Consider the following 70,796-nt stretch of genomic DNA (forward strand, 5'->3'; position numbering starts at 1 on the left):
TAGAGGCCTATTTAGGGCAGGTTCAATCTCTTTTAGGTTGGATTTGTACCCTCATCCCCGAACCCTATTTGGTTCAAGACCTTTTGGAGTTGACGATCTCCTGAATCGTTAAGGGGTGTAATCTTCACCTTGTGAACGGTTTACAAGATCCTAAAACTTTGTTGCGACTCTTTAGCTTTAGCTTCCTTCCCTTTGGACGCCACCATGCTTAAGTGTATGATCACAGTGGGGTTTAAGCTTGGGGTCAATGGCTTGAAATATTCCCTACAGTTTTTGGCGACTCCACTGGGGAGGATTTCTATTTTAATTCCTGAAATTTATTTCGGCAATGATTTAGAATGAGTGGATGAGACTCGAAAAGTTCTAAGTATTTCATGTGCGTAATTTTGATTAGCATTATTATCATATGCATAAAAAAGGTCCTCATTGGATAGACCATCCGAAATGAGTAAAAAACTTAGGATTTTTACACGTAGGAAATTTGAGAAATATCTTTCACAACTAGAATTGAAATAACGCTGCGAAATCTGGAAAATTCTAAGAACGTAGATACCTGTTGAGGCATGTAGGAACTAGCGCCTAGAAAACAAGGCTTGTTGCCTGTAAAGTGCTTCTGTCGCTTGGCGACAGGGGCACTTTTGCGGCGACAGTCCCTGTAGTCTGGCGCCATGTTCTTCCAATACCGAGCCAGAACTTTGCCTTCTTGTTTTGACCACTTCTAACACTGTTGGCTCGATTCTACTTCCTGATTGAGTTTTTCTCACTTTTCTTAAACCCATATGTGTTCTACATATGGACATAACCCTCTGGGGGTTCACGCTCCATCTACCCAATCGAACGCTCCTGGCAACGACGGGTACATCCGAGTTTGTGAATCTACCAAACCGTGGAAGCAAGTTTTTAACTTGCGGGGTCTCATCCACTCGCGCCAACCCTTCCAAAGGTAAGGCTTCCGCGCGGTGCATCCGGACTCATAACCATGGACCCTCTTTGACTAACCCATATCCCGAACTTTAGAGAACTAGAGCCATGGTTAGGTTGCAAACTCATTGCATCATGTCGTGACTTCTTGACTATTTGTGCATTCTTTGCTTGTGCATACCTTATATGTGCTAACCGTTTGTTTGACTTGTGTTTAAGTCTAAATAAACCAATTAATGACTAAAAAGGATTTTCTCTAATAATGAATTAATTAATTAATTCGACTAATTAAAGGTTAATGAAATAATTAATCTGACTTAGTACGACTTTAGGCATGTCCCCTTAGAGCAAAATTACTGGAAACAGTCCCAGATTAATATTCCAGAAATGGCGCAGGAGTTTGGGCTGTGGCGCCGCAATTTACTACTTTTCGCCTATTTGTCGTTTGGCGACAAGCTTTAAATTGTGGCGACAGTCCAGATTTTTACTCGAGTCATCACGACGAGTCTATTTAACAGTCTGATAATCAGTTTAATCAATTTGTTAAGTCCTTAATTAAGTCTAGGCACCTAGTCACATGGTCATACACAAGAGTCAAAGCATGTCACTTGCACTCACTTATATAACACACACTTAACATGTATGTCACACCTTGATCATGTCTAGAGAGTCTTGAATGCGTGTTTTCCATCATTTTTTTAGGGGGGAAAGTCGGATATTAATCCTCCATTAAACCACTTGTTTGAACCCATTCCCAAAAATATATACCCTATTTTTGTTTTTTATAACCATAAAGTCAAAATCAATTTGAGTCAAGTCATTAAAACAAATATGGTTTAATCTACAGCGCGTGGTTAAGAAAGGAAGGACGCTTAATCAAAGACAACACTTTTGTTCAAGTCTCACTTTTTGATAAGCCAATCAATCGAAAAAGGAAAGCTAAGAAGATAATGGCAAGTCAGGAAGAAGTCAGCGAACTCAGGGGACAGGTAGCTAACATGGCTGAAATGTTGAAGAGTCTGACTCTTTAAATCAATGACCCTGCACGACAACAATAGATGGAGCTCATCCAGGAAAGCTTGAGCAGATTATCTAATGACTATAGATTGCAAGGCATTAGCTCACAAGGGGTCTCGGTGGACAAGGATCTTCTTCCGCAGAAGTTCAATGCCAACGACATCCCGAAATTCAAAGCAATAGATAACCCTTATTTTCACTTAAGAGCTTTTGAAACTGTAATGAATATTAAGGGGATAGACAAAAAAGCTTTTCATTCGGTATTTTCTCTATCTTTAGAAACCGTTTATCAGCAATGGTATTTCTCTCTCGATAAAGAGAAACCCTCCAGTTGGGAGTCAATTGTAAACGCTTTCATCGATAGATATAAATGCAATATTCAAGTTGAAACTGATCATAGGGAACTTGAAATACTCAAGAAGAAAGAGAATGAAGGCTTTATTCTTTCTTTAATAAATGGAGGGAAACTTCTGCAAAGATGTTTGAGGTGCCTAGTGAGAAAGAATCTGTGAGGATGTTTATCAAGAACCTCCAAGAAAAATATTCTAAGCATCTCAAATACCAAAATAACTTGCACACCTTTAAGGCCGTCTATGACATTGGTATCAATATTGAAGATGACCTAGCTAAACAGAAAGCTGCTAACAGTACCTCTAGTAGTGGCTGGAAAGGCAAGAAGAACGACAATCCTTCTTCTTCCAAAACCACCCACTCAAATAATGTTAACACCTTTAATTTGAGTGAAGTCCTCGCCATGAATAATCAAGGACAAAAGAAACCACTTAGGAGGAACTTTACTCCTATTGGTATGAGTTATGACACCGCATTCGATCGCTTACATGCAAAAGGTTTTATAACTCCCATAGGACCGTTTGGGGACTCACCTGTCGAGAAGAGGACGGCTAGCTGGAACCCCAATGCACATTGAAAATATCATCAGGGTAGGGGCCATCTCACAGAAAATTGTTGGAAGCTAAAGGAAGAAATCTAAGACTTAATTGATAACAACAAACTTCCATTGCCCCCCGCAAGCAAGAAGCCAAGTATCAATAGTGCACCACTGTCAGATTCCTTGGCTATTTCAAATGAGGAAAATCAGGTTGACCCCTCAAACCTCATCAAACCTGTCAAAGCTATTGGAGAAGAGGAGGAAATCTTCGAAGATGCCGAGGATCATTTTCCTTGTGGATAAGAACCTGCGACAAAACAAGAAGTGTGTATCCTTATTCAGGTTGTGTTGGAAGCAAGAGAATTATTACGCGAGGCCATGGAAGTGGTAAAAGAACGAAATGAACTACTCAAAAGTAGACCTCTTCCTAAAGAGAAGAAATCATTCTCCCTCCAAGTAACTGATACACCCAAAAGGAGCAATAGGCCATACACTCCAATTGGAACTTCTTATGCAAACATGTTCAAAATGCTCTCCGAGAATGGTAAAGTTCAACCTCTCGAACCGAGACCATTTGAATCACTTAAAAGGACAGATAGGTACTACTGTCCATATCATCAATTGGGAGGACATACTATAGAAAATTGTTTCAAGTTCAAATACTTGGTCCAAAGATTGATTGATAACAAGAAGCTAGTTCAAATCCCCCAAGAACAAGATGCTACTATTAATGGGGTTTGGGATAATGATGATGAGGATGTCTACCTTAAGGACGTCGAAGAAACTCCACTCTCGACAATATACCCAGTAGGTGACATTTGGAATGAAGAGGATTCACCAATAGATGTCCTCACAAGATCCGGGAGAATGCAACCTCCCATTACTACACAACCTATTCCCACTACTCAACAAGTTCCCATACCAATCATAGAAGACAACGATGTTGTCAAACAATTAAAAAAGACTAAAGTCGAAATGAATGTATGGAAACTTCTAGCTACATCTCGAGAACATAGAATCGCAGTCATGGATGCCTTAGCTAAAGTAGGGATAGAATCAGACACTACTCCTGAGGGGTTGGCTAATTTCCTCACGAGTGATCTCCCAAGTCCTACTAATTTGATCACTTTTTCCGACAAAGATCTACCGCCAAAAGGTGACAAACACAACAAAGCTCTCAATCTCACAGTAATTTGCAAGAGAATGAACGTCCCTATGACTCTTGTAGATAATGGATCGGCAATTAACGTTTGCCCACTCAGGACCGCAAGGATGTTGGGGATAAGGGATGAAGATTTATCTCCATCAACACAAGGGATAAGAGCTTACGATAACTCACGTCGCCAAGCATTGGCACAATTACCATGAACATAACGATGGGAGTAATTGAGCATGCCACCACATTCCAAGTGGTAAATATTAAGGCTTCGTTCAACTTACTGTTGGGACGCCCTTGGCTTCATGACCTCAAGGCCATCCCTTCATCTCTTCACTAAAAAGTGAAAGCCATAGTTGGAGGAGTACCAATTACAATCGATGCTTCACCTATGAGGATCAAAACAGTAGAAAACCCATTAATCAATGTGGAGCACGATGAGAATGACGAAGATCTGTGGGGCTTTAATGAAGATGTCTCCTTAATTGAGGAAGATGAAAGGACCCCTCTTCGCTATGACCTCCACTCCAACATGATATCCAATGCTATCCTAAGAAAATAAGGACACTTCCCTAGAATGACCCTAGGAAAGAAGAAAGGGATAGCAAAACAGATGGGACTACCTGGCCTCCCTAAATTAGATACTTTCGGACTTAGTTTCAAACCGACTCTCGAAGATCTAAAGCGAGCCCAGGAAAAATCAAAAGCACGTAGAAATGCTCGCGCACAAAAGAAAGCAATCACAATGGATCAATACCCTCTTACCTTAAATGGACAGTTCATAAGAGAGGGAGAAGATTATCCATCCGACGAATTTCCAGAACCCTTCGTTGTAAACGGCATAAGACAACCTGGGTTCAAAATATTTCTGGATTGTTGCTTTCTAGATGAGATTCCAACTCCCTTACATAAAGAAAAAGCACTCCCATGCTTTGACTTTAACGTCATGGGACTTCTCTTTGGACAAGAAAAGAATGAGCCAAGATACATAGAGGATAACTCTTCACTCATTCAAACAGTCCTACAAAGCGAGAACTTTGATCCCTCCAAGCTCATCACTCCAGCAGAGGATTTAGTGCGAGGATGGCGCAAGACTATAGAAGTAACTACTGCAAACGGAAAGAAGATCTCAATAACTACAGGACAAGGGCCAATGTTTGAAGAATCATCTGAGTCAGAGTCCAAGTCTGAGTCTTCCCTCATCGAGTCCTCAAAGTCTCTAGTTGTAGCACCTCCCTCTAATTCTTCTATTTTATCACCTACTCCTAGGATAGTTATTAATCAAGTCCCAATGGACATTTCTTTATTCGATGTAATGATTTCTGAGTTTAATAATATGTCTTCTTCCCCTTATTCCTCGTGTTTCTCTTTAACTCCAGATGACAAGTATTGCTTAACTAACGATGAAAACGACAAAGAAATCATTAAAGCAATGGAAACACTTGAAAATAAAACACCAATAATTGAAAACACTGAAACGGTTGATATCTCAAAAGATCCAACCATCAAAAGAGAAGTTAAAATCGGACTCACATTAAACAAAGATGAAAGAACCGATTTAATTAATCTACTTAAAGAATTCATCGATGTATTCGCATGGTCATATGAAGATATGCCAGGAATTAATAGAGAAATAGCTCAACACACTATACCACTAATCCCAGGAATGAAACCTGTAAAACAAAAGTTGCGTCGAATGAATATCAACGTAGCTCTTAAAATAAAAGAAGAAGTACAAAAGCAAATAACTGCAGGTTTTATCAGGGTATCTAAATACCCCGAATGGGTTGCAAATGTAGTCCCAGTTCCAAAAAAGGATGGTAGGGTTCGAATGTGTGTCGACTATCGAGATCTAAATAAGGCAAGTCCAAAGGACGACTTCCCTTTACCACACATCGATGTTTTGGTAGATAATACAACGAATCACGCACTTCTCTCATTTATGGATGGATACGCAGGGTACAACCAAATCCTCATGGTCGAGGAAGACATGGGATGACGAGTGTCAAAAAGCCTTTGAGAAAATCAAAGCCTATCTTGCCAATCCTCCCGTGTTAGCCCCAGCGCTCCTAGGAATTCCTCTAAGGCTGTACTTAACAGTCACCAAAGAAACAATGGGGGCTATGCTCGCACAAGAGTTAGAAGGAAAAGAAAACGCCATCTACTACCTAAGCAAAAAGATGCTCGAATATGAAGCACGCTATACACCACTTGAGAAATTGTGCCTCGCATTGGTGTGGGCCACAACCAAGTTAAGACATTACATGCTTGTTCACACAGTCTTTGTAGTGTCACGAATGGATCCTCTCAGGTACTTATTCGAGAAATCCACGCTTAACGGACGCATCTCAAGGTGGATAGTCAACCTAGCCCATTTTGATGTAAGATTCATGCCTCAAAAGGCTATTAAAGGATATGTAGTCTCGGACTTCTTAGCGGACTTTCCAATAGAAGATTCGACACCAATACACGACAATGAATTTCCAGATGAAGACTTAATGGTCACGGAAGATGATACTTGGACCTTATACTTCGATGGAGCCTCAAACCAAAAGGGATGTGGCGTAGGAGTCCTATTAGTATCACCTAAAGAGGAGCATGTTCCAATCTCAATAAAGTTAGATTTCGACGTTACCAACAACGCTGCAGAGTACGAAGCATGCGTGGTAGGCCTCGAAACAGCTTTAGCATTGGGTGTAAAGAAACTCCGAATATTCGGAGATTCTTCCTTGATCATCAACCAAATATCCAAAAGATGGAAAGTAAGGAGCGAAAGCTTAGCCCCTTACCAAACCTATCTGGAAACTCTCACCGATCAATTAGAAAAGGTGGAATACACATATCTACCTAGAGAAGAAAATCAATTTGTCGATGCCTTGGCAAGACTAGCTTCAATGGTTAGGATTCCTAAGGAAATTGAGCAAATGCCTCTAACGATAGAGAAAAGACACAAACCAGCATATATTCAAGCTATAGAGGATGATGAAACAATCCAAGAAGAAGAAGAAGAAGAACCATGGTATGCCGACATACTCAATTATGTCACCAAAGGAGAATACCCTCCTCATGCTGACAAAAGAGAAAAACGAGCTTTGAGACTTTTGGCTTCCCAATACGTACTCATAAATGATGAGCTACACAAAAGGGTACCTAAAGGTCGAGCCCTATTATGCGTAGGCAAGAAGGACGCTAAAGGAACTATGAGAATAGTCCACGAAGGAGTATGTGGAACACATGTTAATGGCAAAATGCTAGTCCAAAAGATAATGCGAGAAGGATATTATTGGACTACCATGAATAGGGATTGTCATCAATATGTAAAAAGATGCCCTAAGTTCCAAATTTATGCAAACTTGCAACATATTCCTCCATCCCTTCTCTACACTTACACCCCACCATGGCCATTCTCAACATGGGGAATCGATATAATCGGAAAGATCACACCTCCTGGAACAGGAGGTCACGAATACATCTTGGTAGCAATCGATTACTTCACAAAGTGGGTAGAAGCACAATCATATGCTAAACTCACTGCAAAACATGTAGCACTCTTCATCGAAAGGAACATAATTTGTCGATATGGAGTCCCACATGAGATGATAACCGACAATGGAACTCACTTTCAAGCTGAATGTGAAGAATTGTTACAAAAGTATGGTATTCAACATCACCATTCTTCCCCTTACAGGCCTCAAGCAAATGGAGCAGTGGAAGCAGCTAACAAAAATTTAAAAACTATCATCGAGAAAATGACAGAAAATTACAAGGATTGGTCTGACAAACTCCATTTTGCACTTTGGGGTTATCGCACGTCAATTCGAACGTTAATAGGAAACACGCCATTCGCCTTAGTCTATGGAATGGATGTCGTACACCCTGTAGAACTAGAAATACCTTCTCTACGCATTGCGTTAGAAAGTAAACTCGATGAAGTTGAATGGACTAGAGCACGGTATGAAGAGTTAATTCTACTTGATGAAAAACGACTAGAAGCTCTACATCATACTCAATGCTACCAAACTCGTATGGCTAGACACTTCAACAAGAAGGTCAAGACAAGAAACATCAAAGTTGGATGGTACTAAAAGCACTAAAGAAGAATGTGTTGGATCCAATAGGCAAATTCAGGCCCAATTGGTTCGGACCATACATTGTCAAAACAATCTTGTCAGGAGGCGCAGCTCAGTTAACCGACATGGATGGCAATGAATTCTCAAACATGACCAATCTTGACCAACTTAAGAAGTACTACCCATAATTACTTGAGTAGGACACTCAAGAGAGCTACGTTTGGCCTGATTCCTTAAGAAAGGATACGTAGGCAACTTTTTAAAAAAGGGTGCGGCCACTTTAATTATCAAGCATTTCGCGTCCCAGCATAAAAAAAATAAAATAAATAAAATTGTCGCCAGACGACAAGCGTGTCGCCAGGTGACAAGGTAAAAGTCCGGCGACAGACTCGTATGAGCGACGCCAATTTTCTGCGTATATCTGGACAACTTCGGTGCATTCTGGAAATTTTTTTCGACTTCCGTACTTAAAGAAATTTTTCGGAAAAAAATATTTTAAGTTGTTTTCATTACTTCATATGAACAAATGTAAAGTTAATTTAATTAAAGAGCTGAAATTGCATTAATAAGTAAAAAAATTACATCATTGATGGAATTTAAATAAAGCTTAAAAAATTAAAATTAACTTAACATGTCTAATAAATCGAAGGAAAAGCAATACTCTAATATTTCTTTTCTTTCTTCATCCTTTTCCAATTTTTGTCAGAGGCTTCTTCTTCATCCATCACTTTTGCTAAGAGACATCCATTCGAGGCTCTACATTTGATTTTAGTATGGATAATCTCTCCCACAGCTAAAACTCCATGCTTCTTCTCTACCCAAACCTTCTTTTCTGTAGAGTCCACCTTTCTTTTCCCTTTGTCTTTCTTAGCACTCTTCTTTTTAGGCGTCACAGGAGTCTTAAACTCAACTCTTTCACCTAGGCGTTCCTTAGCAGGCATTTTCTTGTCACCAAGGCGAGTCTTCACATTGGTCTTCTCTATTTTGGTTCTGTCCTTTTGAGATCTACCAGTCAACCATTGTTTCACATCATTGGACAAAAAAGGTGGAGCCTTGTGGGAAATCACTTTCCATAAAGGCCTAGCACACAAATACCCGTCAAATCGCTCAACTTTCTTGTGAAACCGGGAATTCATAAGGGCGACGAAGATCTCCCGTAGGAATGGTTTGAGCAATCCCATATTGTCTCTTTACTCTGCAGGGATAATAAAAGGTCATTTTTGACAAACTAGGAAGACGACAAAAGGGTTATGTATTACAACCAATCATCTTTTCAAGCTTCCACCAAGGAATGACCCATTTAATGGAGAAGTCACAACAGGCAAACACTTTGCCCCACTCATGGCGACCCATCTTCAAGGAGAAACGCTTCTTTCGCCGAACAAAGCAATTGGGGGTATATTTGTCAATATTATCAGGAGGACTAATCAATTCTAGTCTCTCCATGAGCCACATCTGTAAAATATCAATGCACATAATCAGTATTGCTATACAAAAATATATTTTTAATTTATGTAATTAAGAATATTATTTTTCTACCTGTAATAAAATTGGAGAGCCTCGAGGAGGTGCTTCTGGATTCTTTTTCAACTCATCAAGATTAAGCATAGTCTCTCCAACGATTAATGGCATTGGATTTCTCCCAGATTTGATTTGTTCTAACACAGATATTATTGCTTGACCATAATTATTTTTACCATTAGTAAGAAAATATTGGCTAAGCATGCAAAAGAGGAAAGCTCTTCTCCTATAGACATGAAAAGATTCGGAGCGTGGTCTATCAAAATAAAAACGTGCAAATTCTTTTAAATCAACATTATTACCATGCACTATGTTTTTTAGATCTTTACCCCTAAGGTCAAGAAAACGCTCATAATCTTTGTAATAATACTCACTCACCGAAGGCATTACCACAAGATTCAATGGAGGAAATCCTAAAATAGCACCAAATTCTTCTGGTAAAGGGAAAATTTCATCATAGCCTAATCTAAAACAATGAGTATTAGGATCCCAATATTCTAAGGCGGTATGAATGAAGTCTATATCAAGATCTACCCCCTTTATACCATAAATACCCCCCATATGAAAAATTCGAGTTCTTTTCTCTCCTTAGCAGTTAAAGAACGACACCACTCACGAGTGAAATCACAAAAACTCTTTTTAATTAGAGCCATGATTAATTTTTTTTTGAGTTAATCTGTTCGAATTATACTGAAATCGGCAGATTTGGGGGCTATTTATAAACAATTTTTTGGCAGATTTCGAATTCTGTAAGGATTTGGAAAACCAAGCCTATCGCCAAACGACAAGTTTGTCGCCTGACGACAAAGTCTGTCGCTTGGCAACAAAGCTTGTCGCTTGGCGACAAAAGGATACGCGTGGCGACAACGTGTCTGAGTTGTTTGATTCGACTTTGATTTTGCACATTACACCTTGTTATTCAAATTCATTCTATATTACCTTTCTTCCTGTTGATTAAATTGAGCTTAGGCTTATTTTTAGTCGACATCATTTTATTTTTATTTTTTTTGGGGGAGAAAGTCGGATACCCTTCATTGATAATAAAAATGACGGAGGCGTTTGCGCAAAAATTAAGTCACAGATGCACACACTCACACTCACATGTACATAAAATGAAAAATAAAATAAAACAGGCTTAAGTTTGTACATACAATATGAGTCATATAATACGAAAGACAAAGTCCTATGAAGTCAAAAATAAGTACAGGTACAAACTATGGCGTCGGAGGCCGTAAATGATGAGGTACGCCCATCATATCAAAGAACGCTGTAGTCTGGGGAGTATGCTCCTCACCATCTCTTGATCCGTCAGTCGGCGGAAATCTTAGCTCAGGGCCAGTCCACCCAGGCTCACCCATCGACAACGGCTGAGGCTGCAAGGGCTGCTGCGACGACGAGCCGACCTCGTACGTCCCACCACCCATCGAAGGAGCCGATGTCGCACCTCCTTGGCCCGTCGGCCCAGCAAATACATCCTCAGGTGAAGAAGCCGAGCCCTCGGTCGGAGCAGCCTCAGATCGACCACCTCGGCCGCTATCAAAAGTGCGGCGACGCCTTGAGCCAGATCTACTCGGCTCTCTCCTAGCCTCGGGTGTCGACCGAGTGCGGGGTGAAGGAATAGGCTGTCCCTACAAAAGTAAATCAAGTCAGACACTAAAGAAATAATATAATGAAAAAGAAAGATAAGAGAGATACCTCCTCAACGTCGCTCCCCCGACAGGAAGCTCGGTCTCGTAACCTCACGAGCTGGCTACGAAAGGCGTCTATACACCTCGCCATAGCAGTCACCACCTCGCGAGAAAACTGTCAAGGGAATAATGTCAGTGATAATACATAACAAATACAAAAGCAAGAAAATAAGTTAAGCTCACTCGAGTCTGGTGACGAGGAATGGAGCGCTCCACAAAAAGCTGATCCTCAGGAGTTGGAGGAATCATCTCCTCGATCGGTCCGAACGTGCCCTGGTAATAGATCGACATCCTCGGAGGGACGAACTCCCTAGGCCCAGCTTGATAAAATAAAATTCAAAAGATTAGAATTCACTTGGGGGCTACCTAAAGAGAAATAAAAGCTAAAGCATACCGCTGCCTCCTCAGACAAAACAGGGGCCGCCAATAGCAAAGGCAGCAAGTCATCCTCGTAACTCTGCCTTGAATGGACTTGAGACTGCCAGGGAGTGCCAGGAGACGATCGACTCGCACAGTCACGCATCAACGCCTCATGAAACATATGTCGAGGCGGGCAAGCGAGGATGACGAAAACATCCGAGGAGTGCTGGATAGCCACCCTCTCGCCAAGATACACTGTAGCGTCATACGTCCCCTGAAAGTAACGACACTCGGCGGTATATCGCGCAGCCAGCGCAGGTATAGCTAAATCAGCCCACGGTCGGTATACCACATCAGGCTCCTACAAAACAGCTATGTAAGATCAATGCACTCAAAAAATTAATACCAAAAAAAACAAATGTTCACGAGAACCTACCGAGAGGATCAAATCTCGAATACGTGCAGTCTCGACCTGGCCAGCACGACCTCCCCAACCAGCGCTAACGGGAAGCTCGCGAGGTGAAGGTCTCACCAGTGCAAGCGAGGGGAAGTACTCGTAGAACCAAGTCTACATAGATAAGGAAAAGTCAGCAAATGCTTGCACAAGTCTAGAGCTAATTTCAAAAGGATGGAAATATACCTCTATGACCCTCCAGAAACTGGAAAGTGCGACCTCTCCAGACAAGGCCCTATGACGGCAGGAACGTCGCAGGCCTAGAAGAAAGTCAGCATAGGCCAAGCTGGCCCAGTCATACGTCCCGACCAAAGAAAGGTCGCGAACAGCTCTTAGGTAGTAGAGAAGGACTCGACTACCCTTGTAAGGAGAAAAAGTCCCTGACAGCAAAATAAGAACAACGATGCGCACCCGTTGCTTGCGAGTGGTCGCATCATCCTCAAAAGCCGCTACTAGGGTAGAACGGCGGATGCACCGGGAACTAAGCTGTCCCGGCTGAGCCTCGGCACGGGCCCGAACAGTAATCGGACCTAATAACTCCGAAACCATCGGTGAGTAGACAGTAATATCACTGTCAAAAGGGAGCGGGGAAGAACTAAACTCCAAACCTGTGATGAGACTGAAGTTGGTAGGAGTAACCTTCATCTCAGCCCAGGGAAAGTGAAAGGTGTTGGTGGTGTCCCAAAAGAACTCCACCAAATCTCGGACAACGAGGTTACCCCCATCATAGGAGTACATGGCCTGAGTAGCCCGAAAGAGAGGAGTCAATCCACAGGACTCCCAGAGTTGTCGCAACACCTCGTCTCTGTTGAAATACACTTTATATAGCGTACCGATGACGTTGTTGCCTGAACCATGACTGCGAGTCCTCCAGCTGAAGAGCCCACGTCACACCCGCTCGGAAATGTGGTGCTCGGGAGAAAAGAAAAGAGTGCGCTCATCCCACTCTGGAAGAGGTCCAAGTCTAGTAGAGAGGTCCTCACCCTCGCCGACGGGCTCGTCCTCCTAGCGTGCATCCCTCGACTGAGAACCAAAGCCGCGTTGCCTAACCATGCTATATTATGCAAATAATAAAGAATGAGGCCCTATGGTATCTAACGTTCGCCTAGCCGCATGATACTATGTTCGCAAGAAAATGGAGTACGTAGTACAAAAACAGAGCACAATTTCAACATGAGCATAATTAGCATTTTCAAATAATCAAACAATTTCTTGCAATAATATGACAAATATTGTGATGAATTGTACAAGAAGAACTAGTAAAAACATCAAGAACGGATCACATTGTTCTTCACGACCTCAAGAGGTCCAACAATGGTGAATTGCTCATTTCCTCACCAAATGGGTATTTAAAAAACCCGACTCTGTCGCCAAACGACAAGTTTGTCGCCTGGCAACAAAGTCTGTCGCCTGGCAACAAAAAGAAAAAGCGGCGACAAGAAGTTCTTGCTAGCGCCGGAGCGGCGCCGGAGTACTAGGCTCCATAATATGGTTATGTGAACCTCATGCAGCAATTTTGGGTTCCTTGGTACACCAGTTAGCCCCTCTAAGAAACTTGACATGATTAAATGATCGGCTCGATTACGATTAAATCAAGTGATCGACCTGATAAAAGATCGTCTCACTTAGCTTAAAGCGCCTAAACATTGACTCATTAGAAGGCACGGACATAATGGTTCATAAACAGCAGAGGTACCTACATAATGGTTCATAAACAGCAAAGGCACCGACATAATGGTTCACAAGCAACAGAAGTGCCGACGTACTGGCATAGCAGAAGCAAAAGTTCAAGCGAGCTTTAAAAGATCAACATGCATTGGTCTTCGGTGATATTCTTCGGAGTATTGTTGCAAAAAACTGAAGATGGCTACAAGCAGAGTTATCTTCGATCGTGTTCCCTAGGATGTGGAAGATGGTCACAAGCAGCGGAAGATGGCTACAAGCAGAGTTATCTTCGATCTTGTTCCCTAGGATGTGGAAGATGGTCACCAACAACTGAAGATGGCTACAGGCAGAGTTATCTTTGATCGTGTTCCCTAGGATGTGGAAGATGGTCATAAGCGGCAGAGAATGACTACAAGCAGAGTTGTTTTTGATGAAATAGGAGGCAGCTACAAGCAGAGCGGTCTTCAACAAATGCAAACCGGTTACTTCAGAGACGTGTGCTCGACGATGCAAGATACGTGTTTCTTAACCCTTTTATCTGTTTAAATAACTCTAGCTTGTAGGTATCGGCGTTACAAGAATGATTTAGGATCACAGAACGTTCTGAATCATTCTTCGTCCCTATCGCTACTTTGACTTTCGTTTTCGAAACTTGTGTTTCTCCAAACTCAGTCAAAGTGGGGGCTTCTGTAGACACCCAAATGTGTCTTCCCAAAACCAAACCCAGTGATGAATACCTTAGTGTGAAAGGTCAAGTGTTGCGGTTGGTTTTATTAAAATTCTTTCTTTCTGTTTTCGAAAACAACTCTACTTTATGAAAACAGCCAATCCAGTTAGTTTGGTCCACGACGAGGGTCTAATAATAGTGTAGTTGGATGGGGCTTGAAAAGAGCTTTCCAACGATATATTATAAGCCCAATTCCGATGAATAATGAGGAAGTTATGGCCAAAATACGAAACTGGGCCCGGTTTGATCTTTACATGCGGCCCAATGATCTAGGGGAGGGCCCAATGCCAATTATTATTCCTAAATTTATTAGAATTGATTATAGTCTTCTAGAATTCTCTAGAAGGTTCTCTTTAATTCTAATAGAATTGGAATTAATAATTATATTTTGATAAAGTTTTATTAGGAATAAAATATTATTTTATGAAAGATACGTTTTCTGTTTTCATACGGAATTTACAAATCAATTTTGATTTATATGTGGACTCCGTGTTGAAAGCGCGTAGAAGTCCAGGCTGTCACCTGGCGACAAGGTCGGTTTGCAGCGACAGAGTGGAGTTTTATTCCTTATCAAATTCTACCTATTTCCGGACTGTTTTCTTATAAAGAGGGTCCTGAACCTCCATTTTCAATAATCTACAATCATCAACAATCATCTCTCTCTCTCTAAAGGTTGAAGCTTTCTCTCTCTATTCTTTTTCTAAACCTTCCCTCTTACAAAATTCCGCATTCACGAGATCTAGAAACACCTAGCCAAGTTCGAAGTTGCCTTCGCCCTAGATGTGAAAGGTTATAATTTCTGAGGGTTTGGTCCCTAATCTCTATTTCAATTATTTGATTTGATTATTTGATTTTATACTTTCCTTGAAGTTACTAACGTGTGTATTTTGTTATTAGAAAAAGATACGAAGCATCCAAGTAAGTACTTTGATTGTTTAATTGATATTATGATATAGAAATCATGCTTAGATTGTTATTTTGGTTCCTAGTATCATGATTAGGATGCTTTCCTTAGTATGATATTTAGGGTGATTTTCTTATATCAATTATGATTCCTGCGATGCTTCCTATTTTCTTTCCTAATAGCATGTTAGTACCATGTTAGGGATAAAGCTTTGATCTTTATTGCTTAGTGACATGCTAGGGTTTATTATTAATCTTGTTAGTATCATGCCTAGGATCTTGCTATTATATTTAAGCTTTATCATGAACATGATTATAATGATGATTATGATGGTTATTATGTTACTTGATGATTATTATTGTTATTGCTTGATCACGCCTTTTATGCATGTTTAAAGGGAATTTGCACTTGTAATCACGCTTAATAAGATAATTAGTAATCTTTTTTAGGGCTAATATGATTATAATTCAAGTGATCACCAATAATAGTTTTGCTTGTGCATTAATATTCAACCAACATAGATAAACAGGTTTAGGGTTAATCTGTTGATTGCATGCTAGTCAGAAAGCGCACATGAATGCTAGAAGAATAAAGTAGAGGCCTATTTAGGGCAGGTTCAATCTCTTTTAGGTTTAGGCCTATTTAGGGTTAATCTGTTGATTGCATGCTAGTCAGAAAGTGCACATGAATGCTAGAAGAATAAAGTAGAGGCCTATTTAGGGCAGGTTCAATCTCTTTTAGGTTGGATTTGTACCCTCGTCCCCGAACCCTATTTGGTCAAGACCTTTTGGAGTTGACGATCTCCTGGATCGTTAAGGGGTGTAATCTTCACCTTGTGAATGGTTTACAAGTTCCTAAAACTTGTTGGCGACTCTTTAGCTCTAGCTTCCTTCCCTTTGGACGCCACCATGCTTAAGTGTATGATCACAGTGGGGTTCAAGCTTGGGGTCAATGGCTTGAAATATTCCCTACACTAGGTCCTCTCAGTAAGAGAAGCTACATTACAAGACTTGGAATGTCCCCCTACTAAAATAGGGAAGATGTCTTTGTTGTTTATAAGGCCTCTCAAAGAGCGAGACTGTAAAAATGCACGGCCGTGCTCGGATGGATTTTAGAAATCATCTGTTTATTAACAGTCGGACTCGGGATCGAGAAACACTTCTGGACATAATAAGGATGACGAATAAATCTTACCTTATAGTTCATGAAGAGACATTAAGCGACATAGGAAAAAGGTTATACACTAAATGCGCACTTGTCCGGCAGGACTAGTGGGAGATTGATAGGAATAGTGTCCTTCGAACAAGTGTATTATTCTGATAGAGGGTTCGAAATTATTAGAAAGCTAATTATTCAGTGAGGTCAAGTGATCGGAATGCCTAGGTAGAGGCCGCTTCTGATCAGTAATATTAATGAATAATTAATATTACAACTTAATATTGAGTGAACCCTTCGGGTCACACCCAAGCAACTAACGAACCGACACGACTAATTAATCCGAAAGGAATTAATAAGTTACTCGAGTATTGTGAACAAAGACGTCGGATTCCGAGCTTAGAACGTTGGAACCGAATCTTAAAAGTCGAGCAAAAATTTAGGAATTGGCGAGACGGAAAAATGTTTCAAGTAACAAGTAAAAACCCTAGCCACGCGAAGGCTAGGGAAGTGCACCAAATATAAACACGCAACGTGGCAGCGTACATGGTAACACGCCATGTGGCAGCGTGCCACATTGCCAACCACCATGGTGGCGGCGTGCCACATGGCAGCATGTTAAGGTGGCGGCGTGCCATGTTGGCAGCGACCAAGTGGCAACGCGCCACGTGGCAGCGGGCCGCGGACCTGGGTGGCGGGTCATGGACGCAGGCCAAAAGGTAGCGGCCCAACCGAACCCAACTTGGGGCTCAAGGTTGGGTGGCACATGGTTAGCTTACAATGCATGTGAGTTGCCTTGGGGAGCAAGTTAGGAAGTGGTACTCACCTAACCATGTGACACTTGTTACTTTGTTATTCCTTAGTTTATTTAACTAAGGATTGAATTCAACATTCTTTCTATGTGGGATCTTTTTGTGAAAAAGTCCCACATTGAAAGATGAGTGGAATTCACAAGGAAGCACTCCTTATAAATAGCCAAGGCATACCTTGGGATTGTTCACTTGAGTAAGGTGTTAGAAAAGGCATCTCCATTGAGAAAACCTTTAAACACATATAATTACTCGAGTATTAGGTCGAGCTTAGCTAACCTCTAAGCATTGGACCTTGTCGTGGTCAAGTTGCGGGTGGATTTCCGTAGGAGGTCTTCGTGCGAGTGAGACTAAAGGCTTTCCCAAGTAAGAGCTCGGGTTACGAGCGAAGCACGCGTCAAAGGTATTAACCTATCCTTAATTTTTGTTGTTTAAGCTAATTATGTCTTGTGATTATATTAATTGTGAGTGTGGTCTTGGCTCGGGTTTTCTTCCGCGGTGAGTTGGACTCATCGAAACCCAACAAGCACCACATCCGGTCGTTGTTGTACTTCCATCCAATAAAACTTTCCAAATTTAATCCCATGCCGGCTGCAAATCCGAACGTGGCATTGCAGCCAAAAAATTAACGAAGGCTTGCCCCTTGATTCTTTCCTAGGTTCGAACGTGATATCAAAACCTCTCAATTCTAAGGCCCATTTAAGCATTTGGCCACTGGCCTCCAATGTTGTGAACGGCTTCTTCAATTGTTGGTCCGTGTAGACCACAATTGAATAAGCATATGGCCTTAGCTTTTTCGAAGCCATGAAGAATGCCAGCCCAAATTTCTCAATGGGTGGATATCTCAGCTTGGCATTGTGTAAGACATGGCTAATGAAATACATGGGGATCTGATGGTCGTGCCTCTCAGCAAGGAGGAAGACACTTAAAGAATGATCTGAAATGGCAAGGTACATATACAACTTTTCATCCTTGAGCGGACTAACGAGCCGAGGAAGTGTATGTAGATGGTTTTTCAATTGTACAAAGGCTTCCTCGACCTCCTCTGTCCACTAGAACATGACTTTTTTTCTTGATTTTCTGAAAGAAATATCAGCACTTATCCCCTGACCTTGACAGAAATCGGCCGAACGCAACTAAACAGTCGGTCAATCTTTGAACCTCTTTGATAGTTCTTGGCGATTTCATGTCTAAGACCGCCTGGATCTTTTCAGGATTGGCCTCAATTCCACGCTGATCGATCTTTTCAGGATTTATCATTATCTTATGTCGCCTGAGTTCGGTAAATGTTTCTTAGAGATCACTCAGATGGTCGGCCGACTTCTTCGATTTAACGATTATATCATCAATGTAAGCTTCCATATTTCGGCTGATCAGATCTCTAAAAACAGTGTTCACAAGTCTCTGAAAAGTAGCAAGGGCGTTCTTCAAGCCGAACGACATAACTTTGTAGCAATATAGCCCCTACTCGGTCACAAATTCTATTTTTTCTTGATCTTCTTCCCATAGAGGGATTTGGTGGAATCTGGAGTATGCGTCCATAAAGCTCATAAGAGCATGTCTAGCCATTGAATCAACCAGCCGGTCGATTTTAGGCAAGGGGAAGCTATCCTTGGGACCTGCCTTATTGAGGTCAGTGTAATCTACGCACATTCTCCATGTTCCATTCGACTTTTTCACAAGGACTACATTTGTTACCTAATCAAGGTAGTAACATTGCCGAATGAAACCGGTGTCCAACAGCTTTTTCACTTCTATTACGGCTGCTTGATTCCTTTCCTCTCCGTGGTTCATCTTCTTCTGCCAGACAGGGTTCATAGTCGAATTCATCACCAACTTGTGGACGGCTAGATCTGGATCTATGCCCGGCATCTCATGAACCGCAAATGCAAATACATCCTTGAACTCTCTCAACAACTTTACTAAGTCATCTCCAAGCAGACCCATAGCCATAATGTTCACTTTGACCGTTCGATCTGGCTGGTCAGGATTGAGCATTGTGTCCCTTTGATCGCTGGCCGGCTGTGGCCTTAACTCTTCTGGCCGGCTGATGGCCTTAACTCTTCTGGCCGGCTGATGGCCATTAGCTGCTATGCATGCTCCGTTTTGATCGAATTACGCTTCTGGTCGACCTGGTATGCTTGGAGAGTCCCTTCTTCGAAATTCCGCTTGGACGCTTGGCCATGTCCGCGCATTGTTGGCTTCATAGCCAGCTGGTTACATTCCTTAGCCATTTTTTGGTTACCACGAATAGTACCAATCTTTCCATCTGTCCGCTCAAACTTCATCAGCATCAAGTGGGAGACAATTAAGGCATGTTCTCATTGACTGAACTCAGCTGAACTAAACTGAAGTGAAATGAACTGAACTGAACTTATTAATTAGTGATTTTTAACTACGGATTAGTGATCTTTGATTATTTATTATTATACATATGTGTATATAAAAATATACATATTAAAATATTTAAGAAAAAAATACTATATAATTAAAATATTTATGGAAAATATATTAAAAACATGAAACCCCAAAAAAATTTAAAAACATATACTATTTAATTAAAAAATAAAATATTATTATGACAAAAGAACACAAAACACTTTGTAAAAAATTATCACAATTAAAAAAAAGAAAAAAAAGAAAAAAGAAAAAGCTGGAACGAAATTAAACAGAGCCAACCCCCCCAACTGTATACCACTCTCTTTATTATTCTAATTAATACAATTTTGTTATTATTATTATTATTATTATTATTGTCGTTGTTGTAATAAGAGTTTAAAAGAATGAAATTTGGCTGTATATCATTAGCAATATCATTAGATATAAACTGAACTGAACTGAACTGAACTGATTAGAGCTGAAATGAACTGAAAATAAACGTATGGGAACAAGCCCTTATTACCTTTGCCCCTGTTAAAGTTGGGCGTCCGAGGATAACGTTGTAGCCCGTATGCTATTTGGCTATCAGGAAGCGGACGACCATGTTATTTCCCTCTCCCTTCTTCCCGACTCAGACAGGAAAGTCAATTCGTCCGACCGGGTGAGTGATATTCCCACCAAATCCTATAAGCGGATGGGAAATATCTTGGAGGGCATCTTCTGGAAACTTCAAGTTTTTCAAACATCTTAGACTGATTACGTCGGACGAGCTGCCAATATCTACCAGCACTCGGCCGACCTTCAGGTTGGCAACCTTTAAGATGAATACCATAGGGTCATTGTGAGGGGCTTTAACTCGCCTTAGTCTGATTCACAAACCGTCACTTCAGGGAAGGGCTCATCCTTCACTCCTTCAGTGTGCATCACTTTCCCTAGCTTCCAAGCGTCTTGCTTAATTCCTTTCATGGTCGGGCCTCCTGCAGCAAAGCCGCTTGATATTATGGCCACAAACCCTGAATTAGTGTTGTTTCCATCATCTTTTTCTTTATCATTCTTCTTGTCGGATTTGTTGTCTGTCCGAGTATAGGTGAACTTAGACTTCATAATATATGAGTTGAGCATGCCCTTCTCGGCAGGTTTATCCAGCAACCTTTTTAAATTGTTGCAGTCATTCGTGTCATGCCGTACATCCTTGTGGTAATGAAAGTACTTGTTTTTGTTACGGTACTAGGCTGAGCCTCCTAGCGGCTGGGGCTTCTTGAACTCAAATTTGTCTTTTATCTCCATCAAGATTGAGTAACAGTCCTTGTTGAATTCATACTGTGGTTTGTACGTCTTGGCTTTCTTTAATTTTGTCTACTGGCAGTTGGCCACCTAGACTTCTTTCCTTTTGTTGCTTCCTTCTTTTTTCTTACCAGCCGAGTCTTGCTGAGAAGATTGCTTCTTCTCAGCCCCCTTGGCCAGTACTTCCGATTTGGTGAGGGAACAGAAATTGGATGCTTCGATGTAGGCTTTGACCTCCCGCAACACGCATGTGTACGTTTGAACCTTTTTCCTGACTAGGTCAAACTTGAAACCATTATGCCTTAATCCCTGGAGAAATTCCGAGTAGGCCATTTCATCCGACAGATTATGAATTTGGGCTTTTTCTTGATTAAATCTCTGAACGTACGAACGCAACCCTTCGTTCTTTCCTTGGACGATTGTTACCAAGTTAAGACTGGTCTTCCAAGGAGGTATGTTGTAGGAAACGTTTCCCACAAATAGCAAACTGAGAGTAGTGAAACAGTTGATGCACCCGGCCGGAAGGCTATCAAACCAATCCTGCGCCACACCCTTAAGGGTGGTCGGGAAGCATGGACACAATGTGGGATTATCCACACTTTGAAGATACATTAAGTTCCTGTACGAGGTGACATGCTCTTCTGAGTTGCCCGTACCATCATAGGCACCCACAATTACACTCTTCACCTTCACTGGTTAAGGAGAGTTGAGAATTTCTTGAGAAAACTCAGGTGGCTTGTCACCAAGATTTAATAGACGCATTTTCCAATCAATGGGCTGATGTTGTGCGGCCGGTCCGGCCAGGTAAGCAGCCTGGTCGAACGGCTGGCCATAATGCCCACTGTCCGAAGACAAGGGGATTAGGCGGCAGAATTACATTGAAATTTTAGGGCACTTGATATTGAAACGGTTGAACAACAGGTATTGGAGTTGGAGTACGGTGAGCTTGACTTTTGCTAGTCCTGGCCGAGCTGGTATGTTTGGAGAGGGTGTTGTTTTAGAAATCATCCAGCATAGTTAGAATGGAGGCCGTGTCCGAATAGGCTATTCGTTTACACTGCTTATGCCGAATGTACTCCCTTGCATCCTTCCAACGTCGAGAAGGCTCAGCTGCCTCTTTATGAGGCTACTTGGTCTGCCCCCAAGCCGATTGCGTTTTCTTGAGGAGCTTGGATAGGTTCGTCCGAGGCACCCTCGGTGAATATTCGTGTTAGCGGAAAGGGGTGTTCCCGGCATCCTTAGCATTGGTCGCCTTTCTTTGAGCTTTCTTCTGAGTTCTGAGTGCCCTCTCCTCCTCTCTTGGGCGGCAGCCTAGAAGAAGAAAGCATCTTGCTCTCAAGATCTCTTCGGAGCTTGCTCAAGGCGAGCTTGAGAGAACCAGCAGTCACCGGAGGATCCTCGGCCTCATGGAATGAGCCGGTCAGAGGATCACTAGAATTGATCATTGCGATCAAGGTCTCTACGTGTCCATCCTAACCAGGACCAGGATCGGTGTTTGGTGTCTGACCACCTAATGCCATAACGGACGAGTATCCTCACAAACGGTGCCAAATGTTTCGGGTATTTTTGTGATTTTCCCTAGGACACTGGTCGCGCTCTTTGGGTAGACGGCCCGAACACCTACAAAATAACGAATATCCCATTACCGGAATATTCGCCTCTGACGGTCAAGTTAGTAACCGGAAAACAAAAAGGGTAGAGAGAGAAAGTATTGAGAAGTTGGAGTTGTTTTAATGCTCTATTAAATGTTGTCATAATCCACCCATCTCATTTATTGGGGGTATTTATAGAGGTGGGGAATTGTGCCCCTTTAGGATTATTACCCTAGTATGACGTGCTCTGATTGGCGGCGCAATCAGGTTTGGACACGTGTCCTGATAAAGGCGTCGTTTTGCGGCTTTCTCGGGATTTGGGCCTCCTGATGTAAGGAGGCCCTTAACTCTATTTTCAAGTGCTCTTTTTAGGGCTTACATGCGTCATCTTCCTATAGGGACACGTGTCGCCTTCTGATTGGGCTATGTGTTACTATAGGATTAGCGCATGTGTTAGGGTATATTTTTACCCTAAACAATTATAACATTACAATTTAAATTTTAATGATTAATTAATTAACTAAAAATATAATTTAATCTATATCTATACCTATATTTATTAGTGACGGGCTGTGTGTACAAGGCATGGGAACGAATTCACCGCCGTAAGGCTGATTCCGGCTTCATAAAGGCGAGTTGTAGCCTGCAATCCGAACTATATATTAACATGAACCACAAATGACATGTGTCCCTATTTTCTTTCTACATTTATTTATTTTTTTTATTTAACATTAACCTCATTATTAATTCACTAAATGTATTTAGAATTGGCAATGGAGTGGGTCGAATGTGGATAATGATACCTCCATACCCATTCCCTCCTTAAAATCTCATACCCATCCTCGACCCACCACCCGTGATAGGTACAATATCCACATCCATACTTGCCCCATCGGGTACAAGATAGGATCCATACCCGCCCCACCACCCACTTGAATATCCATACCCGACCCAAAATCGTCCTAAGCTGCCATGATGATGTATTGTATCACATTAATGACAATTATATCAAATTAGGTTTAAAATTTTGGGACTCTTACTGTTTGTTTGAGCTTATTGGGCCTTAGGGGGTATCAAGTTTTATAAATTCTAAACTCTTCTAAGGGAAATATGGGGCGAGTATAAGGTGGGTATGGGGCGGGTCTACTCTAACATACTTGCCCCATCACCCATGGTGGGTACACATTTTAACCCATCCCTGCCACATCACTCGCCAAACGTCCCTCCATCACCTCCCTCCATCACTACCATCCCTATATGTATTTATTGTTTATTTACATACAATGCAAATACTATTTATGGGTGCATTTCAATTGTCACTCCTTCCTTTTTTTGTTTTGAAGGGAATTGTCACTCCTTCCTCTTCCTTTTAAACTCTTCATTTCTCTCAAGAAAAAAAATTTAATAAAGTAAAATTAAATAACAAAAACTTTTTTTTCCTTCTAATTTTACTACTAATATTAATAGCTCATCGTCTCACGTGCCAAAATAATAGCTTAGAAAACAAACTCAAATCCCTCCTCTTTACTCCCTCCTCCACCAACTGTCATCCCAACCACCAACAACTAGCTACCTCTTTTCCGACCATCGCCTATGAAGTCCCACCTCCTTTTCTGGCCATTTGAGCGCACGAACATCTAAGAAAACAACTCTCACACCTCGAAAGACTCTCCAACTCACCTGAAAACAACCCCACACATCCTTAAAATTACCTTCACCGTTCAAAACCAACTCAAATCACCAAAACCAACCTCGATTGCTGGTGGCCGATTGATGTCGCGTTAACTGTTGCTGCTACTAGCACGTGAAGGTTATCAGTAGACCTAACAATCCTAACCCGAACCCGATGATTCGACCTGGATGATAACAATACTTGGCGTTTCAACTTTTCGCCAAGTGTTTTCACCAAGAGTCGGCCACAGAGGACACAAGTAATATTAATATGACACGTAGGATCTATTTGAATGTATTTTTGTATAATATAAAAAGATGAATTTTTTTATTAGGATAAAGAGTTGGATAAATTTAAATAGATATTGTAGGATGAAAAGGTTAATTTAGAATTTTATTTTTAATAAAATTTGGATAGATTTGTAGGATAAAATTGTTGGTTTAGAATTTTATTTTCAATAAAATACCAATATTTTCATATATACAAATTAAATTAAAAATTTATTTGGAAAAAATTTTTAATTACAACTTTCAATAACTCCAAACCTTTTAAAAAGTATGAGAGAGCTCTGATGAATAATGTGAGGACATTTATACCCCTTAAAATATTTATTTACATACTTACCCCTATTTATAAGTTTAAAAAGCCTTTTTTCTTCTTACGTATACATAAAAGTGTTTAATTACATATTTGCCCCCATTTATAAGTTTAAGAAGTGTTTTTTACCTTATGGATACATTCCCCTAACAAGTACTCCTAGGTAGTGGTATATGTAGGAGTTTATAGGTACGATTGCGGAAAACATAAATCATATTCATATAGCACCTAATCCCAAGATCATGCATAACACATAAAGAATTAGAATTAATACCTTTGTAGCATGATTCCACGTGTGATCGAACAAGAATAAGGGAGACAAAGAACCTCAAATGTGATTCCTCTACTTGGTCCACAGGCACGGATTAAGACCTCCACTAATGCTAGTTAGTTGCAATTGAACCCTTCAATTGACCTTCTAAGGAGAAGAACGAGCAACGAACCAACCACAAACCACCACACGCGCCACTAGGGGTGGCCGGCCGTGAGTCCAAGGGGAAGGAGAGAGAGAGCCGTGGGTTAGAGAGAGAGTGAGAGGGTTTTGGGATTTGGTTTCCTTGATTCACAATCAACTGTTAATTGTATGTCAATTGTTATGTCATACAACCCTAGTCATGGACTCTTATTTAGAGATCACCCTAGGCATGGATCTTATTTATAGATCTCATCTCTAAATAAGAGTCCATGACAAAGCCCAAAACCTAACTCCCATCTAACTATGCTAGCCCAATCCAATTCATGATTAGTTACTTGCTCATGAGGCCCATAAATGGGCCTCTAACTTGCTTAACCCAATACCCTTGTGTGTGACCTCATAGGATCCATTCTAGCAGGCTTTGGACTATTTGACTAGCCCAAAGATCATTGATCATAGTCTAGCAACAGATAATGACGACCTAAAAGAACGAATTTATTATCTCCATAATAGTGATCCTTGATATATCTAGTAATTGCACTTATCGAAGGCATAACTCCTTCAATCTCCCACTTGTCTGAGACAAGTGCGCAATATTCAAATTCCTTAAGTCAATGTGTGTCGATTTGATAATATGATTGCATCTCATGTCGTGATCATATTAATCTACAAATCTTTTCTTGAAAACTGGGTTAGAATTACAAAACAAATGATTACTATGTAATCCATGTGAGCACGGCCATGCATTTTCTGAATTCTCCCTCTTCAAGGGGCCAAGACACATTCCTAATTAATTAGGTAGACTTAATCCAATTTTATGGCAACCAAGGCTCCCACTCAAATCATGAAGTAACTAGGAAACACCCTTTATAATCTCCAGTTACGGGAAGACGTTTGAGTGTACACAGTTACATCAATCAATGAATGGAATCAATGTTCCACTCATGTCAAAGGAATCCACTAATATATCCGGAATCTCTATACTTGATCTTCAAAGTAGGTCTATAGTTCGATCATGCATCATTCATGCATATCCATGTGATTGAACGAGCTTCACTACGCTCCTATAGCCCATGAAACTGCGCTATCCAATCAATCTTACATGCTAGTCCATTTATTGAAATCATTTATGTCCAATTTAATGATTTCGAACTAGAAACTTGAATAATGTATGGATTTTGTTCACCTGTGGGGTTTCATTCACCAGGTCATCAACCTGATGAGCTCATCAATCCATAATTATTTTGGACATTTTATTTAATATCATAAAACCATAATTAAATAAGAGAAATGATGAATTTCTGATTAAACATAGTTCTGCCAATGAATGTATTGCATATGTAATAAGTTTTTCTCAAAAACAAATACAACTTAAATTATATCATTAGCCTCAATCCAGTTGCATTAGCATGTTTCTCATGCTTAGGTAATGGAAGGGGTTTAGTAAGTGGATCAGCGATATTCTCATCCGTATGAACTTTGCACATCTTGACATCTCCTCTGCCAACGATTTCTCGAATGAGATGATACTTCCTCTCAACATGTTTGGATTTGAAGTGTGACCTAGGCTCCTTTGATTGAGCAATGGTGCCATTGTTGTCACAATACAACTCAATCCCTTTTTGAGAACTTGGTACAATGTCCATCTCAATAAAGAATTTCTTAATCCAAACTGCTTCCTTAGCTGCTTCAACAGTAGCTAAATACTCTGATTCTGTTGTAGAGTCTGCGACAGTGCTTTGCTTCGAACTCTTCCAGCTCACTGCTCCTCCATTCAGACAGAAGATGTATCCAGACTGGGATTTAAAATCATCTCTGTCTGTTTGGAAACTCGCATCCGTATAACCTTTGACAACCAACTCATCTTCGCCGCCATATACTAGAAACATTCCTTTAGTCGTTCTCAAGTACTTAAGGATGTTCTTGGCAGCTGTCCAGTGTGCTTCACCTGGATTTACCCAAAATCTGCTACACATGCTTAAAGCATATGAAACATTCGGCCTTGTACAAATCATGGCATACATTATCGACCCTACTGCCGAAGCATAAGGTATAATAGCCATACGTCTCATCTCGTCTGGCATAACCGGACATTCAGATTTACTAAGCGTAATGCCATGGGACATGGGGAGAAATCCTCTCTTGGAGTTTTCCATCTCGAACCTATCAAGAATCTTATCAATATAAGTTTCTTGGCTCAGTCCAATCATCCTTCGAGACCTGTCCCGATGGATCTTGATTCCCAAGATGTACTCGGCGTCACCCAAGTCTTTCATGGAGAAACAACTCTTCAACCACTCCTTGACTGACTCAAGCATTGATATGTCGTTCCCCATGAGTAGTATGTCATCTACATACAAGACTAAGAAAACTATGCTGCTCCCACTGGACTTCTTGTATACACAAGGTTCCTCTTCGCTTTTCAAAAAACCAAACTGTTTGATCGCTTCATCAAAACGAAGGTTCTAACTCCTTGATGCTTGCTTCAATCCATAAATGGATTTCTGAAGTTTGCATACCTTTCCAGGATTTTCTGGATCATCAAAACCCTCAGGTTGTGTCATATACACTTCCTCCATCAAGAACCCATTCAAGAAGGCAGTTTTGACATCCATCTGCCAAACTCCGTAATCGAAAAATGCAGCAATCGCTAAAAGAATCCAAATGGACTTAAGCATTGCTACTGGGGAAAAGGTTTCATCATAGTCAATACCATGAATCTGTCTGTACCCTTTCGCAACCAGTCTTGCTTTATAGATATAGGCATTTTCATCCTTGTCTGTTTTAATCTTGTAAACCCACTTGCAACCAATAGGTTTTACCCCATTAGGCAAGTCCACCAGGGTCCACACAGCATTTTCAGACATCGAATCCATTTCGGATTTCATGGCCTTAAGCCATTCATTTGAGTTGGGGCTCGCCAAAGCTTGCTTGTAGGTTGTAGGTTCCTTATTCTCCAATAAGAAGATTTTAGAATCCTCAGTTAACAGAACTTCAACAAATTATTTGTTTCTGATTCTGGCAGACCTACGGAGGGTAGGAGCAACAATAGAAATGTTCTCTTCAACTCTTTGAAGATTTTCGCAAGAATTAGATTCAAGTGGGACGATAGGAGTCTCGCTAGTCGAATTAGCTTGCTCCGACGCATGATTATGCGCCCTCGCCTCTGATGTGATGTTATCCACATCCATTTGTTGCTCATCTCGAATTTCTTCAAGAACTACTTTACTCCCACTTGGCTTTCTAGAGAGGAATTCCTTTTCTAGAAAGACACCATCACGAGCAACAAACACTTTGTTATCTTCGCGATTGTAGAAGTTATACCCTTTTGTTTCTTTGGGATAACCCACAAAGAAACATTTTTCTGATTTAGGGCCGAGTTTGTCGCTTTGTAAACGTTTTACATAGACCTCACAACCCCAAACCTTGAGATAAGACAACTTTGGAACTTTTCCAATCCATAACTCATATGGTGTCTTCTCAACTACTTTAGACGGGTTTCTGTTTAGTATGTTCGCAGCTGCTTCTAATGCATATCCCCAGAATGATATGTGAAGATTAGTAAAGCTCATCATGGATCGAACCATATCTAGTAAGGTCCTATTCCTCCTTTCTGACACACCATTTAACTGTGGTGTTCCTGAAGGGGTTAACTGTGAAAGTATTCCACAATTGATCAGATGTTCATCAAATTCTTGGGTTAAATATTCACCACCACGATCAGATCGTAATGCCTTAATTGTTCTCCTAAGTTGGTTTTGTACCTCATTTTGGAATTCCTTGAACTTTTCAAAGGATTCCGACTTGTGTTTCATTAAATAGATATAACCATACCTACTCAAATCATCAGTGAAGGTAATGAAGTAGTTATAACCACCTCTAGCTTTTGAACTCATTTGTCCACAAACATCTGTATGTATGAGGCCCAAAAGGTCACTAGCTCTTTCACCTTTTCCAGTAAAAGTCGATTTAGTCATTTTACCTAACAGGCATGACTCGCAGTTCTCAAATGATTCATAATCAAATGAAGTTAGGAGTCCATCCTTATGTAATTTCTGGATGCGCGATTGATTTATATGACCTAACCTACAATGCCATAAATAGGTTTGGTTTGATTCATATGTTTTACGCCTTTTCTGATCAATGTTGTAAACATGAGTTGTATAATCTAAGACATACAAACCAGTAATCAATTTGGCGTTAGCATAAAACTACTACATAAACGAGCGAATGCAACCCCTAAAAACCGTTACAATAGGGCAAAAAACCGTTGTTATAGACCTATTGCAACGGTTAAAGGACCGTAGCATTTGCGGCCATTGCATTAGGTTTAATGCAACGGTTCATTTTACCTGACGCAACGGTCTTATACCATCAACCATGGACCGTTGCATCAGGGCTTAAAGCAACGGTTGATAAAACCTAATGCAACAGTTCTTTAGAAATCCTACAGACCGTTGCAACATACCTAATGCAATGGTCTTTTAGTTCTAGTGCAACACTCATTACTTTCTATAGAATCGTTGCATTATTATTATTATTATTATTATTATTATTATTATTATTATTATCATTATTATTATTATTATTGTTATTATTATTATTATTATTTTTATTATTATTATTATTATTATTTAATGCTCGTAGTAAATAAAAAAGTTAATAAAACTACAAAGAACAAATAATGTAAACAAAATTATATAACAACCACTTTATTTTTCCTCTAGAAATATTTATATATATATATATATATACATTAAGTAATTTTACATTGATATTTGACTTTGCAAACAATTCCATAAAATAATAATAATAATAATAATAATATTGTCACAATAATCCCATCACCATTCTTCCTCCTCGATATACATCATGTTGTTCATCATCATATCACCATGTACCTATATATATAAAACAAACAACTAAATTACATTAGAGAATAATATATATCATTTAATCACATCACTCTACATTAAAAAAAAAGTTAGTTTAAATTCTTATTAGATGAATTTGTTAGAAAAAGTAATAATACATATTTGTCATAATACAATGATATGGTAATACTACATATTAAATAGAATCAAAAACCCAAAAATAACATTTAAATTTAGAAACACCTATAAATAATAATCTAAAAACTAGATGAGCAAATTAAATAAAATCCCCAAGAGAAAAATAATCTAAAAACATAATTAATAGAAGTAGAATAATTTAATGAAATAATAAGGACTTGAAAAGAACTATATATCTGACCAACATAAATTAACTATAAAATTATTCAATACAACAAGGCGTTAGCTAAATAATCATTGATTTGTAATAGCTAATTATAAACAAAAATTAAGTAAAATTGTACTACACACATTAATTAATACTTCATATATGAAAAATTTAAAGAAATAAAATTCACATAACAAAAACTTACAAAGAAGATGATAATGGAAAGTATTTAAGCTTGATGTTGGAAGTTTGGAACTTGAAGAGAGAGAGAGTGAGAGACAAGATAGATATAGAGAGAGAAAGAGAGTAAAGGATAAACATTAAGAGTATGTAGTTATGTACATGGTAAGAATTTATTTCAAAAATAATGATGTCCCGCCGATTTACGATTTCAAATTTTCGAAAAATGATGGGAGCGGGAAACAAGGCGCATTTTTGAATTTTCACATTTTAACACCTAGTGCAATGGTCATTTTTGGACCGTTGCAGTAGCCTAAAATTCCGTTGCATTTGATAGGCTGATGCAACGATTATGTTAGGACCGTTGTAATAGCCTACAAATACGTTGCATTAGCTTTATCCGTTGCTTTGACCCGTTACATTAACTATCACCATTGCATCAGACCGTTGTACTAGTTTTAACCGTTGCATTTGACCATTGCTTTTGCTCGTTTATGTTGTAGTGAATAATATAACATATTTCCTTTAGAAATAAAACAACACTTGTCTCTTATTTCAAAAGAAAAACCTTCAGTATCTAAAATAGGAACTGAAATAATGTTCTTGGTAATTATTGGGACATAATAACAGTTATTAAGTGAAAGGAATGGTGTCCTTCGAACAAGTGTACTATTCCGTTAGCGGGTTCAGAATTATTAGAAAGCTAATATATTCAGTAAGGTCAAGTGATCGGAATGCCTGGGTGGAGGCCGCTTCCGATCAGTAATATTAATGGATAATTAATGTTACAGCTTAATCTTGACTGAACCCTTCGGGTCACACCCAAGCATTCAACAAACCGAAACGACGAATTAATTCGGAAGGAATTAATGAGTCGACCGAGTAATATTTATTTAGACGTCGGAAATTCGAGCTTAGAGCGTCGAAACCGAGCGTCGGAAGTCGAGTCGAAAAATAGTGAAAGACGAGACGAGAAATAGTAATAAATCAACAAAAGACCAAAATACCCCTAGCATCGGAATGCCCTAGCAAACCGAGTGCTAAGGGCGTATGGCCTAGCATGGTGGCTAGCATGCGCACCAAGCCGAGCCTAGGCTGGCTGGTGCGTGCTAGCGCACTCATGCTAGCATCGCAAGGCTAGGCGCTGCCTAGTGCGTGCTAGCATGCTAGGCGCAGCCTTGTGCGCGCAATGGCTAGCAAGCCATACCGCAACAAGCTGCTGGAGCTAGCACGCTAGGCGCGCCAACCCGCAACAGCTAGCAGCAGCATGGCTAGGCCATTGCTTGCTGCCTAGCAGCGCTGGCCAAGGCACAAGGCCAGCAGCAGCAGCCCGCACAAGCATGCTGGGCGTGCTGGCCAGCAGCAGCAGCAGCCCGCATGCAAGTGCTGGGCTTGCTGGGCTTGCTGGGCGTGGCTGCCACGGACAACAGCACATGGCAGCCCACCTTGGCTGCCTTGGTGCCCAAGGGTGGGTGCCATGTGGCTTGTGGTCCTTGAGTGTGTGGGGAGTGAGGTGGCCGGTTATGGGAGAGGGAGTGAGGAGCAAGTTTGGTCCCCCCCTTCTCCAAATGGTCCTCACCTAACCACTCACATGAGCTTGCCACTTGTTGATTTATTACTAGCTTGATTATTGATTTTATTTTAGCTTTAAAATAAAATGGAAAAATCATACTATCCCACATTGATGGGAGAGTAAATGATACTCCCATCATTTCCTATAAATACCCAAGTATGGGCATTGGGAAAGATGCTTGAGTAAGAGTTGGAAAAGGCATCACAATTAGTGAAAACCTTTGAACTCAATATTATTACTCGGGTTTTGTTGGTCGGGTCTTGCTAACTCCAAGACATTGGACCTAGTCGGTTTTGTTGGTGCGGGTGGACTTCGTTGGAGGTCTCCGTGCGAGCGGGACTTGAAGCTTTCAAGTAAGAGCTCATTTGGAGCGAAGCACGCGTCAAGGGTAATTAGCTTATCTTAATCTTGTGATTAATTATGTTTATGGTTTTATTTATTGCGAGTGCGGTCTTGGTTTTGGGTTTGTTTCCGCGGTGAGTCGGACTCACCAAACCCCAACAGCGGTATCGGAGCCTCGCTCGTTTATTTTAAAATCATAATATTTTCAAGGTGTTATTATGGCTTATTTTTTCTGGTTTTAAGTTGCTAATTATATTAGTAACTCGTTTTTCAAATTTTACCTCGTTTTAGAGCTATCTTCAGCCCCGAACCCAGATTTCGACCCAAAAATAGTGAATTTTGGGTGGAAAAGGTGTTCTGGAAATGGTTTTACCCTTTTAGGGCTCGGTTTTTAGCCAGAAAACGACCAGAAATGCATTTTTCGAGGGATTTTTCGTTTTGACGAAAAATTTTAAGTCTTTCTAACCTTGAAAATTGATTGCATATTTATGGTGGTTATGTAAATGGTTCTTTCCTTATTTTATATGCAATTTTTAGACCACTTTAAGCATGATTACTTGGTAGTAATTGGTGCTTGAAAGTTTGGTTTTATTTTTCACATAATTGCAAATTAATTGCATTGAGTGTGAAATAGTTGTTCTTTGATGCTTCCAAGTATTAAAGATTCAATCTTTACTTATGATAAGTGATTGAAACTTTGAGTTACTAAATTCCATGAATTTTGGTTAAACTTTGTTGATTTAATCATTTTTTAGTTGATTGGAATCATAAAGTTTAAAACTTGTGATAGAAATTGGTTTATCTTCATATTGGAAGATATAATTTTTCATGAAGTCACAAGTATTAAAGTTGGAGTCTTTATTGAACTTATGTTCATTTTTCCAACTCCCTTTTATTTTGTCAAAATCTCAAGATTAATTTAAAGTGATTAAATTAATAGTGAGAAATGCCCTAATTTATTTTGTTACACCAAGTTAAACCAATTTTATTAAAGAATGATTCTTGGTAATAAATTTGGTTAGTTGCTTTGGATGAATTATTTAAGTTGGACTTGTTATTTTTCAATTTTCCTCAAAATTGATTCTAAAATTAATTTAGAATTGATTTATAATGTCACACATAAAATTCGATAATTTTCGAAGCATTAGCACGCAACACGAGGCCTAAGAGCCCCGAGCTAGCTCTCGGCCAGCTGGGCTACTCACGCAACCCATATGTGGCTGCCGAGGCTGCTGGGTGCTTCGTGCTTAGGTGCGTGGTGCTGTGCGACTGTGTGTGCGAGGAAGGGTGTGGGCTGCTGCTCGCTGCCAGCCACTTACCGCACCAGCCAGCAACAAGCAGCAGCATGGCGCAGCAGCAGCATAGTGCTGTGCGCGCTGTGCGTGCTGCTACGCTTGGCTTGGCTGGGCGTGGCGTGTGCGAGCACAAGCAGCCCATGGGCATGCTTGGTGTTGCGGGGGTGCGAATGGGTATGTTACGAGCTTGTTGTACGGTACGTACGATCCCATAATTGGCACAATAACCCCGGGTTATTAAGGCGATGCTATTTTAAAGTTAATTTTAGCATTGCTTAATATGTAAATAAGGGCAATTTTGGGTTCCAAGTCTTAGTGCTAGGCACTTAGACATTATGGAATACGTAATTTTGCTTAGATTGTCGTTTTAATTATTTTAATTATTTTGTTTATTTAATTAAAATTTTGGAGGCTAGGCCTCGGGTTTTTGAGCGACATTTGCAAAATTAATTTTGACAAATATTTGGGTTCACCGACTTAATTAATTGGATTAGTTAAGATTGGATGCGGAATTTAGTGGGAGCGTCTCTTAGTTATTACCATAACCGGTTAAAACAACTTTGACTAGTTTAATTAGGCGAGTTAATTGAATTAACCACCTAGATTAATTACTAGTTCCCGCGCGGTTTTATGCATTGTTACTTGTTTGATCGTTGTAAAATGCATGGGCCATTCACAGATAGTGAATGGATGAATGGTATGTAAAACTCTCTCACAGGTTTTATGAAATGGCAACTAGTGGGGCCCGATTAGGATAGAAAATACGGACTGTGATCCGTGATGTATTTTTGTAAATCTAAATACGGTTTGCGAACCGTTGAGTATTTTTGTACCTTAATATTTAGATTAGTCCTAATCGTAGTAACTAGCAATTATATTATTTGGTCAAGTCTTGAAGACGGAGTTCTTAGAAGACGAAGCCATGAAGTTGCAAAAGAAGACCTTTTGAAGACTTGAAGATCTCAAGGGGTCATGCTAGTTGCCAAATGCATCTCTATTTATGTTTTCGATATATATTTATGTTTATATATTTGAATTATATGTTAGATGCATGGTTAGGATTTCGAATGTTGAGATGATTAATTAAGTTCACTTAAATCAACCAACATAGAAACCCTAGGTCCCTTAAAATTGAGTAAAACTTGCCATTCCAAAACACACTTACCAACCGAACGAGGGTAGTGATGGGCTACGCCAAAGCGAGGCATCACTACTTCTCCAAGGAACGTAAGGCATACTAGGTATGCAAGTGGTTTTGGTTATACTCAACGATATGAGTGATGGAGTCCTAACATGTCGTGGCAAAGTGAATAAATTGTTTAGAGAGCATTGGATGCGACGATTTATTCAACCAAGAGTGGCTTGGAGCCATTAGCAAAGCGTTGCTTACCTTAGGAGATTGAGTGTTAAGACAAGCCAAAGCATGCTTAACTACTCTTTGTTTCTTTGGATCTTGGAATCGACTTATTCTCACCAAAATTGGGGACAATCTTTAATGTGTGAATAAGACGTTTTAAATAAGTTTGATTAAAATGCATGATTTCAATCTTATTTAAGTATAATGAATGGTTTTTCATTTTAAATTCTTTCAATTGTAGAATCATGTCTTCAAATAACTCAAACAACCAATTCTCGTTACGCTCAATTCTCGACAAGGAGAAACTGAGTGGGCCAAATTTTCTTGATTGGCAAAGGAATTTGCGAATTGTTCTCATGCAAGAGCAAAAGGAATATGTCCTTGATGAGGAAATGCCCGAGACTCCCAATGAGGAGGTGACTCAAGCTGCCCTAAATCGATGGCAAAGTGCCAATCGAGATGTCAAATGTATCATGTTGGCCACAATGTCTCCTGAACTTCAAAAGACTTTCTTTGAAAAGGAGACGGCTTTTGAGATCATTTCTGAATTGCAGAATATGTTCCAAGAGCAGGCCCGAACTGAAAGGTTTGAAACCCACAGGCAGATCCTTGAGAGCAAGCTCAAGAAAGGAGAGCCAGTCAGCCCACATGTACTCAAAATGATTGGATTGTTTGAAAACATGGGAAGGCTTGATGCGGGGTATTCAACCGAGATGGCAATTGACATCATTCTCCACTCGCTGCACAAAGGCTATGATCAGTTCAAGATGAACTATAATATGCACAGCATGGAGAAAACCCTCACCGAGCTTCATGGTATGTTGAAGCAAGCTGAGCAAACGCTCAAGGATGAGGGAAAGCATGATATGCTCATGATTAAAAAGGGCAAGCCGTTCAAATTTTCGGGCAAGAAGAAGAAAGGCTTTAAGGGGAAAGGTAAGAAGAAAACTTTTCCGCCTAAGTCTAAAGCTACCAAGGATAAGAGGGTAGCGTCTTCTAAATCTGATTCCGAATGTTTCTACTGTAAGAAGAAGGGACATTGGAAGAGAGATTGCCTCAAGTTCAAGGAAGATAAGAAGAACGGAACCGTTACTTCTGAATCAGGTATATTCGTTATAGACTTTAACTTCACTAGCTTAACATCATGGGTATTAGATACCGGATGTGGCTCACACCTTTGTTCCAATTCTCAGGGACTAAGGAACGCTAGAAGGCTAGAGAAGGGAGAGATTGAACTCCGGGTCGGCAATGGAGCCAGAATTGGTGCCGTATCCGTAGGAACTCTCAGTTTGTCTTTTCCCACTGGGCTAGTTTTGGAACTCGATAATGTTTATTATGTTCCTAACATTACCAAAAACATTATTTCAATTTCGGCGTTGTACGCCAAAGGTTTTGAATTTCGAGTAAAGAACGAAGAATGTTCATTTTATCTCGATAATGTTTTATATGGTATTGCACATTCTGAAAATGGTCTTTATGTGCTTTCTTTAGACAAACAAGTTTATAATGTGAATAATGATACCAAAAGAGCTAAGACCATGGAGTCAAATCAGACTTACTTGTGGCATTGTCGTCTTGGCCACATTAACATCAAACGCATCAAGAAACTTCTACAAGAAGGTGTTCTTGACTCTTTCGATTTAGAATCGTTTGAAAATTGCGAAGGATGTCTATTAGGCAAGATGATTAAACAGCCATTCTCCAAGTTGGGAGAAAGGGCAAGTGACTTATTGGGTCTTATACATACCGATGTATGTGGACCAATGAGCTCAACCACAAGAAATGGACATCGATATTTCATCACTTTCACAGACGACTATAGTAGATATGGCTATGTCTACCTCATGTCGCACAAATCTGAATCATTTGAAAAGTTCAAAGAATTTCAGAGTGAAGTTGAAAATCAGCTTGGCAAGAAAATCAAAGCCCTTCGATCAGATCGAGGTGGTGAATACTTGAGCCAAGAATTCGATGACCATCTGAAAGAAAAGGGTATACTTTCAGAATTGACACCTCCAGGAACTCCACAATGGAACGGAGTATCCGAAAGGAGAAATCGGACCTTGTTAGACATGGTACGATCAACAATGGGTCTTAGTGATCTTCCTATCTCTTTCTGGGGACACGCACTTCTAACTGCGGCACTAACACTGAACCGTGCTCCATCAAAAGCTGTAGAAAAGACTCCATATGAATTATGGACGAAGAAACCTCCTAGGTTATCTTTTCTAAAGATATGGGGATGCGAAGCATATGTCAAGAAATTGATCTCTGACAAACTTCATCCCAAATCTGACAAGGTTTACTTTGTGGGCTACCCAAAAGAAACCAAAGGGTATTACTTCTACAACAAATCGGAGAACAAAGTGTTTGTTGCTCACGATGGTGTCTTTTTGGAGAAGGAGCACCTTTCCAAAATGACAAGTGGGAGGAAAATCGAACTCGACGAAGTTCGTAAGGATGAGCAACAAAATCATAATGACAGTCAGAGTGCTCAAACAGCATCTGTTGACGCAGGTCAAAATGATCAAAATGTGCAAAGTCGAACCGACAATGCAATTGCTCAATCCATTACCCTACGTAGGTCTCTGAGGCCGAGATCTCAACCTGATAGATATCTTGGTTTAGTATTAACCGAGAATCAGGACATCCTGATTATGGATGGAGATGAACCGGCAACCTACAAGCAAGCGATGGCAAGCACCGACTCTGCTAAATGGCAAGAGGCCATGAGATCTGAAATGGATTCCATGTTTGATAATCAAGTCTGGGACTTGGTTGACTTACCCGAAGGTTATACACCGATCGGATGTAAGTGGATTTTCAAGTTGAAAACCGACAAAGATGGAAATGTATTCATTTACAAAGCTAGATTGGTGGCAAAAGGTTACAGACAAGTTCATGGTATTGATTACGATGAAACCTTTTCACCAGTTGCAATGCTTAAATCCGTTCGGATCCTCCTAGCGATTGCTGCATATTACGACTATGAAATATGGCAGATGGACGTCAAAACCGCCTTCCTTAATGGTTATTTGGAAGAAACTGTGTATATGACACAGCCTGAAGGTTTTGTCGACCAAAACAATGCTGGGAAGGTTTGTAAGCTTAAGAAGTCCATTTATGGATTAAAGCAAGCAAGCAGAAGTTGGAATCTGCGTTTCGATGAAGCCATCAGTAAGTTTGGTTTTATCAAGAATCCAGATGAATCTTGTGTTTACAAGAAGGTCAGTGGGAGTGACATCACCTTCCTAGTCTTATATGTCGATGACATATTGCTCATTGGAAACAGCATTCCGTTGTTAGAGTCTGTAAAGGCCTGGCTTGGAAAGTGCTTCTCAATGAAAGACTTGGGAGAGGCTCAGTACATACTAGGCATCAAGATCTATAGGGATAGATCGAAAAGGATGATTGGATTGAGTCAAAGTACTTATATTGATAAGGTACTTGCTCGATTTGGCATGGAGGAGGCCAAAAGAGGTCACCTGCCAAAGTCACATGGCATAACCCTAAGCAAGAAGCAGTGTCCACAGACACCTGATGAGCGGGTAAGAATGAATCAGATTCCATATGCTTCGCTTATTGGATCTATCATGTATGCCATGATATGTACTAGGCCAGATGTGTCATATGCCTTGAGTGCTACGAGTCGTTACCAATCAGACCCAGGAGAGGCGCATTGGACTGCGGCCAAAAATATCCTAAAGTACCTGAAAAGGAACAAGGATAAATTCCTGGTGTATGGTGGTACAAAGGATTTGGTTGTGGAAGGTTATACCGACGCAAGCTTCCAGACAGACAGAGACGATTTGAAATCGCAATCTGGATATGTGTTATGTCTAAATGGAGGGGCGTTTAGTTGGAAGAGCGCAAAGCAGAGTACAACTGCAGATTCTACAACTGAAGCCGAATACTTGGCAGCTGCTGAAGCAGCTAAGGAGGCTGTTCGGATTCGTAAGTTCGTTGGCGAACTTGATGTTGTACCCTCTATAAAGGGTCCAATAGCCCTCTATTGTGACAACAATGGAGCTACTGCTCAGGCCAGAGAGCCTAGAGAACATCAGAAGGTCAAACATGTCAAGCGGCGATTTCACATGATTCGAGAATGGAAATCAGAGGGTGAAATCAGAATTTGCAAAGTTGGAACGGATGACAATGTAGCCGATCCACTTACTAAACCTTTGCCTCAAGTGAAGCACAACAAGCACGTTGAGGCAATGGGAATCAAGCATGTAGGAGACTGGCTTTGATTTCCTTGTTTAGTGTTTTAGTTAATTTTGAGAAAAGTTAATGTAAGACACTAAGGAAAACCATTCATGTTTTGGAGTAATATAAAATTTCATGCAACATTTTATTACTCCGTTATGCTATTTAATTGTGGTTTAGGATTAAATAATGAGTCCATTCGATTCTGAGAATATTCAAAATAGGGTATCAAGACCAGTCTTGGTAAGGAAACACCTATTAAGTGAACATTGAATATTATAATCGAAAATTATCCCTAATCAAGGTCATTTAAACGATGGACGATTAATGACCAATTGAGATTAGTGTGTAGTCTGATTTATAGCACCGTTTCATGTGCTACGAGGACATGATTGTCATAAATCATTTGCACAGGTATTGGTTTAGAACCATACTGGATCGACCTATGAGAATACTTTAAGAAATTAAAAATTTGTCATAAGTATACTTCTCATTATGGCTATCGGAACCTATTTCCTCGACCATGAGTACTGTGAGTTCTCTTGTTTGAGTACTAGTTCGCTTTGATGTTGTCAAACGTCTGCCGTAATAGGGGATTATAACGGCAACACTCGGGCGGCTAGGTCCTCTCAGTAAGAGGAGCTACATTACAAGACTGGGAATGTCCCCCTAGTAAAATAGGGAAGATGTCTTTGTTGTATTCAAGGCCTCTCGTAGAGCGAGACTGTAAAATGCATGGCCGTGCTCGGATGGATTTTAGAAATCATCTGTTTATTGACAGTCGGACTCGGAATCGGGAAACACTTCTGGACGTAATAAGGATGACAAAATAAATCTTACCTTATAGTTCATGAAGAGACATTAAGCGACATAGGAAAGGGCTGTACACAAAATGAGCACTTGTCCGGAAGGACAAGTGGGAGATTGAAAGGAATGGTGTCCTTCGAACAAGTGTACTATTCCGTTAGCGGGTTCAGAATTATTAGAAAGCTAATATATTCAGTAAGGTCAAGTGATCGGAATGCCTGGGTGGAGGCCGCTTCCGATCAGTAATATTAATGGATAATTAATATTACAGCTTAATCTTGACTGAACCCTTCGGGTCACACCCAAGCATTCAACAAACCGAAACGACGAATTAATTCGGAAGGAATTAATGAGTCGACCGAGTAATATTTATTTAGACGTCGGAAATTCGAGCTTAGAGCGTCGAAACCGAGCGTCGGAAGTCGAGTCGAAAAATAGTGAAAGACGAGACGAGAAATAGTAATAAATCAACAAAAGACCAAAATACCCCTAGCATCGGAATGCCCTAGCAAACCGAGTGCTAAGGGCGTATGGCCTAGCATGGTGGCTAGCATGCGCACCAAGCCGAGCCTAGGCTGGCTGGTGCGTGCTAGCGCACTCATGCTAGCATCGCAAGGCTAGGCGCTGCCTAGTGCGTGCTAGCATGCTAGGCGCAGCCTTGTGCGCGCAATGGCTAGCAAGCCATGCCGCAACAAGCTGCTGGAGCTAGCACGCTAGGCGCGCCAGCCCGCAACAGCTAGCAGCAGCATGGCTAGGCCATTGCTTGCTGCCTAGCAGCGCTGGCCAAGGCACAAGGCCAGCAGCAGCAGCCCGCACAAGCATGCTGGGTGTGCTGGCCAGCAGCAGCAGCAGCCCGCATGCAAGTGCTTGGCTTGCTGGGCGTGGCTGCCACGGACAACAGCACATGGCAGCCCACCTTGGCTGCCTTGGTGCCCAAGGGTGGGTGCCATGTGGCTTGTGGTCCTTGAGTGTGTGGGGAGTGAGGTGGCCGGTTATGGGAGAGGGAGTGGGGAGCAAGTTTGGTCCCCCCCTTCTCCAAATGGTCCTCACCTAACCACTCACATGAGCTTGCCACTTGTTGATTTATTACTAGCTTGATTATTGATTTTATTTTAGCTTTAAAATAAAATGGAAAAATCATACTATCCCACATTGATGGGAGAGTAAATGATACTCCCATCATTTCCTATAAATACCCAAGTATGGGCATTAGGAAAGATGCTTGAGTAAGAGTTGGAAAAGGCATCACAATTAGTGAAAACCTTTGAACTCAATATTATTACTCGGGTTTTGTTGGTCGGGTCTTGCTAACTCCAAGACATTGGACCTAGTCGGTTTTGTTGGTGCGGGTGGACTTCGTTGGAGGTCTCCGTGCGAGCGGGACTTGAAGCTTTCAAGTAAGAGCTCATTTGGAGCGAAGCACGCGTCAAGGGTAATTAGCTTATCTTAATCTTGTGATTAATTATGTTTATGGTTTTATTTATTGCGAGTGCGGTCTTGGTTTTGGGTTTGTTTCCGCGGTGAGTCGGACTCACCAAACCCCAACATTAAGAACCAAAATTAGACCAGACGGAAGTCTTAAATGATAGTTTCCAATAGCAAGTGCAGCAAATTTTTCTCCATTTCCTACTCGAAGTGTGACTTCCCCTTTTGCTAACTTCTTACTCCCTTCTAAGCCCTGCATGTTATTAACAATGTGAGCACCACAACTGGTATCGAATACCCAAGTTGAAGAAGAAGTAAGATTAATTTCTACAACAAAAACCTTAGGTAACTCTTTACCTTCCGTTCTCACTGGTGTATAATGGGGACACCCAAGTATGTGGCAAGACCACCTACCGCAATAGAAGCACTAGCTTCCCTCCTTCTTCAAGTACTCCTCTGAGTGGTTGATCAAAAGGTTGACTAGTGTCACTGTCGAGCCTTCATCATCATGAATAAGCTTGACTAGATCAAATCCATCATGGAGCGAGAACAGGATAATACCATGTGCAGAGTCATCATCGAATGGCCTCCCTAGGGCATCAATCTGGTTGAATAATCCAATCAGTTCATTGACATGGGTCCTAACTGACTAACCAGGCATGAGTTTCTTAGCCATAATCTTACAATGGATGTTGTAAGTCTCAAACCTTACACTGTCAGTCCAGGAGTAGTAAATCTGAGGTATCGAATTAACGACATCTCTTACATTATAGTCGTTGAAGCCTCCACTTCCTAGCCTTCCAATGCCACCTCGACATATGGCACGAAGACATTCATGCAGATTGGTCAACTCATAGTGCCTGAACCTTCCATTCCAACAAGTTGGAATAGATTCTAAAATGAGATTCCTGATTTTCTCTGCATCCGAAACATCTTTCGCATGCCTTTCAGGAGTAAAACCAACAGTATATCTGCTCTCAATGGGTATATACAAACGAGCTTCAAGCTTTTGACTTTTGAGAACATTTCTCAGCTCGTTTTCCCATTCCCTGAAGTTTATGAGATTCAGCCTTAATTTCAATTTGTTAGGCAAAATAGTGTTGTCGTAAAGGTTATTCATCTACAAACAAAATTAAAACGAGGCAAAGTTCAATAATTATGTTTATTAAATTTAAAGTACCATAAACGGTTTAAATTTGGTAACTTTAAAGCACTTTATTCAATTAAATGATCCCAATTTGAATTAAGTGATTCCAAGACCCTTTATTTGCGCAATAATTGACCGGACTTTGGCCCTACCATCAACCATTACATTTTCAAGGTGAGTAAACTCTTTACTGATTACAACTCTTTGTAATTCTTGGTTGAATAATTAATCATCACATGTTTAATTATTACCCTTAGCTTCAAGGTTCTAAACTCTTTAGGTAACCCTGTTGAGTATAACCAATTAAAATTGTAAAACTTGATTTACCCCAACTTTCCCAAGATATAATATGACACCCAGCTTTGGCATGACTCATCATAAATATCAAAGGTTTATCGGGTTTTTAATTGGAAAAGCAACCTCAATATTACCAGGACCTAGATTCATTATGTTTGTGATTAATATAGTGAACTCTAGAGCATCATCACAAGCATCAATAAAATGTAACATGCATAATCTACTAATGCATAGATAAACATGACATAGTATGGCCCCTTAATCCTAAGAAAACTAATAAAGCAGAAAATGCTCCCACTTGAATCTTCATCTTATTCCTTTGGGCCTCCACTCCATTGGCTTCTTGGATCAACTGCAACCTGTAATATTATTCTATTCTATCTACTACTTAAACAAAACAAAATAAATTACAAAAATACTTAACGGTATGCATACCGCATTTAGATTACAAAAATACAAAACGATGCGCATATCGTATTTAGAATCTATGGGCCATACTAGTCTATATACAGCAATAAATAATATCATATATTATAAAGTGCCACATAATAAATCACTCATCATGCTTTCCTAAACTACAAAATCAAATGTTCATAATTAAGGAAACATGGCTCTAAATATCTCATATTTTAATTAATTACTGCAATTAGATAATATCATATATTATTTCTAACTAACCATAAAATATCATATATTTTATTTTAGGTAAGAGATAAAATCAAATCATATTTTAATTATGGAAGATAAATCATATTTATTTTCCATGATTATCCTAACTAATTTAGGAGATTCTATCCTAATTGGCTAGCCAATCACATAATTTTAAATCAATTATTATCCAAAATTAATTATGGGATAATCTCATTAAATCAATTATTATCCAAATAGAATCTTTTTCTCCATAATTATCCAAACTTAACAAAATTAACCACTTTAACTTTGTTAATTATCTTTTCAAAATCAAAAATTATATTTTTTTTAAATTTTTTTTTCTTTTTTGAGAACCGTGCACCAGCCATCGTGGTATGGCCAGCCGAAGCCGGCCACGGTGGCCGTACACCGTGAGGTGTACGCTGCTTGCAGCGGTGCACAGCAGCAGCAACAATGTCGCGCAACCCTTGCATGGTGCTGTTGTTGCTGCCCCTCCCTGACCCGCCTACTGCCCCGCCCCGACCCTCCTTCCAGACCACCTGCAGCGGCAGCCGCTGTGGCTGCGCTACCCAGCTACGGTTGTCGCTGCTAAAAACCTTCTTTTTTTTAATTTTAATTTAAATAATAAACAAAACAATTTTGTTAAAATTAAATTAATCTTAATGTGGTCCAATTAATTTAATATTCAATCTTGAAATTAGGGTTCTTCATGAAATTAATCCCCAAATTTAATTTAACTCTTAAATTAAATAATTTGATCATGAAAATTCATAATTTAGCATGAAATCAAATAGATTAAATTCATTAAACACATAGCAATTAAATTAATTCAAAAACCAAAACACAAATTTCACAAATTAGGGTTTATGGTTTTGAAATTTTCGAAAATTAAGGTTGGGTGGGTCGAAATTTTCGAGTGATTTAGGGGCAAAATTCGGATCTTTAATGGCTAATTTGGAGCAAATTAAACAATTTTTAATGATTCTATACTGTTAAATCACATTTAAAATAATTATTGACCTATAATTAAATTATTCTCCCTCCTAATTGAGTTAAAATTGTGGACTATTAATGAATTAATATTCAATATATGTACATGCATAGGCTAACTGATACCACTGTAGGAGTTTATAGGTACGATTGCGGAAAACATGAATCATATTCATATAGCACCTAATCCCAAGATCATGCATAACACATAAAGAATTAGAATTAATACCTTTGTAGCGTGATTCCACGTGTGATCGAACAAGAACAAGGGAGACAAAGAACCTCAAACGGGATTCCTCTACTTGGTCCACAGGCACAAATTAAGACCTCCACTAATACTAGTTAGTTGCAATTGAACCCTTCAATTGACCTTCTAATGAGAAGAACGAGCAACGAACCAACCACGAACCACCACACGCGCCACTAGGGGTGGCCGGCCGTGAGTCCAAGGGGAAGGAGAGAGAGAGAGCCGTGGGTTAGAGAGAGAGTGAGAGGGTTTTGGGATTTGGTTGCCTTGATTCACAATCAACTGTTAATTGTATGTCAATTGTTATGTCATACAACCCTAGGCATGGATCTTATTTATAGATCTCATCTCTAAATAAGAGTCCATGACAAAGCCCAAAACCTAACTCCAATCTAACTATGCTAGCCCAATCCAATTCATGATTAGTTACTTGCTCATGAGGCCCATAAATGGGCCTCTAACTTGCTTAACCCAATACCCTTGTGTGTGACCTCATAGGATCCATTCTAGCGGGCTTTGGACTATTTGACTAGCCCAAAGATCATTGATCATAGTCTAGCAACAGATAATGACGACCCAAAAGAATGAATTTATTATCTCCATAATAGTGATCCTTGATATATCTAGTAATTGCACTTATCGAAGACATAACTCCTTCAGTATATCAGCCTAAAAAAAAGGATATAATATATCAAACATTTACATTTCTTAATCTAAACATTTACCTTTCTAGAACTTGATAATTTTTATCACTTAAATCTAAATTAACTTTACTAAAGTTTTGAAGAATATTACACGGTTACAAAATCTAACACATTTATCGTCTACATGCAAATTAAATAATTATAATAAAATACCATGCAAATTCATTAGGGCCAATTGTAAGAACTCTTTTTAAAGACAAGCCATAGCGCGCATTGTTTGTGCCAGAATCGCTAGCATCTTATAAATATATTACTTTTATATCATAGTTTTTGTATTAAATAGTACTTCAAAATAAATCCATTTATGATACATTTTAATAAACGACTTAAAAAATATTTCAGTCATTATTAACATTACAACGTTGTACGATTAGTCAGGTCACGATACAACAAAACTTAAGCTGTGCGATTAGCTAGGTTACACGATATCAACACTTAGCATTTCAACTTTACGTCAAGTGTCGTGCCTTGAAGGTAACGTACTAATCATTAGTATGGCACTTGAATTATTTGGATAGATTTTTTAGGATGAAAAGATGGATATATGTGGATTAACTTTGTAGGATAAAAAGTTAGTTTAGAGTTTTATTTTCAATAAAATTTGGATAGATTAATTAGGATAAAATTGTTGGTCTAGAATTTTGTTTTCGATAAAACTCTAATATTTCATATATATATATATATATATATATATATATATATATATATATATATATATATATATATATATATATATATATATATATATATATATATATATATATATATATATATATATATATATATATATATATATTAGCAATTATCTTATAAATTCGTTAACTTTCACCAAGTAGTGCATATGACAAATAAACATTACTGTGATACATTGACACGTGTAGTACGTGCCAAGTCAATGAAATTCGTATAGATTTTTAAGATAATAAATTATTTATAGTTCTATTTTCGATTAACTTCAAAAATTTGGCATGTACTCCCTCCGTCCCCTTTTGATAGTCACTTATGCCATTTTTAGTGACCCAAAATGTTAGTCACATTTGCTTTTTTCAAGTATCATTAGTATTATTTTTTTACCAAAATTCTCGATAGACCCCCTCGTTGGAGACAAATATGTGAAAGAGTGTATAAAGAATGTACGATTTGCGACAACGATTGTAGCTCTGCTGAACGGATTTTTTTATTTGTTTCAATTATCATGTACTTGTTATATTTAAATTTATGTGTACATATCGTAGGACTTTTATTTATGAATTACATTTAAATCTCTTTCCACATGTTGTTTACGATTTTTTATTTATGAATCAATCTTTATTCTTAAAAAAAAAAAAAGACATTCTTAAAATGAAACCCATTATAACAATAGTCCAAACAAATTGAAATATAAGAAAATTAAATAACTAAAATGTAAAAATCAAAGATGCATTTATAAAAACGTTATTAAAACCTTGAGAAAAGAAATTATATTTTATTTAAATTATCTTTTCTATTTATTTTTCTTGACATATTCTTTTTAGAACTTATTACTAAATACTTTTTAAAATTATTTTTATAAACTAATATTATAAAATAAAATGAAACAAACACACCCTAAATTTCTAAATTTTTGGTGCTCACATGATAATTAGTTAAATTAGAAGACATACCTGCATCGTCTTTAGATTCTTTATTGATGCTTGTCTTTTTTTCGTCATTTAGAATCTCGACTTGATAATAGGAAACTACATCGGCATGATCAAGGCTAGAAAATATTTGAGGATTGCACGTTGTAATCAATAATTTTCTACCATGAGAAGAGTGATTAATTGGAAAAGCAGAATTAAGGCAATTCCAATCTCTACTATACCAAATATCATCAAGAATAACTAAGTAATTCTTCTTTTTTAGCATATCACAAAGTTTCCCATGTAGTTCTGTATCTTCTAATTCCTCAACTAACTTCTCTTCGTGGTTTGTGATGAGTTGGTCGACAATATCCTTACAGATGTCTTTGAGTTGAGGTTATTGAGATACATATGCCCAAGCACAACCGTCGAAATGATCCTATGAGGACATTTATCACGAAGTATAAGTATAACTAGGATTTGTAATTAGTATGATTAAATACTCCACCCGTCTCTAAAAGATTTACCTAGTATATAATACTTTAAACAAATGTCCATGAACTATTACACCATAACTCTATGGGTAAATTTTCCTACTTACAACTCCAAAGTCCTAGAAAATAGGGCCTATGTATTTTGGAGTAAATATGATGGAAATATTTTAAATATGTCTTTAAATTGGTAAATGATACCATAATATGGTATGATGGTATACTCTAAGTTTTCGAATTGAATAACTAGGGATTTTAACATGTGAGCGTGGTATGACTAGCCTTTTGAGAAAAATTATTATCGGTGACCTTTATGCCATATGCTTGTTTGTATGATATTTTATTATTACTATTTTCATATAGCTGTGAAATGTGTTGGATGTTGTGTATTACACAATGTTCGAAACTCTAATAGAGTTGCTTTCATCTGCGAGGGAATGGTAAAAAAAAAAAAAAAATTCTAGATATATAAATGTCTAATAAATTTTAAGTACTTATTGAGATGAATTGGATAATTAAGTAATACATCACACAATTACATAATTTTTATACTTGTAGACACCTAAAAATGTATCCCCAAATCCAAACTCGGTGATGAATGACCTTTTACTGCCAATTGGTCAAGTTGCGTATTAGGATTAAGAATTGCTTAAAGTCTTATCCCATTTCTATTTCAATCAACCTTATCCAATCCAATTCTAGCCCAAACATCCACTCAAACTCTTTTCCTAGCCCAAAATCCACAAACCATAACCTATTTTTCTCTTTTAATGACCACATCCAAAACCGAGTAAAACTAAATTTTTGGCCCATAACTTTGTTCCAAATGTGATTAGTTGAATAGGTCTTGAAATAAGATTCCAACGGTATATTGTAAGCCCTACTCTATTTTAAAATGAAGAAAATATGAGCAAAACACTTAAACTTGGCCCAAAAACAACACCCTTGCACTCAAACGATCATATCTTAAAATCTTGATAACATTTTGACCTAGTTCCAATTGGGTTGGAAAGTATACTTAAAGACCTAATGACAAAAAATTTCAAATTTAGTTTATATCAATTATAATTTCAAGTTAGAATAAGAACGCTCAATTAGAATAAGATTATACTTAACAAATATGGCACAACCCAAATTAAATTAACTAGTTTTGTAAAACCGTAAAAACAAGGTAGCACCTTTATATTGTTAAGTTTGAAAACCTCCCTTGCAAGAGTAGTTTCTCCGATGCCACCCATTCCATGAACAACCAAAACGGCGTGTTGACCATCTCTTGTTAATGTATCCATCAATTTTGATACGCTTTCATCAAGGCCGACAACTTCTTTATCACCAACATGAGGATAGGTTCGTCTTTCCTCGGCGAGAAATTTCCTATTTGTAACAAGGGAGGAGTGGTTGTACATACTATAGGAGCTCTGTATGCCATATGCTTGTAACCTAGAAGACATCTTCAATATCTTAGCATTAAGAACATCAATATTTGACCAATATTGTGTAGAGGCTTAACATTCTTCCAACAACAGGCTAACCATTTAAGGCCTTCCCAACCAAAAAAGGCATGATTTTGAGGTTTATGCACAATGTGCAGTATGTAAGTCTCGATAAGATCTTCAGATTTAAATGTTAAATCTTTGATATCAGATACCCATTTGCGAAGTAAAGCATTTTTGTTTTGCTTCTCATCTGCATCATATAGAAAACATTTCATCCATTCAAACTCACTTTGAAGTTCTTCAACTTTGTCTGAAACTGCTGCTAAATGCTTTACTACTTACAACAGTAACTTTCCAAGCCATGTAGATGTTAATTTAATGGATGAACTGGCCATTCTTTCTACTTTTTTCTAAATTAATTATGAGAGTATCAGACTTTGTGGGAGTAATATTTTGAAAATATTTTGGTTAACAAGTGTATTAGTTTCCTTTTTTATAAAGTATTTTTACCCTTAAATGTTTATTCGTAATTGCTTGTAAGATAGAACCTTTTCAAGTATGGCTCCTACCATGTAAGTGTCCTTTTTTGCAAGCATTCCTTGCTTGTAATACAGTTGTAATGTTAAGTAGGTTGTGCCTTTCATCTTTACAAGCATTCCTTTTTTGCAAAATAGCAATAAGTACGAGAATCCTAGACACCTTTTCAAGTGGGTCGCCTACCACGTGGTTGCCCTTATTTGCAAGCATTCCTTACTTGCGATTTAGCTATAAGACCAAGTTTAATTAGTCGTTAACCCTTTCAATTTGGTTACCTACCGTATGGTTGTCCATCTTATCATAACTATAAGGCCGTGTAAGTCAACCACCTTTTCAAGTGGGCCATCTACCATATGGCCAACCTCCTTTGCAAGTATTCCTTGGTTGGAAAATAGCTCTAAAGCCGAGTTAGCCATCTACCTTTTTAAGTGGGCCTCTAGCCTTTTACCATGTGGCCATCTTCCTTTGAAATAAATCATTGCTTGCAATATAGCTATAAGGCCAAGTTATCTACTTTTTCAATTTGGCTTCCTACCATATGGTCGTCCTCATTTGCAAGCATTCCTTACTTGCAATGTAGTTATGAGGTCAAGTAGGCCATCCACCTTTACAAGCTAAGTTGTAATACTCCGTATTTTTATTATATTTTATATATATAAATTAATTATTTTTTAGTTATGAGGTCAAGTAGGCCATCCACCTTTACAAGCTAAATTGTAATACTCCGTATTTTTATTATATTTTATATATATAAATTAATTATTTTATTTATTTTATTCATTAAAATGATTTGTTTAATTTTAAAAAGAAATTATTTATTTAAATAAATTGTAAGTGTGTATAAATTAAATGAATCATAAATTGAGGCAACAAAAGTATTTTCAATTAGATAAATCCTATTTAAATAAATGGACCAACTTATTGGAAATTCAAACGCCCAATAAGTTGGCCCAAGTGAAAAGTTGAGGGAGAGTGGAAATTAGTAATGGCAATGTTGTAATTATGAGTTTTGTTTTAAAAAAGGGAGTATAAATACATAAAACCTCAAGATTTTTCCACTCAACATTCATAATTGTCAAATTTCACAAAAAGTTTTAAAGGTTTTCTCTTTATTTTCTCTCTCATTTTTCTCCTTTTTTTTCTTCTCTTTTTCTTTTTCTTTTTCCCCTTTTCCCACGCCACTCTCTTCTCTCCTTCTTCTTCCTCCCTCACGCCGGCAGCACCACCGGCAGCGCCACCACCACCACTAAACATGGGTATCGTGCCGTGCCAGGCCGGGCCGTGTCGGCTTCCCGGCGGGCCATGTTGTGCCGTGCCAAATTTTGGACACCCCAGCCCACGGCACGGCACGACCCACGTGCCTGACGGACCGTGTCGTGCCGGGCAGCGGGCCAACCCGAATTTTTTTTTTATTTTATTTTTATTTTTAAATATATATGTATATAAAAAAAATCGATATATATATATTTTTTTTTAACAACTTAAGTTTATATAAATAAATTTATTAATTTATGTTTATGTTAATGTTAATATATTTTTTTTTCAATCAACTTTAATTTAATTAAGTTTATATAAATAATTTATATTTAATTTTATATAAATAATTTTATTAATTTAGCAATAAACAACAATGCATATAATTAAAAAAATTTACGAGTGTGATAAGCCGATAACACAAAAAATTGATGAATAACTTATTTGATTATATGCCGGTACAATAAATCGATAATACAAAAAATTAATGATAATTAAAAATAGTACAATAATTGGTAAATAACTTCATTTTATTATACGGAATACGAGGTTCAATAATACAAAAATTGTACAATAGTATGTAATGTAAATATGTAATTATTATTCTTCGTCTTCGTCTTTTTCTTATTCAAATTCATCGGCCAATTGAATTGATTGAGAACTAGTAGAACCCGATGTTCCTTCATCGACGTCGTTTTGTGCATAAGTACGATCTTGGAAACGAGTTTCGGCATCCAACCAATCCTTGAAGCAAACACACATTTCAAGTGTTTGGGGTTTTAGTCTTGTTCTTCTATCGTCTAAAACCCATCCCGACGCACTAAAAGCTCTTTCGGAGGCAACAGAGGAGACTTGGATAGCAAAAATATCACGAGCCATTGCCGCCGAAATTGGATGTTTTGTGCTTTGTGATTTCCACTAATCAAGGATGTCGAGGCCGAACTTCTATTCATCGTTCATGCCTTTCATGAAGTCGTAACTTAAGTACATTTGCAACTCCGAAACATCGTTTTGTGTTCTCCTAGGTGATGATTCCGTACCTGAAAACTTAGACATCATGTTAGCAGCTTGTGCAAATAAACCTTTGGCCCTTTTACTTACGTTTTTGGATGTTTGAGAAGGGGCAAATCGAGACACGGTTCCATATTTAGATTCATAAACTCTATATAAAGAGAAAAAAAATCATTAGTCACCTTAGTTTTAAAAGTTTCAACATCATCTTCAAAATCCATGTGTAGGGAATATTTCAAGCATTACCCCAAACTTGAGCCCCACTGTGATCATACACTAAAGCATGGTGGCGTCCAAAGGGAAGGAAGCTAGAGCAAAAGAGTCGCCAACAAGTTTTAGGAACTTGTAAACCGTTCACGAGGTGAAGGTTACACCCCTTAACGATCCATGAGATCGTCAACTCCAATAGGTCTGGAACCATGACTGGTGTTCAGGGATGAGGGTACGAATCCAATCTAAAAGAGAAAGAACTCCCCTATAAAATAGGCCTCTACTTTATTCTTCTCGTATTCATGTGCGCTTTCTGACTAACATGCAATCAATAGGTTAACCCTAAACCTGTTTATCTATGTTGGTTGAATTTAATGCACAAACAAACTATTATTGGCAATCACTTGAATTATAATCAAATTAACCCTAAACAAGATTATTAATTATCTTATTAAGCGTGATTACAAGTACAAATTCCCTTTAAACATGCATAAAAGGCGTGATCAAGCAATAACAATAAATAAACATCAAACAACATAAAAATCATCATAATTAAAAATAATCATGTTAAAGCATAATATTAATAGCAAGATCCTAGGCATGATACTAACAAGATTAATAACAAACCCTAGCATGTCACTAAACAATAAAAATCAAGGCTTTAGACCTAACATGATACTAACATGATATTGATATGATATTAGAAAGCATAGGAAGCACCCTAAACATGATACTAGAAAGCAATAATAACATCCTAAAATGATACTAGGAATTAATAAATAACAAACATGCTTTCTACAAGAATAGAGCAATAAGACTACATACTTTGATGTCTCGTATCTCTTTCTAATAACAAAATACACACGTTAGTAACTTCAAGGAAAATATAAAATTAAACAATCAAATTAAATAATTAAAAGAAAGATTTGGGACCAAACCCTCAAAAATTATAACCTTTCACGTCTAGGGCGAAGGCAAATTCGAACTTGGCTAGGTGTGTCTAGAACCAATGAATGCGGAATTTTGTTTGTGAAAAGTTGGTTTAGAAAGAGCGAGAGTGTGTCAAGAAATTCTTGATGAGAGTTGGTTGTAGATTGTTGATTGTAGATTGTTGATTGAAAAAAGGGCAGATATGACCTCTATTTATAGGAAAAAAGAGAGTCGAAGAATAAGAAAAGAATCCGAATTCGAATCGAAATAAAACTCGTCGGTCAGCAATTTTTGCAGATTTTAATTTTATCATAACTTTTGATCCAGAAATTCAAATAAGTCATATAATATGTCGTTGGAAAGCTCTTGAAATCTACTTTCCAACCCAATTAGAATCAGATTAAAATCTTTTGTAGATAAAAATATATGTCCGAAATAGTGGGACGGTGTCAGTTTTGGATAGAGTTTCGTATTCCTTTCATATCATTTTCGTTATAGCTCGGAATTAATATTATAATACATCATTGGAAAGATAATTTCAAGATCTATCCAAACATATAACATTTTGATAAAGATTATGAGACACAAAAATAATATCTGACTGTCTTTGAACATCTTTAAATTCGAATAGAATTAGGACTTAAAAAAGGAAAGTTTTTAAAAAAAGGAAAGTTTTATTCAATTTCAAACTCTATGATCTTATCTTTTCAAAAAAGGATAATTAAGATCTTTTAGAAACTCATAGAAGCTTCTAATAAATCCTAATTAGTTTAGGAATGGGATTAAACCTTTGGACCCTCCACATGATCATTGGGTCGTAGGTAAAATCCAGTTAGGCCCAGTTTAGTATTTTGGCCATAACTTCCTCATTATTCATCGAAATTGGGCTTATAATATATCGTTGGAAAGGTTTTTTCAAGCCCCATCCAACTACACTATTATTGGACCCATATCATGCCAAACTAAACTGGAATACATGTTTTCATAAAATAGAGTAAGAAAAGAAATATTTTAGAAAACAAAAGGAAGATATATTTTAATAAAAACATCCTCATCACTAGACTTTCCACACTTTCACTTCGTTCGATAATCAAATGACGTGAAAGGCATTCATCACTGGGTTTGGTTTTAGGGAGACACATTTGGGTGTCTACACCATGTTAGTAAAATAAATATCAATTAATAAAAAAGTGCCATCACACTTTTGCCTTGGATCTAAAATAGAAGCAAAAATATAAATCATAGGAATATTAGTGTAATATTTACGCCATTTTTCCTCCATAGATGGAAGATATCCATCATAATCGTGTTGTGATTGGTGTTCGGCAAAAGGTTGTGCAAGTAAACATGCATTGCTAAGAAAAGAATGGGAACAAGGATTATATACAGTAGAAAAATAATGTGTCGTACTATATAATAATTGTAAAAACTGCATATATTTTTCACAATTAGCCCAATCATCTTCTAGTAAAGCAAATTGTGGAAATTTTTTATTATAAAAAAAGTGTTAAATGAACCTTGTACTCGATTGCCGTACTCAACATTTCAGAGGTGGAGTTCCACCTAGTTGGACAATCTGGTGCTATTTTTATAGCCTTTATTCTTTGTTCCCTACAAAAACCTTTCCATTTCTGAAATCTCAAGTTAGAGCTATTAATAGACATAATAGCATTTTTAATTTTGTGATAAAATGGACCAATTGCTTGTGTTCCATCCTTCACACACAAGTTAAGAACATGACAAATGCATCTAATATGAAGTGCATCTCCATCTAATAGTACATTGGTCAATTGGGGTTTAACCAAATTTGCACTAAATGTCATAGAAGTTGCATTATCAAAAGTAATAGACATGATTTTATCCTTAAGACTATATGCATCAATAGCTTGCATTAAATGATGAGAAATGTTAAGACCGTTATGAGGGTATTCAAGCATTTTAAAATGAATGATGCGTTTTTGTAACAACCAATCATTATCCAACCAATGACAAGTAACACATAAATAGTGAAGTCCGTAACCACTATTCCATGCATCGACAGTTAAAGAAACTCTACTAGGAAGATTACTCAATTCATTTTCTAATTTCAATTTGTACTCTTGAAAATTCTTCATGGCAGCAGATCGAACGGTTTTTCGGGAGATTTTTTTGTGTTGGGGTTGTAGTGCTTGGTTAATGTAATTGTTAAAGGCATCATTTTCGGCGAAAAGAAAAGGTTGTTCGGCATGTACTATCATTCTCCCAAGTTCATCTCTATCTTTCTCATAACTATAAGTGAAGCCTTGTGGATGGAATTGAGAAATTTTGGGTTGGGTTGGATTACTAGATGGTCCATCACATTTTTGTACATGCCTACTAAGGTGTACCGTCCCTCCCTTGGTTTTGGGCCGAGTAAATTTTCCTACAAGTCTTACACCTGGCTTTGGTTTCATCTCTACTTAATTGATAATGTGACCAAACATTACTCTTTCGGTTGGTTTGGGCAAATTCCTCTTCAGTACACCACTCGTATAATGGGTTTGGAATTTGGGTGTTTGGAATTTGGGTGTTTGGCATTTGGGTGGATTGTTCACTCGACCCACAGGCTTTTGTTTGGCTACCTTGGCTAGTAGGAATAGAAAATTCATGTTGTGATCTGTATAAATGAGGTGAGAATTGGTTTTGTTGAAATCCAGAACTAGACATAGTCCAAGGAGACATATCATCCATTTGTTCGAACCCTCCCGTGGTTTGGGGATGAAAGAAGGGGGTGGAAGTGTTTGGAAAGGGCATGTTAGGGGAGGTAAAGGGTATGTTAGGGGAGGGAAATTAAAGAGTATTGTAGGGGAGGCATTGAAGTGTTTGGGTTTTGTGATTCCCTACGTTTTGACTTGGTTTTCCTAGAGGAGGAGGAAGCGTTCGAGTTTGATGCCATGATTAATATTTAATAATAATAACAATAAGCCAATAACAATAATAATAACAATAACAACAATAATACAATAATAACAACAATAATAATACAAATAATAATAACAACAATAATAATACAAATAATAATAACAAATTAACAATAACAATAAGAATAGTAAGTAGTTTTTATATAAATTAAGTTTTTAAAAATAATAATAACAATAATAATAATAATAATAATAATAATAATAATAGTAATAATAATAACAATAGTAGATTACTTGGGTTAGTGAGATCCCAGGTAGGAGAGGTTAGGAACGACGTTGTCCAGAGCCCAAGTCCCGCCTTAGATAGAGCTCACTAACAATCCAAATTGTCCACAGTGAAAATAGAAAGTAGTTTTTATATAAATTAAGTTCCAAGAAAACAACAACAACAACAACGACAATAACAATAACAATAACAATAACAACAACAACAATAATAATAATAATAAGGTCCTTTCACCGGCAGCAATTCTAGCGGTTTCCGGCAACGTTATCTTGGGTTTAATAGGTCCGGCGAAGGTGCATTGATGGTGGGTCAGTTTCAGGCAGTATCAAAGCATATTCAGGCGACAGTTCCCTTGCTCATTGCTGCGGTTTTGGGCTCGTTTTATGATCGAATTTCTGGTGTTTTTTAAAGTCGATTTCTAGCGTCATTTCAAGGGGTTCCTTAGGCAACGGCTACGTTCAGGTTTCTAGTGTGTTTAGCGACATATTACGGCAATTTTAGGCGTTTTTGGGGTATGTTTTCTAATCCGTTTTCGGTGCAGTTTCGGGCAAAACTTCGGTGCAATTCTGTAGTAGTTTCTGGTGTGCTTCTCGCCAGTTTTGAGAGAGTTATTCAAGTGTTTATTCCATTTTTGAGCGGGTTTTTCCCGGCGGCAGTTGAGGATCTCACGAAGCTGTTTTCAGGCAGCCTTTGGTGGTCGTGTTTTAAGCTGTTTTTGGGCGAGTTTAGGCTATTTTCATGGCACGGTTCAAGCAGTATTCTGGTCATTTTTCAAAAAGTATTTTTCAGCCGTGGTGAGGTAAAGTTTCTGGTCACGTCTGTGCTATTTTCCAACCGCATTCTTCTGGTGTTTTTGGTGTAGTTGTGTGTCGATTTTAGACGTTCTTTGGGGGTGTTCTTTAGGGGTTTATTTCTGCCATTTTTCACAGATTTTGGGTGTTTTTTGGGTGGAGTCTTGGGTGTATTTATGGAGCAGTTGGGGGTTGTTTTCTCGTGCATTAGCTGTGGACAGATTGTTGGTTGTTGTGGCTTGGTTTTATTGGTGTTTTTTATGGCTGGTATCTGTTGTAGTTTTTGGTGGTGGCTGTGTAAAGCTATGTCGGCTGCCTAGGTGCAGTTTTGTTGCCCTTTTATGGGTCTTAGTGGTTGTCAAGATGGAAGGGGCAATGGCCTTACTAAAAGTTCTCTTATCAAGCATCTTTGTGATCGTCATTTTTGTATTGGTGCGCGGAATATCACACGGCATTCTCTTACTTCTAATTTGGCTGTTTATAATGAGGCTGAAGTTACTTTTTCGCGTATGGGGATTTGGTTATGTGGGGTTTGCTACAAAACACATGCGTATCGTACTAAGTGTCATCATAGTGCAAGTGAGTTTGTGTCACCCCCGGATGAAGAAGATGGTATTGTTCATTTTGTGCTTCATGGTTTCTCCAAGCCGCAAGCTCCCTCTTCTTCGGCTCAGCTTGGACGCATAGGTGGTTTGGTGCAAAATCAACATAGTGGTTTTGATGTGGCTCTTCTTGATTGTTTGTTATCCAAGGGGTTTCGTACTGTGAAGTCTATACCTCCTAAGTGTCGTTTGGGGTTTTCTCGGGTTTTAAAAGGTGCCCTTGATAAGGTGATCTCTAGGCCTGATGATATTTCTAGTTGGATCTCTTTGTTGGTATTACCTTTTTGCACCCTTAAAACCTTTCGCCCACGGAGCAGCTCTGAGTCTAGGTCTTTGGTAAAGTGTCGACATCAAGAAGAGAGTATTTCCCACGCTATTTATTCTTGGAGTGCACTAGGTGGTAATTTGCAGCTTGTGAGGGATACTTTGGCAGAGGATTCTCCTACTTTATCAGTGAATGAGGACCTTGATTTGGAGGAGCGTAATATCAAGCAATGTCATAGGAAGATTTGTGATGGCCATTACACTGCTGCAGTCCGGGTTCTTTCTTCTTCAAGCGTTGCTCCTTATAATGACGCCACTCTCGCGGATTTACAATCTAAACACCCTTCTTCTCCAGCTCCACCCTTGCCTGATACACCTGTTGATGGTCTTCATCTCGTTACTTCTTCTGCTGTTGTTTTGAATCGGATTAAGAGTTTTCCTCGTGGCACATCATGTGGTAGGGATGGTTTACGTGCTCAGCACCTAATGGATTTCTTCAGTGGTGCTGCTGCGGCTGTATTAAATGAGTTAGTGGACTCTATTTCTAGGGTAGTTAATCTTTTTCTAGCTGGAAAGTGTCCTATGGAACTAGGACAGTATATTGCAAGTGCTCCTCTTACACCACTTGTCAAGCCCGGTGGTGGTATTCAACCTATAGCTGTGGGTGCTATTTAGCGGCGACTAGTTTCGAAGGTGGGTGATGTTATGGTTGGCCAGTCTTTAGGAAGTTACTTGATGGTCTACAATTTGGCGTTGGGTTTCTTCAGGTGGTGAGGCAATTCTTCATGTTGTGAATCGGTTGATTGAGGATCGTGGTTCTGAGGTTGGTCTTTCTATGTTATTGGTGGATTTTTAAAATGCCTTTAATCTTGTTGATCGTACGATCATGTTGCGTGAATTTCGTCGTCGTTTTTCGGGCATTTCGCGATGGGTTGAATTCTGATATTCAAATCCAGCCAGATTGTATTATGGCGACCAATCCTTATGGTCGTGTAAGGGGGTGCAGCAAGGTGATCCCCTTGGTCCTCTACTTTTTGCTTTGGTTTTACAGCCCCTGGTTTGTAAAATCAGAGATGCTTTTGACTTATGTCTTCATGCGTGGTGTTTGGATGGCGGAACTATTATTGGTGACACTTTGGTGGTGGGGAAGGTTCTGGAGTTGATCATGGAGGAAGGGCGTCGTTTGGGGTTACATCTCAGTGTAGAGAAAACTAAAGTTTTCTGGCCTTCAGAGAACCCTCGAAGCAGGCTTATGGGTGTCTTTCCGCCTAATATTGCTCGACCTTCACATGGTGTTAAGTTGCTTGGTGGTCCAGCTAGTTCTGATCCCAGTTTTGGAGGTGACCTTGTGATGCAGAGGGTGACCAAGACCATTGCTCTAATGGATTGGGTTGCTAAGCTAGATGATCCCCAGTGTGAGTTGTTGTTGCTTAGGGCATGTACCGGAGTTTCTAAACTCTACTTTGCTTTGCGTACTTGTCCTCCTAGTAATTTTGATGTGGCTCAGCACACTTTCGACGAGGCTCTTCGATTTTCCTTGGAGCGTATCGTTACTGCTTCAGGGCCTGGGTTTGGCGATTTGCAGTGGCGGCTTGCCACCTTACCATTTGCGTTTGGCAGACTTGGTGTTTATTTCGCAGGTGATGTTCGTCATTATAATTTTCTTGCCTCTTGATTACAGTCTGTTAGGTTGCAGACAAAGCTTTTACGGCATGCCGATGTTGTTGGCCTTGGTCGAGCCTTTGCGGATGCGTTGCTTCTGTATAATGGAGTGGTTGAGTCTGACATTTTGAGTAATCCTAGTGAGGTCGCTGCCCCTAAACTCATGAAAAAATTGGCAGATATATATTTTACAAAGGTTACCGCATCTGCAGAATCCACCTTCTCTTTATCTCCTCGCCAATCAGCATTGTGGAAATCGCAGCAAGGAGTTCACACCTCTGCTTGGCTATGGGTTGTCCCTATTTCTGGGTTGGGTCAGATAAGGAACACGAAGACATACCAATGTATGTTGTGCTACCGGGTAGGGGTTCTATTGTTCTCTGTCTCGACGTTGTGCTCTGCTTGTTCTCGGGTTTTTACTGGGGATATTTTCGGCAACCATGCAGTGTCGTGTGCTGGTATTGTGGGTAGTAAACATCGGCATAATGTTGTTCGGAATACCCTTGTTGATATTTGCTACAGATCTGGGATTTCAGCAAGAAAGGAGGTTGACATAGGATTGTATGAAGGGAATGACGGGGCCCTCAGACCTGCCGATGTGTTACTTTATTCATGGGATCGTGGTCGTGATGTATATGTCGACTTTATAGGGTCTTCTCCTTTGACACAGACAGGGCTAGCTGACTTTGTCCCTGAACGAGTTGTGGCTGATGCGGCTCATCGGAAGCGGGTTAAGTATGAAGCTCGTTGTCGGGCAAATGGATATGGTTTCATTCCCTTCTCCTTTTCGTCTCTTGGGGAATTAGAGAAGGAGGTTGTTGTGTTGCTGAAGCGGGTTCAGAGGTTCTCGACGACACAAGACATTGGGGCTCATGCGGCAGCTCATATCTTCACTAGGGTAGGCTTTGCTATAGCTAGAGGAGTGGGAGCCCAGATTGTATCTCGACTTCCCACTAATTTATTGTAGGTTGTATGACTTTTGTTTTTAAGATAATAATAATAATAATAATAATAATAATAACAACAACAACAACAGCAACAACAATAATAACAATAATAATAATAATAATAACAAATTAAAATAAAGTTGAGTTAGATCTTACAATGACACTTCGATTGCTTTCCACTAAATAATTTCCCGAACTTATAATTTTTTTTGTAATTAATTTTTATAATTCAGAGAATTAGAGAATTTAAATATGATAAAAAAAAAATTTTAGTAGTAGACTAGTAGAATTTATAAGAGAGTAGGAATTTTTTTTTTCTTTGCACAAAAGAGAGTAGGAATTAGAGAGAATTAGAGAATAAGAGAGGAGAGATAAGTTGATGAATTGTGAAAAAATTGGAGGAAAAAATGAAATATTTATAGGGAGTTTTGGGTGGGAAAAGGGCCAAAAACTAGTCGTTTTATGGCTGTTGGGAAAACGGCCAGTTAACGGCTATATGGCACGGGCCGCGTGCCGTGCCAAGCCGGGCCGCGTACCGGGTTGGTGGGTCGTGCTGGCGTGCCGACCAACGGGCCGAAGACCGTGCCGCCGGCCGTGCCCGTGCCGGATTTCAATTTTTTTGTTCACGGCACAGCCAACGGCCCACAAGTGGGTCGTCGTGCCGTGCCGTTCCGAAATCGTGCAGCGCCCGTGCCGCCCACCTTTAACCACCACCGGCTGCAGCAGCAGTGCGGCAACCCGCCGACCGTCCGTCTCTCCTCTCCTTTCTCTCTCCTCTTTCGGTTTGTTATATAAAAAAAATTCTTTCTCTTCCTAAAATTAATTCTGTTGATTTATTGTTTTAAAGGCATGGTTTTAATTATGTTTTAGTATTGATTTTGTGATTTGGATGTTGTTAAAATATTGATATAAATTTCATATTTTTATTTAATAAAAAACCCCAAATTATGAACCCTAGAAATTAGGGATTTTGTATAATTGGTTAGGGATTGATGCAAAGTTGTTGTTATTGATTAATTCATGGTATAAACATGTTTTTAATGAGTTTAAAGCCCTCAATTTAATGCTGGAATTTAATTATACACATTACTCTTTAATTATTGAGTTAGGGTTTGATTACCCATAAAAGGGAATAAGGTTTTAATGATTTAAATATGATTTCCTAGTCTAAAAGTGATGTTTTGTATTAAATAAGTATGCTGGAATTTTATTTAAGTCATGAAAACTAAGTTTTTTTGAAAGGATTTGAAGTACCCACCTAAAGAAAAGGTTTTAGGGCTTTTATGTCATTAAATTGGGTTGATTAGTAAGGTTTAAAGAGTGTTATAATTGCTGGAAATTTGTGAGAACAGTGGATTAATTATAGTTATGTATTTTTAATTGTAGGAAGCTTCTAGCTAAGTGATTTCTAGCGAGTGTGGCCGATTTTAGGTGATACTCAAGGTACGTATGTGCACAAGAATATTTGTGTATGCGTATAGTAGTATCATGTTAGGATTGTGAACTATGATTTAAGTGATGAATTAATAGCATGCTTGGTTGATTATATGCTTGGAATTGATATTAGATGAACATGAATTATTATGCAAGCATGTGAATATGATATTTGAAACATGATACAAGTTAGATGTATGTGAATCATGGAAGTATGTTTTATTTTCAAGTATCAAGGAAGCATGAAATTAATAAGCAAGGTTTATGTATGTATAAAAGAGCTATAATTAGAATTATTGAGCATGATTCATGAATTTTAATTCTCACCTATTTATTATTGGTGTTGAGTTAAGGAAGTTAGTTTATTTATTTACTCACTCACGTAAGTTGAGATTGAGTCAAGAAAGTTTATTAGTGCATTCTATGCACCAAGGTAGTAATCGTGCAGTTTTGTGCACAAAACTAGGCAAGGAACCTTAATTAAAAATAAATAGTATGTGTTGAATGTTGTTATGTTTGTTCTTGATTGTTTGATTAGAGCCATCACATGTTAAATTGGAAAATCACGTAAAGTGTAAGAGGATACGCACCAAAACTCTTAGAACGTATATACCTTGAGTATGAACACATGGGGGGAGTTATGTGACTTAATATTTGAGCATAGCTTCTACAGGGGTACAGGCGGACGTAGTACTTTCTTTTATTATTTATGCGCTGGAATTCCGTCACCAAGTGTGACATAGTAGGTGCCAATTGGGGTAGCTCCCTGATTGGAAGCTCCATTTTTAATGGGCTATTTTTAAGGAAGGAAACCCGTTCGATGCGTAATCCAAAGCTATTAATTAATAACTAATATTGCTGGTTATGAGTCAAAGGTAAGTTGACTTGTGATTGTATGGCAAACATGTTTTAATTATTTTATTGATGATAGGATGTTCATGTTAGTGTGGTGCATATGTACTCAGTTTTTGCTGATTCGTACTTTTGTTTTTGTGTTTGGCTTTCCTTTGGTTGGCCCTACTATGACCCATTTATATAGTGAGTAGAGGGTTGAAATAAAGGGGAAGAGCATGATGAGAATGAGTGCCAAGAGTTACTTGTTATGCTTTCCTAGTTTATGTTTTAAATTATTGTTATGGACTAACTTTGTTATGTTTATTTTAATTTGGATTTTAAAAAGGGTCATGTATGGATTGGTTCTAACATGTGGATTACTTATTTCTATTTTGTTTTGAGGTTGTGAACTCAAGTTTTATTTTGAAAGTTGGTTTTAAATTTAGACTTCCGCTGTATGACTTTGAAAAATAGCCTTAGCCGTCATCACGATGGCGGTAATATTTTGGATATTTCCTTTAAAGAGTTTTATTTAGAGTAAAAAGAGTATTTTAAATGAAGGGAATTTAATTTCTAGGATATTACATAAGTTGCTTGAAAAAGGCCGAGTATGCCATCCACCTTTTTAAGTTGGCCGTCTATTATGTGGTCATCCATGTTTGCAAGTATTCCGTGGTTGTAAGCTAACTATAGATTAATATGTAATTGAGAGTACTAATGTTTGGCATAAGTTGCAGTTAAGGTACTCAAGTTTCAAAAGTTGCAGACAGAGTACTCATCACAAAATCAACCTACTATAACAGGTTAACCAAGCTAAAAAAAAGGAAAAATAAAATTCTGACGTTTATGCAGAGGGTACTGATGTTTACTCCAATTATAACCTCACAACCTTTTTAATTCACCTTCTCTCTCCTCCCTTCACATCTTATTCTTCACTCAAAAATAAACACTAGACCACCACCAATTTCACCGTCACCCCCTCACCGTCAAATCCAATGACAAACACCATTGCCACCAAAAACTCCAAATTCCTTGCCTTCCTCTCCATAATTCGCCCCAAGAATTCCACATATTCGCTGAAGAAGACGAAGTTCAGATCAAATCACAACACTTTGTTTGGATTTTGAATTTGCTCCAAATTAATTCTTCTGGGGTTCTTGTTTATTTTGTCCAATTAAATAAACCTTATTCCACTATTTCTTTCTCTCTTAATCCAATTCGTAAATCCTGTCTCTTTCCTTCTAATCTCCTTTTTTGATTATTTATTCTTGAAGTGTGCAGATCTAACGCAATTGTTGTTCTTTAAATGGATTTTATTTCTTCTGATCTGAATTTGAGAGATCTATTTGTTATTGTTTTATTGCTTATTGAGTCATTTTAATTTTTAATTGTTTTTTTTTTTTGGCATTGGTTTTTCTGGGTTTTTTTTTAAAATTGATTAATCCCATTAAATGGGGAGAAATAGAAGCAAGAACTAGACTGAAAGATACAATTGAGAAGAAATGAAGAATTTTTGAGGAGCAAATTAATAAGAGTACCTTTTCAATTCTCGCGCCAACGTCAGTGGAATGATGAACTTCGTTTCCCAAAGTACAGCGGAGCATTTTAATAAGTTTTTTTTTACATTGAAAAAAGGTATTAACCGGTTATAGGCAATTCCCACCGGGATGTTTACCTACAATAATGGGTTCAGTTCCTTTTTTGCAACTTTTGAAACATTAGTACCCTCTTTGCAACTTATGCCAAACATTAGTACCTTCAATTACATATTACTCGCTAACTATAAGGTCAAGTAGGTCGTCCACCTTATCAAGTGGGTCTCCTATTATAGTCGTCATTCAAAACACGCCTACTTAAGTATGGTGTGAATATGCTTGGCAATCATAGGAAGTGGGATTTGACATTATACGATTAGGGACAAAAAAAGTACCTAGGGAGCCGCCAACAAGTTTTTAAGGAACTTATAAACCGTTCATGGATCATTAAAGACAACCACGAAAGGGATAAAACGCAACAAATATACGATCCATGAAGGTTACACCCCATTAATAATCCATGAGGTTATTAACTCCATATGGTCACGAACCACTAATGAATTGAATGATCGAGGATCGGATGATGGTACGAAGTTGAGTCATGGAAGTCAACTTCTCCCTTATTGGCCTCAACTCGATTATTCTTATAGTGAAAATTACTCTTTGCAATTCGAAAGACATACAAACAATATTGAATTAGCTCAAAACTAATATTACTAAGTTGATTAAATATTTAATGCATGTAAAATTCTTAATATCATGATCACTTATTAAGTCCACAAGATAGGTAACCTCCACTGCTCGTTCAATTTATCTTAGCATACATGACTTTCATTACATATATATTATTGATTAAACATGCAAAAGGGTGATCAAAATAAATAAAATAACATGAAAAGAATTTTGGAAGCAACGTCATAATATTAATTAGCACAATTAAATCATGAGTATGAAAATAAAAAATCCTAAAATTTCTATCATGATACTAGCAAATTAAATAAAATAAGCAATCAAATAAATTAATTACTTACATTATTGCACGTGCTCATTTAAATTACTACATCATGAATAAATTGTAAGTAACTTCAATAAAAAAATATATATATATAAATTAAATAAAAAGAAGGAAAATTGGTAAAGGAAAAATAATCCCAACATTCACATGCATATTCGCTTTAAATTATCCCAAATATCGATTATTTTTAAATAATTCGAACTTTGGGGGTGTAGACATCTAAAAGTGTCTCCCCAAAACCAAACCCGATGATGAACAATCTTTCATCGCCATTGTTGGCCGAGTCAAGTATTTAATCTCGGGAGTGCTTAAAATCCATATTCAATCCAATATAATTAACAAATCAATCCACATTTGCAATCAAGTATTTTGTCAAACCTTGTCTAATCCTCATTTAGCCCACACCATTTTTAATCCTTTTCACTTATTTATTGATTGAGCCTGATTAATAAATTTTATAAAACCCTAAACCTTAAAGGAGTCCGAAATAACTTAAACGACGCCCAATTTTCACATGCTTTTAAAAAAAATAAGATGAAATTGGATTTTGAAAAAACCATCTGCACAGCAGACAATGCCGCGCCACGGCAGACAGTGCCGTGCCACGACAATTATTTTGACCCATTTTATCTTTTTAAGCGTTTTGACCTTCATAAATGATAAAATTTACTGCTGCACTACGATACAACTACCGTGCCATGACAGAAATGTCGTGTCGCAGCTCTATATTCTTCTGCGATGCCTCATTTCTAGGATTCCAACCCTCACCCTTCTCATTTCCTCTATACACACGAAGCTAATTTCACAGTTTTGGGGCACCAAATAATTTTCTCTTTCTCTCTTATGCTCTAGCCTAAATACTTGCCTTCCCTATTCTCACAATTCATCCCCTAAGCACTCCCCAGAGTCCATACTTTACCTGAATTTCTATACTTAAACCAAGGCAAGAAAGATAGAATTATTTGAGGGTTTAGCCCCAAATCAACTTTATTTTCATTTGAATTAATTTCCATTTTATTATTTATTTTCCTTGAAGTTACTAACATGTTTATTGTTTTATAGTTGTTAGCAAACACAATCTTAGTAAGGAATCATGTTCCTTTTGTTCCTTTATATTTCTAACAATTTTTGTTATATTTATTATATATTAATTGTTCGGTTCATGGTTAAATTGCTTCCAATGTTATGTTGAATCTGTTGTTTTATGTTAATCACCATATTGCATGTTTAAAGGGAATATGTAATTATTAAATATGGCGATTAATAAGATAATTTGGACGACCGATTTAGGTTCTTTTTTAATCTTGTTGTTTAATCAAGTGATCACTAATATTAGAATTATGTGTCGCATTAATATCTAATCAATTTAGCCTAATATAGTTTGTAGCAAATTGAATCTTTAATTTGTTAGTATGCTTTTGAGATCGCAAGAAATACTTTTCACTATAAGAATTGAGTAGAGGCCAATACAGGCGAATGTGACTCAATGACTCACTTCGTACCATCATCCTTGATCATCCTTTTGTGGTTCCGAACCATACGGTGTTAATAATCTCATGGATTATGAATGGGGTGTAACCTTCACAGGTCAATCGTTGTCCCTTATTTGTGGTTGCCTTAAATGATCCGTGAACGGTTTACAAGTTCCTTAAAACTTGTTTGGCGGCTTTCTACTTTGCTTTGTCCCTAATCGTATTATGTCAAATCCCGCTTCCTATGATTACCAAGCATATTCACACATGCTTAAGTAGGCAAGCTTCAATCGACGCCTATAGGTGGTCATTCACTTTAATAGGTTCCAAGTGACCGGTAACCTGTTATTAAGTTAAATTATTATTTTTGGGGGCTTAATAGACACGTGTCAGCATGTGCGTGGTAAAAAAATAAATAAAATTAAAAAAATAAAAATAAAAACAGATTTTTTTTAAAAAAAACCCATCTACACACAACACGCCACTTCCCCACCCGCATCTCCGACAGTCCCACCCTCCCCAATCCCACCGCCGAAAAGCACAACCCTCCCCTTTCCCCCACCCTCTCCTCTTCCCCTGCCATGTTTATAGTCGTTAACATAGTCCATTTCCCGTCAATGTTTCCTTTCCAAGCCGCCCTCTAAAACTAGCAAGCTGGTGGTATTTTTCGTGGGTTTTGCGAGGATGGGGAAACGGAAAAAGAAAAGGTTTGGTCGCCTGGCATCAGTGGGGGAGGGGGTTTATAGGGTATAGGTATGGTTGTATGGTTTGCTGGTTGGTTTGGTCGGATTTTGCGAGGGAAAGGTAAGGATTGCCGGTAAAACCGAGTGAGAAAAAAAGGTCGTTTCTTGGGGTAGGGGGTCTCTTTGTTGGTTGTGGTATAACAGTTGGGGTTTGGAGGGAAACTGAGCAGCGATGGCATGAAGTGGGGGTGGGGATGCGGAGTGGTGGACTGTTGCCTGCCGGAGGTAGCAAGGGCTTGGTATTTGGTTATTTAGAATTTCTTTTTTTTTTACCAATCACGTAATGACATGTGTCTGGTAACCTATTATAATATGCTGGGTAACTGGTTGGGACCAATTAAAGCGAATGACCCCCAAATTTCGGATTATTTATAAATAATCGATAGTTGGGATTATTTAAAGCATATACGTGAAAGTTGGGATTATTTTTATCAATTTTCCACAAAATAATTAAATTATATAAATATCAAGTTTAGATTTGTCCAAATACTCAGAAATTCTACCTTTTATGCATAGGTTAATGAGTAGAACTCTAAGTATCGCAAATGGATTTCGAATTGCTGGAAAATGATGATTAGAATAGTGTTATATATATGGGATATCGAAAAATATATGTGTCATCACGTGATTGGTCAAAAAAATATATTTTTCGATATTTCATATATCAAACAAATAGGTATAATAATGATCAATGGCTCGAATTATTGTGTTTCAGCTCATATTTGTTGTGTCGTCTCCAAAAACATAAAATTAGGGTCGTTTTTAAAGGCTAGATGGCAGAAAAAGAGGTCTCATGCAAAGAATATGTGTCCAGTGGACATGGCACGTGTACCGTTACACAATACAATGTGCCATGACACGATGCAATTCGGTGAAGCGCCGTGGCGCTGCAATTTTGTCTTATATTATGCAATTTTAAGACTTTCATAACTTTTGATTTGTAAGTCAAAATAAGGCAAATGATATATCGTTGGGAAAATCTTTAAGTCTAATTTCCAAACTAATTAGACATATGTTGAGATCTTTTTTGGATTTAAAGATATAGCCGTTTGAGATTAAGAGTGTCAGTTTTAGGCCGTGTTTTAGTATTTTGCTCATATCTTCTTCGTTTTAAATCAGAATTGGGCTTATGATATATCGTTGGAATTATTATCTCAAGACCTATTCAACCAAATTCTATTATAATTAAATTTATGGGCCACGAAAACCAGTTTTACTCAATTTTGGACTATGGTCACGAAAAGAGAAGAATTAGGCTATGGTTTGTGGATTTGGGTTAGGAAAAGGGTTTGAATGGTTGTTTGAGCTAAGAATATAATGGATTAAGTGGATTAAAATAAAAATGGGATAGGATTTCAAGCAATTCTTAATTTCGATGTTCAACATGGCCAACTGTCGATAAAAGGTCATTCGTCACCAAGTTTAAGTCAAGGAGACACAATTAGGTGTCTACGCCTACCACGTGGCCATTTCTCTTTGCAAGCATTCTTTGCTTGCAAGATAGAGGTATGGTTGAGTAGGATGTTTACCTTTTCAAGAGAGTTGCCTCTCATTTAGTTGTCCTTCTTTGTAAGCATTCCTTGATTCTTTTTATGTTAGTTCTTGTAGACACATACATTTGCCTCATGCCCCAAATGTAATGTTGATACAAAAACCCGTTATTCAAAATAGATTAAATTTGAAGTGTTTATAGACTTCAAAATGTAATGTGAAGTAATTTTTAAGACCAAATCATATTAAATCATGATTCTCTTATCAACTAAGGCCTAAAATATGCTAACACATGTTTAATCTTGATTAATAATGGATCTAACACGTTAAAGTCAGTGCTTAGATCATATTATTGGACCATATATTATTGAAAACCGAGCAATTCAAATAATCAAGCCTTATAATTTCCGTGCAAGGCCTTTCTTGTTGCATATCCCTTTCACAAATTTTTTTAACAACATATTATAAGCCCGAGTCTAAGTTAATACAAAAAAGATATGATCAAAGTACTAAATCAAACCCAAAACTGACACCCTTGCAATAAACCGGACATATCTAAAAATACATAATAGATTTTGACCTAATTCTAATATCATTGAAAAGTGTACATCCAGGACTTTCCAACAACATCTTATTTGCCTTAATTTAATTTGAAAATTCAATAGTATGGAAGTTTTTTAAAACCTCATTTTTCATATAAGGCAAAATTGGGCACGCGCAACACTCAAAGTTGCGCGTGGTGCTACGCGTGACTCTCAAAGTTGTGCATAGAACCTGAATGTAACTTTATTTGTTGCGCCCACCCCCTTATGCGATAGCTCTGAAATCTTATCCTAGATCCCTACACGGCTACACCTATAAATATGGGTCTTGGTTATACTTTAATAGACACGAAAATTAGAAAATCATCTACAAAATTATGAAACTCATACTATTTTTTACCTCTTTCCTTAACACATTCTAACCCTAATTAAATTGGTTAAATTCTTTGGAGCTTAGGTCAGATGGACCTTACATTCTTGAAAATCGAGCAATTCAAATAAACAAGCCTTATCATTTTGTGCAAGGCCTATACTGCTAAATATCTCTTTCACATACCTTTCTAATATCATACAATAAGCCTAATTCCTACTTAAAACAAAGAATATATGATCAAAATACTAAATCAGGCCCAAAACTGACACCCTTGCACTAAACCACAAATATCTTAAAATACACAACAGATGTTGACCTACTTCAAATTTTGTTAAAAAGTATACATCCAGGACTTTCCAAGGACCTCTTATCTGCCTTAATTTGAGTTGGGAATCAATAGTTATGGAAGATATTGGACCGCATTTTTTGAATAAGGCAAACTTAGGCACGCGCAACTCTTAAAGTTATGCGTGGTGCTGCTCTGCTGTGTGTGTCTCAAAGTTAAGTGTAGCACCTGAATGCAACTTTATTTGTTGCGCCAGCCCCCTTAAGAGTTAGCTCTAATACCCTAACCTTAGATCCCTACACCTATATAAATATGGTTCTTGGTTATACCTCAATAGACACGAAGATTAGAAAATCATCTACGAAATAAATTATGAAAATAAACACGAATCTGTCATATTCTCATACTATTTTTCACCTCTTTCCTTAACACATTCTAACCCTGATTAAATCAT

The 70,796-nt window shown here is 38.2% G+C and overlaps 1 pseudogene; it reads right to left on the minus strand.

Moving 5' to 3' along the window:
* Positions 1–19,426: 19,426 nt before the first annotated feature.
* On the minus strand, positions 19,427–49,639 carry LOC145578097 (putative disease resistance protein At1g50180; annotated as a pseudogene).
* Positions 49,640–70,796: the final 21,157 nt, after the last annotated feature.

Source organism: Chenopodium album, chromosome 14 (genome assembly GCF_948465745.1).
Source record: "Chenopodium album chromosome 14, dcCheAlbu1.1, whole genome shotgun sequence".
Taxonomy (NCBI): domain Eukaryota; kingdom Viridiplantae; phylum Streptophyta; class Magnoliopsida; order Caryophyllales; family Amaranthaceae; genus Chenopodium; species Chenopodium album.